At 38.0% G+C, this 72,089-nt stretch overlaps 4 protein-coding genes across 6 annotated transcripts; all 4 read left to right on the top strand.

Annotated features, from left to right (window-relative positions):
* The first annotated feature begins 13,409 nt into the window (after positions 1 to 13,409).
* LOC130961713 (uncharacterized) lies at positions 13,410 to 17,585 on the top strand. 2 transcript variants are annotated; one of them, XM_057887700.1, is made up of 7 exons: positions 13,410 to 13,877; positions 15,303 to 15,360; positions 15,508 to 15,588; positions 15,689 to 15,724; positions 15,878 to 16,105; positions 16,205 to 16,346; positions 16,424 to 17,585. In XM_057887700.1, exons 1-7 carry the CDS (start codon positions 13,663 to 13,665, stop codon positions 16,912 to 16,914), a joined length of 1,251 nt encoding a protein of 416 aa, XP_057743683.1. In that variant the 5' UTR covers positions 13,410 to 13,662; the 3' UTR covers positions 16,915 to 17,585. The 2 variants fall into 2 exon arrangements, with proteins under 2 accessions (XP_057743683.1, XP_057743682.1); XM_057887699.1 differs by having other exon boundaries at positions 13,412 to 13,877; positions 15,866 to 16,105; positions 16,424 to 17,583.
* A 550-nt stretch (positions 17,586 to 18,135) lies between these two features.
* On the top strand, positions 18,136 to 25,528 carry LOC130961687 (cysteine desulfurase 1, chloroplastic-like). 2 transcript variants are annotated; one of them, XM_057887669.1, is made up of 11 exons: positions 18,136 to 18,697; positions 20,487 to 20,767; positions 21,515 to 21,648; positions 21,736 to 21,895; positions 22,343 to 22,529; positions 23,318 to 23,463; positions 23,538 to 23,610; positions 23,772 to 23,835; positions 24,187 to 24,286; positions 24,628 to 24,786; positions 25,015 to 25,528. In XM_057887669.1, the coding sequence occupies exons 2-11, from the start codon at positions 20,546 to 20,548 to the stop codon at positions 25,183 to 25,185; spliced, it is 1,416 nt and encodes a 471-aa protein (XP_057743652.1). In that variant the 5' UTR covers positions 18,136 to 18,697; positions 20,487 to 20,545; the 3' UTR covers positions 25,186 to 25,528. The 2 variants fall into 2 exon arrangements, with proteins under 2 accessions (XP_057743652.1, XP_057743653.1); XM_057887670.1 differs by having other exon boundaries at positions 18,136 to 18,598; positions 25,015 to 25,527.
* A 25,102-nt stretch (positions 25,529 to 50,630) lies between these two features.
* LOC130962659 (protein FAR1-RELATED SEQUENCE 5-like) lies at positions 50,631 to 52,850 on the top strand. Its single transcript, XM_057888846.1, has one exon. It carries the CDS (start codon positions 50,631 to 50,633, stop codon positions 52,848 to 52,850), a length of 2,220 nt encoding a protein of 739 aa, XP_057744829.1.
* Positions 52,851 to 70,181: 17,331 nt separating this feature from the next.
* On the top strand, positions 70,182 to 70,619 carry LOC130962658 (putative F-box protein At1g67623). The gene has a single exon (XM_057888845.1). It carries the CDS (start codon positions 70,182 to 70,184, stop codon positions 70,617 to 70,619), a length of 438 nt encoding a protein of 145 aa, XP_057744828.1.
* Positions 70,620 to 72,089: the final 1,470 nt, after the last annotated feature.

Genomic DNA, 72,089 nt, shown 5'->3' with positions numbered 1-72,089 from the left:
GCCTCAGATTCCCATGGTTCCTCATTGGGGAACTCATTGGAGGCCAGTGGACGTCTATTGAGGTCTTCCTCAGTGGCGTTCACTGCCTCTCCTTCCTCCCAAAATTCGGCCATGTTGATGGCCTTGCACTCTCCTTTTGGATTTTCTTCTGTATTGCTTGGAAGAGTACTAGGAGGAAGTTCAGTAATTCTCTTGCTCAGCTGACCCACTTGTGCCTCCAAATTTCTAATGGAGGACCTTGTTTCAGTCATAAAACTTTGAGTGGTTTTGATTAGATCAGAGACCATGGTTGCTAAGTCAGAGGTGTTCTGCTTAGAACTCTCTGTCTGTTGCTGAGAAGATGATGGAAAAGGCTTGCTATTGCTAAACCTATTTCTTCAACCATTATTGTTATTGAAACCTTGTTGAGGTCTCTGTTGATCCTTCCATGAAAAATTTGGATGATTTCTCCATGAAGGATTATAGGTGTTTCCATAGGGTTCTCCCATGTAATTCACCTCTTCCATTGAAGGGTTCTCAGGATCATAAGCTTCTTCCTCAGATGAAGCCTCCTTAGTACTTCTTGGTGCATTTTGCATTCCAGACAGACTTTGAGAAATCATATTGACTTGTTGAGTCAATATTTTGTTCTGAGCCAATATGGCATTCAGAGTGTCAATCTCAAGAACTCCTTTCTTCTGACTAGTCCCATTGTTCACAGGATTCCTTTCAGAAGTGTACATGAATTGGTTATTTGCAACCATTTCAATCAGCTCTTGAGCTTCTGTAGGCGTCTTCTTCAGATGAAGAGATCCTCCAGCAGAGCTATCCAAAGACATCTTGGATAGTTCAGAGAGACCATCATAGAAAATACCTATGATGCTCCATTCAGAAAGCATGTCAGAGGGACACTTTCTGATTAATTGTTTGTATCTTTCCCAAGCTTCATAGTGGGATTCTCCTTCCTTCTGTCTGAAGGTTTGGACTTCCACTCTAAGCTTACTCAATTTTTGAGGTGGAAAGAACTTTGCCAAGAAGGCATTGACTAGCTTTTCCCAAGAGTCCAGGCTTTCTTTAGGTTGAGAGTCCAACCATGTCCTAGCTCTGTCTCTTACAGCAAAAGGGAATAGCATGAGTCTGTAGACCTCAGGGTCAACCCCATTAGTCTTGACAGTGTCACAGATTTGCAAGAATTCAGCTAAGAACTGATGAGGATCTTCCAATGGAAGTCCATGGAACTTGCAATTCTGTTGCATTAGAGAAACTAATTGAGACTTAAGCTCAAAGTTGTTTGCTCCAATGGCAGGGATAGAGATGCTTCTCCCATAGAAGTCGGGAGTAGGTGCAGTAAAGTCACCCAGCACCTTCCTTGCATTGTTGGCATTGTTGTTGTTTTCGGCTGCCATGTGTTCTTCTTCTTTGAAGAATTCGGTTAGGTCCTCTACAGAGAGTTGTGCCTTAGCTTCTCTTAGCTTTCGCTTCAAGGTCCTTTTAGGTTCAGGATCAGCCTCAATAAGAATGCTTTTGTCTTTGCTCCTGCTCATATGAAAGAGAAGAGAACAAGAAAATGTGGAATCCTCTATGTCACAGTATAGAGATTCCTTAAGGAGTCAGAGGAAAAGAAAAATGGAAGACAGAGGTAGAAAATTCGAACTTATCAAGAAAGATGGAGTTCGAATTGTGTGTTAAGGAGTAGTGTTAGTCCATAAATAGAAGGATGTGAGAAGAGGGGAAGTAATTTTCGAAAATTAAGTAAAGGATTTTGAAAACATTTTGAAAAACACTAACTGATTTTCGAAAACCAAGAGGGAGAAAGAGGTAAAGTGATTTTTGAAAAAGATTTTGAAATTAGAAATCAAAAAGATTTGATTGAAAACTATTTTGAAAAAGATGTGGTTAAGAATATATGATTGATTTAAAAAGATGTGATTGAGAAGATATGATTTGAAAAACATTTTAAAAAGATTTGATTTTGAAATTAATGACTTGGCTATCAAGAAAAGATATGATTCAAATATTAAACTTTTCTCAACAGAAAATGCAACATACTTGAAATGTTGAATCAAATCATTAATTGATAGCAAGTATTTTTGAAAATAGAAAGAAATTGATTTTGAAAAAGATTTGATTGAAAAGATATGATTTGGAAAAGATTTGATTTTGAAAAGATTTTGAAAACTTGAAAAAAATTTGCATTGAAAACAGAATCTTCCCTCTTGTGCCATCCTGGCGTTAAACGCCCAGAATGGTGCACATTCTGGCGTTTAACGCCCAAAATGCTACCCTTTTGGGCGTTAAATGCCCAACCAGGTACCCTGGCTGGCGTTTAAACGCCAGTCTGTCCTTCTTCACTGGGCGTTTTGAACGCCCAGCTTTTTCTGTGCAATTCCTCTGCTGTATGTTCTGAATCTTTAATTCTCTGTATTATTGACTTGAAAAGACACACATTAAAAATATTTTTGGATTTTTAATAATAATGAATAATCAAAATGCAACTAAAATCAAATAACAATGCATGCAAGACACCAAACTTAGCAGTTTGTATACTACTGACACTAGCAAAATGAGAATGCATATGAGACACACAAAACACTCAAGTCAAGAGAATTTAAAGATTAGAGCCAGAAAATCATCAAGAACAACTTGAAGATTAATGAAGACACATGCATGAATGCAAAAACATGCAATTGACACCAAACTTAACATGAAACTCTAAACTCAAACAAGAAATTTTTGGGTTTTATGACTTTGTAATTTTTTTGTGTTTTTTCAAAAATTAAGTGAGAAAAAGAAAATAAAGATATCAAAATTCTTAATGAGAATTCTAGGAATCATGCAATGTTAGTCTAAAGCTTTAGTCTAAAGAAATTAGACATGGCTAGCCAAGCTTCAGCAGAACATTGCATTCAAGAGCTAAATTGATGAAGATCAATCAGCTTTGGTGATGATAAGAACATCACCTTGAAACACTAGAATTCATTCTTAAAAACTCTGAAGAAAAAAAATACCTAATCTAAGCAACAAGATGAACCATCAATTGTCCAAACACAACAATCCCCGGTAACGGCGCCAAAAACTTGGTGCTGTTGCCGGATCAGAAATTTGGCACTGATGTTACCGGACCAAAAGCTTGCCAAAAACTCGAACAATCCCCGGCAACGGCGCCAAAAACTTGGTGCACGAAATTGTGATCAATACTTTTCACAACTCTCATAATCCCCGGTAATGAATCCAAAAACTTGGTGCTCTTTACCATGGCATAAACACAACTTCGCACAACTAACCAGCAAGTGCACTGGGTCGTCCAAGTAATAAACCTTACGCGAGTAAGGGTCGATCCCACAGAGATTGTTGGTATGAAGCAAGCTATGGTCACCTTGTAAATCTTAGTCAGGCAAACTCAAATGGATATGGGTGATATACGAATAAAACATAAAGGTAAAGATAGAGATACTTATGTAATTCATTGGTAGGAATTTCAGATAAGCGTATGAAGATGCTGTCCCTTCCGTCTCTCTGCTTTCCCACTGTCTTCATCCAATCCTTCTTACTCCTTTCCATGGCAAGCTTATGCAAGGGTTTCACCGTTGTCAGTGGCTACCTCCCATCCTCTCAGTGGAAATGTTCAACGCACCCTGTCACGGCACGGCTATCCATCTGTCGGTTCTCAATCAGGCCGGAATAGAATCCAGTGATTCTTTTGCGTCTGTCACTAACGCCCCGCCCTCAGGAGTTTGAAGCACGTCACAGTCATTCAATCATTGAATCCTACTCAGAATACCACAGACAAGGTTAGACCTTCCGGATTCTCTTGAATGCCTCCATCTGTTCTAGCCTATACCACGAAGACTCTGATCTCACGGAATGGCTGGCTCGGTTGTCAGGCGAGCGCTCGGTTGTCAGGCGATCAACCATGCATCGTGTATCAGGAATCCAAGAGATATTCACCCAATCTAAGGTAGAACGGAGGTGGTTGTCAGTCACACGTTCATAGGTGAGAATGATGATGAGTGTCACGGATCATCACATTCATCAAGTTGAAGAACAAGTGATATCTTAGAACAAGAACAAGCGGAATTGAATAGAAGAACAATAGTAATTGCATTAATACTCGAGGTACAGCAGAGCTCCACACCTTAATCTATGGTGTGTAGAAACTCCACCGTTGAAAATACATAAGAACAAGGTCTAGGCATGGCCGAATGGCCAGCCTCCCAATGATCTAAGATAGCATAAGAACAAGGATAGCTACCCAGATGTCTCAATACAATAGTAAAAGGTCCTACTTATAGAGAACTAGTAGCCTAAGGTTTACAGAGATGAGTAAATGACATAAAAATCCACTTCCGGGCCCACTTGGTGTGTGCTTGGGCTGAGCAATGAAGCATTTTCGTGTAGAGACTCTTCTTGGAGTTAAACGCCAGCTTTGGTGCCAGTTTGGGCGTTTAACTCCCATTCTTGTGCCAGTTCCGGCGTTTAACGCTGGAAATCTTGAGGGTGACTTTGAACGCCGGTTTGGGCCATCAAATCTTGGGCAAAGTATGGATTATCATATATTGCTGGAAAGCCCAGGATGTCTACTTTCCAACCCCGTTGAGAGCGCGCCAATTGGGCTTCTGTAGCTCCAGAAAATCCACTTCGAGTGCAGGGAGATCAGAATCCAACAACATCTGCAGTCCTTTTTAGTCTCTGAATCAGATTTTTGCTCAGGTCCCTCAATTTCAGCCAGAAAATACCTGAAATCATAGAAAAACACACAAACTCATAGTAAAGTCCATAAAAGTGAATTTTAACTAAAAACTAATAAAAATATACTAAAAACTAACTAGGTCATACTAAAAACATACTAAAAACAATGCCAAAAAGCGTACAAATTATCCGCTCATCAACGGCATTGCGTAACGCTCACTGGAGACCGAAGGGAAGGTTCCCCCATGAGGACGGCGATATGTAACGCTCATGGAGGGGACGTTGGCTGAGATAAGGATGGCGGTACAAAATGCTTATCTCAAGACCAGTGTCGGGAATCGGGCAACTAACGAACACATGAGCTCATGGCCTGTATAAGATTAGACATGCATCATACTTGTTTGCGCATATTTGTGATTGTGTTTTCTATGATTGTATGTGCTTGTGATTGGATTCTATGTTCTGTAATTGCTAAGTTGGCTTATACTTTAATGACTAAGAACATAATGAAACAAACTTAACTTCTAACCCCAACCCTACTAAGAACTCCCCAGTTCTTATCCTCTATTTTCACCCCCTTTTCGGATACAGGTGTGAAGGTTTAGTGTGGAGTTATAGGAGCATAGAAGATTATGTTTACAATTTGAGTTGTTAGATTTTATTTTCCCCTCATCGTTTATTGTTTTTAGTTTTTAGAGGGGATAAGACTTGTATTTGAGAATCTTAAAATAAGTCTATGTATATAATACTATGTGAATATATATATATATTTGTGATTAAGTGATTAAAAGTAAAAAACTATTTCGTTTTCTTAATTAAAGTTTCGGTTCGTATTCTCAAAGGCTCAATATTAAATAAAGATAGTATAGAATAAAAAGGTTTAGAGGTAAGTAATGCCTGAGCTTTTGGTACGATCATGAGGTGCTAAAGTTTAGGATATTACAAAATACACCACAATAGCGGGACAGTTCTATAAAAGAGGATTGTCCCAACCCCTCCTCAAGTGCAAAGAACCTGGCGAGATAGACTACATACATCATTAAATCCATGAAGGATGTTGCGGCCACCACATCGGAGGCAAAATCCTAGCCCAAAAAGTTATTCGAGCTAGATACTTCTAGCCTACCATCATCAGAGATGCCCTTCAGCTAGTCAAAAGTTGCAGACAATGCCAAATGCACATGGACCTCCACCAAGCGGCCCCACACTAAGTCAACACGATAATGACAGAATGCCCTTTCAAAATCTGGAAAATCGATGTCATAGGCCCTTTTTCCCACCACTCCCGGGTAAGTCAAATTCCTTATCATGGCTATTGATTACTACAGTACCAAGTGGATCGAGGCTAAAGCACTGGCCACAATCACGATCACTCAATGTCAAAAATTCTTCTGGAGATAAATCATAACCCAATTCAGGATCCTAAAGATTGCGATCTCTGATAATGGGACCAAGTTTGCTGATAAGCGCTTCATGGAATTCTTGAGAGGACTCGACATCTCACTGAAGTTCAACTCAGTGGAGCACCCGCAAACCAATGGCCAAGTAGAGGAGGCCAACAAGGTCATCCTAAAAAGGCTCAAGAAAAGGCTAGTCAAAGCCAAAGGACTTTGGGCTGATGAGCTCGGTTCCGTACTCTGGTCATACTGAATGTTAGCCTAGAGCTCAACCGGGGTGATCCCCTTCAGGCTAACATACGGCCTAGAAGCCGTTACTCTTGTTGAGATCGGAGAACCCATCCCTCGGAGGACCATCAGAGGACATGACGAAATAGCATAATTGGATTTCATAGATGAGGTTAGGAGCATAGCCTACCTATGAGAACTCGCCCTAAAACAAAGGGTAAGCCTGAGGTACAACTGAGACGTCATAAAACAAGATTTCAAGCAAGAAAATCTGGTCTTACAATGCAACGACATCAGCCTCCCCACCCTGAGAAAAGAGAAACTAACTCCCAACTAGAAGGGACCCTACCGAGTCAAGTCCTTATTCGGGAAGGGAGCCTACAAGTTAGAACAACTTAATAGCACCAAACTGCTAAGATCATAGAACGCCACGAAAAGTCTTGTTGGACCTAGAAAGCAGTGCCAACGTTCTATTTTACTCCACATTTTAGAAAATGAAGTTGAGTGATGACATACTACAGCCATCCTTTGGAGATCTAGCGGGATTTTCAGGTGAATGAGTACCTGTGTCGGGATCAGTGTGGTTACAAACCACACTTGGTGAGAGTCTTCTAACTAAAACTCTAGATGTTCAATACCTTGTGGTTAATTGTTTCAGTCCTTATAACTTAATACTTGGTCGACCTTTTTTGAATAAGTTTGGCGTAACTGTCTCTACAATTCATCTCTGTGTTAAGTTTCATGTGCAGGACAACTTTGTTGCAACAATTCACAGTGACCACCGTGAAGTTCAGCATTGTTATGACATCAGTCTCAAAATGCCTATATCTAACCGAGCTATAGGTGTACAAATAAATATCGTCCATAACTCGCTCGAGCTTCCCTCATTAGTCGAGTTAGATCCGCGCGCCGAGTTTCAAGACCGACTTACCCCAAACAAGGAATTACAAAAAGTTCCTTTAACCAATGATCCAAACAAGTTCACTTTTGTAGGTTCAACCATACATGGTGACGAAAAGGAGAAGCTTGTACTATTTCTCCAACAAAATGTAATCTATTTGCTTGGACACCCGCAGATATACCAGACATTTATCTCTCTGTAATATCTCATAAGCTGGCAATAAACTTGTCAATCCGACCTATAGCATAGAAAAAATGCAATCTTGGAATCAAGAAGAAACAAGCGTCATTGGAAAGAGACCAAAAAGCTCATTGATGCAAACTTCATTCGAGAACTCAGATTTACAACATGGTTAGCTAATGTTGTCATGGTAAAGAAACATAACGGTAAATGGCGCGTGTGCGTCGACTTCACCAATCCAAACAAAGCATGTCCTAATGATGCATACCCTTTACCATCCATTGATGCTTTAGTTGATAATTCATCTGGCTTTGGCACTTTAAGTTTTATGGACGCATATTCTGGTTATAACCAGATCCTCATGCATCCATCTGACAAAGATAAAACTACTTTCATAACTGAATACGATAATTTTTGCTATAAAGTTATGCCTTTTGGCCTTAAGAATGTAGGGACTACTTACCAACGACTCATGGACAAAATATTTACTAAGCAAATTGGGTGGAACATCGAAGTCTATGTTGATGACATGGTCACAAAAACCAAAGCTGCAAATCTCACGTAAACGACCTTGCGGAGATTTTTGCACAAATTAGAAAGTTCAACATGAGACTAAACCTTGAGAAATGTACCTTTGCTGTTCAAGGAGGTAAATTCCTCATCTTTATGCTAACAAGCCGAGGTATAGAGGCAAACCTTAAAAAATATCGAGCTGTTCTAGAAATGCAAAGTCCTCAAATAGTTAAGGAGGTCCAATAATTAATAGGGAGACTTGCTACTTTATCAAGATTCTTACCTTGTCTAACTTCCAAATCTTTCCACTTTTTTCAATCACTCAAAAAGAAAAATAACTTCAAATGGCACGATGAATGTGAAACTACTTTTTCAAATTTAAAAACTATTCTTTCAAAACCTCTCATTTTGCAAACACCTGAACTTGGAGAAGAGATTTATATTTATCTATCCATTACGGACTAGGAAATTAGTTCTGTTCTTGTTATAGAAAGGGACAAGATGCAACAACATGTTTACTTCATTAGCAAATCGCTGCAAAATGCGAGCTTCGTTACCCAAAGATAGAAAAGCTCACTTTCATCTTAGTATTCTCAGCTAGGCGCTTCCGACCTTATTTCTAGAGCCATACCATCAATGTACGAACTGAGCAACTACTACGACAAGTGCTCACCAAACCAGAACTAGCTGGACAATTAATAAAGTGGTCTATCAAATTATCCGAGTTTGATATCAGATATCAATCACGAGGATCAATCAAATCACATTATCGTGCCGACTTTTTTGCCAAGTTTACTGCTCCGACCTCCAATGATATGCCCAAAGAATGGACACCATACGTCAACAGCACTTCTAACTCCCAAAGGTCAAGAGCCGAAATTTCTTTTAAAGCCACCAATGGAACTGTTTTGGACCATTCTCTACGCTTCTCATTTAAGGCCAGCTATAATTAAGCCGAATATGAAGCACTCATTGTCGGCTTAAGATTGGCCATCGAATTAAATATTTCTGCAATAAAGGTATATTGTAACCCTTTACTGGTAATACAACAAGTAAATCAATCTTTTCAGGTAAAAGATCCTCTCTTAACAAAATACTTAGATGTTGTCAAAACAATCATATCTTACTTCTCAAAATTTGAAATTCATCATATTCCCAAAGAACATAATCATTGAGTTGCTACTCTCTTACACTCCACTTTGATTACACCAAGCATTCATTTCATTAATACCTGCAACATTTTCTAATGAGGATGATTGGCAATTGCCTTATATTCAGTATCTGAAAACTGGAAATACTTCTGCTAAAATTAAGAATTTAAAAAAAATCCAGGAGACAAGCTTCTTCTTTACATTATTAAATAATAACTTGTATAGGAGAGGATATACTCATCCTTTATTAAAGTGTCTAAATAGGTCAAAAGCTGACCTTGCCTTAGCCGAGGTCCATGAAGGAATATGTGGCACGCATATTGGAGCTCGGAGCTTATCATAAAAAATTCTCTGGGATGAATTTTTCTGGCCGAGCTTACAGAAAGACTATCATCAAAAGGTGAAAATCTGTACAAATTGTCAAAAACATGCTCCAATAATACATGTACCAACGGAGCTATTGCATCACTCCGAAGTAAGTTGGCCATTCTATTAGTGGAGAATCGACATCCTCGGTCCATTTTCTATTGCCCCAGGAGAGGTAAAATTTTTAGTTATGGCCATTGACTATTTTTTCCAAGTGGATTCAGGTGCAACCACTGGCTAAAATCATATCACAACAAATAATTTCCTTTATTTGGAAGCACATTATATGCAAATTTGGTATATCTCATCATATTTTGAGACGCGTCGCGCAGAGTGCCCCTCTTCCATCGCCATCGCTGCGATAACAGGTTAGTGGTAATTCACGATTTGATAAATAGAGATTATTGTTGCTGGTTTGTTTTGGGTGCATGTCATAGGATTTGACATTCATACAAAATGATTCTTTTAATTTGTGGATGCTACTTTTAAGTATATTAACGGGATTGATATATGAGTTGAATTTAATTATTTGTATGATATTAGTTTATTATGCTTTGTTTGAGAGCTGTTGTATGCGTTGGTAATCATAGTGGATAAGAGAATTCTAAAATATAGTATAAAAAATAAATTATTAGTTCGTACGTGTTAATATGCTCGGATTTAAATTGGGTTCGAATGTGGTTAACGTGAAACCTGCATAGTTGAAGGTGCAAGGGTTGTGCCTCGTCCAATGATCTTAGCTACTCAGAATGGTCCTCCCTATTGTTCTGATGTTTACTGCCTTTATCTTTTTCTCGGACAGAAGTAGGTCTTTCTGTCCTTCGAAGTTGTTAGAGCTCTTCTATTTCAATCTAGCCCGCTTCTTCCTCTTGAAACTCGGTCAGTGTTTTTGGCTTCGTCACTGCTATAGTCTTTTGAAAATTTTCAAGGCAAAGTCCACTTTTCAGTGCATGCAAGTGGACCTCTAGATTGAGGTTTGGGATCACCATAGCCACTTTAGTGAATCTCGTCATGTAGTCCTTGAGACTCTCATGTTATCCTTGCCGTGTGGTACTAAGATAGTCCAGGCTGTTCACATAGATCTTCGAAGCTGCGAAGTTATTAACAAATAGGTTGGCCAGCTCATCGAAACTTGATATAGAACGTACAGGTAAACCAAAAAATCAAATCAAAGCAACACCATATAAAAAGTGGAAAATATACGATAAAGTATTGGATGAGATGCACCGTTCATGAACATCATCAAATAGAATTTTGTGACATGGATGTTGGGGTCGCCGGTTTCCTCATAGGGTTTTAGCATTGTCAGCAGAGTGAAGTTTTTGGCGTTTGAAATCTCATTATCTCTTTTGAAAAAGGGTTAGTTTTTTTTACTGACGACTTTGGAGTGACTAGCATCGCGACCTTGACTTCCGAGATATGGTCATCATCATCATCGCTATTACCAAAATTTTTCTATTTCTGGTTTAATAACTCGGTCATCCGCTGAACATCTGCTCTCAACGACTCATTGATAACCAATAGTTCGGCCTTAGTAGGGGAGGAGGAGGTGGATTGTTTTACTCTTTCGCCATTAATTATAACCTACAAAAAGGGCAGAAAATCGAACAAAGAAGATAACAATGGAGTTAGATTTAAACTCCTGTCCCTCGGTGGAAGCCAAATGTTCCTACACAGTAATCTGAGTCGAGATATAACTCTTTCTAGTACCAAGGTATAACTCCTTCTTCCGTTTATATGGAGTTTTCTGTGCTAAGAGCACAGACGCCGAGCTAAATTTCAGTCGTTGAGGAACACCAAAGGGGGTTAGGACCTGCAAAGAGACTCCAATACTCAAGTAAAAAAAAGTATAAGATGGGATTTATATTATTGAGAATGAATAACGTACCTTTTACATGTTTAGAGTTTTGTATTTACTAACTTGTTATGTTATAGGTGATTATTTCGTAGTTCTAATATTTTGGTAATTACTTCTATACGTATTCAAATGGTTCCGTTATAGCTGAGATTCTCTTTAAATAAAATAAGCATATTTTATTTATTTTATTCAAATTTTGATTTATAGGTAAATTTTAGGTTGAGTTATAGCTAACAGATCAAATCCATTTTATGAACTTAAACAAGCAAAATCCTCAAAGATATATTATTTTGATTTTAAAATTGAGCAAGTTTTATATTATAGGCAATTTTAAACTCAATTAATGGGAACGAATTAAAGAAAGTTTTAGGTTCTATCATGAAAATAGAATGTGACCATGGTCCCCTACATATCTTGGGTACGTGACCATCAACTCAGAATTGAAAACAACTTTTTTTAACTCAAAATTGAAAACAACTTTTTTTTTTTAATTTTACCCACACGCCTACAAAATCAATGGGCTACTTACTAAATAGTAATAATAATAAATGTAATATGGGGAATTTTTTTATTTAGATTAAATAAATAAAAATTTACAAAAATGCATAAAATTCAACATAATTACATAAATGCATAATATATCACATCTCAAATATTAAGGATATTGTTAAAAAAGAGTAGATCTTGAATAATCAAATATGTCTAAAATATGTAAATAAAAATAAGATTGGAATTGAGTCAAGCCAGCTCATGAGTCAGTTCGAGTTCGACTCATTAATAGTTTGATAAGCTGAACTCGTGAGTTGGTGAGCCGAATTTGAATTTGGATTTGAGCTCATAAATTAAATGAGCTGAACTTGAATTTGGATAAACTCAACTCATTAGCTCGTAAGTTAACTTGATTATATATATAATATTAAAAGTATATATTAAATACATATAGGATATGTTTATTAATAATTTAATATATATAATAGTAATATATAATTTTACATATATATTAATGTTCTTAATTGTTTAATGTTTTATAGTCATTTTTTATATATAATTTCGATGTAGGATATAAGTAAAAAATTTATAATTAATAGATAGATAATATATTAATTTTTTTTTAAATATTTTTAATATATATAAGTTATAATTTATTGATATAGAATTATAGATTATATTCCTATTATTTGAGCCAACTCGTAAACTTTCATTGAGTCGAACTTGAGTTTACGAAATAGATTCAATTATTAATGAGTCAAACCATAAGCTAAATTTAATTTTCGTGAGCTAAATTTAAATTTAGTCTAGTTTAGCTCAATTCAACTTACTCTCAGTTCTAAATAAAATATAAAAGGTACTCAACTACACAGCACTTTAACACAGTGTTTGGTTCAAACGAAAATAAGGGGAAGAAAAATACAGGGAAAGAAAACGGGTGGAAAATCAAGTTTTCCATTGTTTGGTTTATCAAGGAAAACGAAGAGGAAAAGAAAAAAGTGGAGTGGGATCCACGAACAAATTTTCTCTTCGGTTGGGAGATGAAAACTAACAAGAAAGAGAAAATAGTGATATAATTACAAATTTACCTTCTATTTAATAAAAAGATCAAAATATTTTATTTTATTTTTTTTTACATTTGAAAATCATCTCTTGTACTTTTCTTAATTTTACAGCACTATCAAACTTTATTTTTTTTTTAAATATAATTTAAGAGATTAATAATATAATTTATGAATAATTATTTACTTGTAAAATTATTTACTTGTAAAATTAATATATTATAATTTATATATAATATAAGTAAGGATATTAATGTAATTTTATTCTAACATAATTTTCTTTCTTCTCACTTTTCTTTCAATCCAAACAAAAGAAAATTTTCTCTCTATTTTCTTTCCATCTATTTTCTCTTAATCCAAACAACATACAAATAACTTTACTTTTCTTTCAATTTTCTTTCCTTTCATTTTCTTTCCTCTTATTTTCTTTCTTTCCATTTTCCTTCTTATATCCAAACAAAGGCTAAAATCTACTCTTGACTTTAACTCGTGATTTTTTAGTAAGTACGAGAAAACTATATATTTAAATTATAGCTCGTTACCATATCATATTGTATTATATTATTATAAATTAAAATGAAAAATGAGAATAATTAGAGGGATATCTCGTATGAATTGAGCATCACCCATCGTCATCCATACCCATTACCCAAACCTCCCATGAATAATAATTATGAATTGAAACTTGAAACTCAACAGCGCTACCACTATTATCCTTCGCTTCTCTAATTTTGATTACAACCCGCCACTGTTTCTCTCAAGATCCCTCATAATCCGTTGGAAAAGTTTCAAACTTTTGAGCTTTGAAGCTGGGGTTTTCTCGTTCCGCTTGTTGGGTCGTCTTCGAGATATGCGCGGAGCTGGCGGCGACGGCGGCGGTGGTGGTGGTGTCGCTGTCAGAGGTGGCAACATCTACTGGGGAAGGAAAGGGGGCACTGATTTCAGAGGAATCGTTGTGATCTTTGCTTGGGTTTCTGTTCCACACAACTTGCTTCGGGAATTCGTTGATTTGTACTCTTCTTTGGGATGGAATTCCCTTGTTTGTTATGCTCATTATCTTTCTGCGTAAGTTTTTCTTTCTAATTTTTAGATTTGTTTGGGTTAATTTGTATTTCTTTTAGGTCAATTTTTTCTGCATTAGCATGTAGTTGTTTGTTATTTAATAACTGATTTGATTATCAGATGGAGTTAATTGAATAAGAAGATGATGAAATTTGTGGGCTTAGTGTTAGATGAGAGGAATAGGTCGTATACCCAAATTAGTTTGAACTTAAAAAATTATGCTGTTGCATGGTATATCTTTGTCTTGGAGAGTAAAATTGTCAATTGTCAAATAGAATCTTTGCTTTTTAGGAAGTCAGTTGGTTATTAATTCTAGCTAAAGTGGCAATCTAAATTCTAGCTAAAGTTTTTTGGCTTTAGAATCTTGGCCTCACTTTGTTCTAGCCTTCTAGCTAATATTCCGGTTTTTGCATCTCTTTTGTGTGATTCTTTATTTTCCTAATTTTCAGTGTTCAAGCAAACAAGCAACGACCTACTTGTGGGTCTTTTTCTGGCCCGTTTAGTGAACTTTATCATGGGATGGCAGCTTTAGTGAGTTGGAACTTGCATTATCATGTTGGCCAAACCATGTTGAAACAAAATGGAACAGAAAAGTTTGGCTTGTATAAGCGCCTTTCATAGAATTAGGTTTTCACCATGATATTGATGAAAAACATTAAGTTCTTAGATAGTTGATGGGAAGTAGATGTGGACCTGTTTTATCAAGTAGAATTAAAATAGATGAAAATTTACCGGTGATAAACTAGAAAAGTTACTCTTATTGTTGCATCAGAATGTCAGATACATGTTACAGAGTTTACACATAAAATCAGGAATATGGGTGGGTTGTAGAGGTGTAATTATTCTTGAGTCATTAAAATTTCTTCATAATTTTAGTTACCTATTATAAGACAGCAATAGTTTTAGTTGCAACTCTTTACAGAGGTTTGTGCTCTGCTTTGTTGCATTTGCAAATATTTGAGACCTGCCCACATGTACATGTGTCTATATCTTACATGGTTTGGGAAGCTTTTTTGTGCAATGAAGTTCAAATAGTTTGACTTCAGACGCGGAAAAGATATGGAACCCAGCTCCACTTCCAGCTATACAGATGTGATTTAGAATGGAAATGTTGCTGTGAGTCTGTGATTGTAAAAAGAATATGTTGAAAGGAAATTAGAGCATAAAATATTAATAATATCTGGTACTCTACTACATATTAAGTAGGCTTGAGTTGTTAGATGTTGTATGATCCTAAATTACTTCTGGCAAAGCACTTTGAGACATGATAAGTGATAGCCAACTACATTACTGTTGAAAGCATACTATTTCGTATTCGCATTTTGTCTCCGATCATTGCCTTATTTGATCTATACTTATTTGAGTTTATTGGATTGGTGTTTGATACTGACAGAAATGTTTATATTACAAATTTCTTCTCTCATGCAGATTCCATGATGAAAATGCCATGTCACTGGCATTTAGTGTTCTTGAGGAGCTTATTGAGGTCTGTGTTGGAAATTTGAAAACATGCAAATATCTATATATATCCTTTTAAGAAGCTGTGGTCACTAGGCACCATCCTCTTTATCTGTATATCTTGTCTATGTTCTACATCCTTGGATTATGCTAGAAACAATTTTGCATTTTGCAGGAACTGCGGATTAAGCCATGTCCTGTTGTATTTGCTGCGTTTTCTGCTGGGTCAAAAGCCTGTCTGTACAAGGTATTTCAGGTAAGTTTTATTCATCTGATCTATCTTTGGCATATAGAGAATTAATGTATGTCCTATTAAAATAGAGATTCCCATTGTAACAGTTTTCATATAAATGCAGCTTATTGAAGGAGGATGTGAAGCTCGAATCCACATGGTAATCACCTTTTATTTTATTTTTATTTTAGGCTAACTATGAATTTTGCCTTTGTTCACTCTGTGCTTTCATCTTTGATTGATGAAATCTTTTAATGCAGATTTTTTTTAAACTTACTAATTATTAGTTTATTTTGTGAAGCATAACTATCAGTTGCTTAAGAGATGTGTTTCCGGGCACATCTACGATTCTGGCCCGCTAGATGTTACGAGTGATTTCGGCTTCCGCTTCTCTCTACACCCTTCCATTGCAAAAGTGCCCGGACCATCAAAGCTTGCTACCTGGGTAGCGAAATCTGTTGTTTCTGGTTTAGATGCTCTATATATAACTAGGTTGGAAGTCCTAGCATCTGAACATTGGCAAGCTTTATATTCTTCTGTGGTAAGTGTTGTTAGAACCCCTAACTAAGTCGAGCAGCCGGTATCTTTAGATATTTCTATTTTAAAATAAATTGGCTTTAATTATCATTTTTGTTTTTAGAATTTTGGTGCCCCGTTTCTCGTTGTATGTTCTGAGAATGATGACCATGTGCGGTACCAAAGCATCTACGACTTTGCCCAACGGCTGTGCAATCTTGGTGGAGATGTCAACCTTTTAAATTTGAGTGGCTCATCTCACGTAGGTTTGTCTGAGGCCCAATTTCCCCTATGCCGTTTCTAATTTGGACCTGTATAACACAAATGCTGTTACTTGTTTCAGGACACTACAAGCAGCATCCGATCCAATATAGGGCTGCTGTGAGCAATTTATTTGAGAAGGCTGCTTCAATATATTCGCAAAAACTGATCCTCGAACGAGAAAGAACTCATATGGAAGGTGCACAAGATGAGATATCCGAGTTAATCTGTGACCTTCAGAAGGTGGCTATCAATTCAAATAAGAGCCTTAGAAGAGTCGCAGTTGGGCCAAGCGACCATTTCTTTATGCCTAGTGCTGCCGGACATTACAATGATAGGGACTCTGGGACTGTGCAAGACGAACAGAAAGAAAAACCTGTTTTTCTGCCCAGCTCTCCAAGCATCAGTGCTCATAGTGTCCTTGGTCAATTTCTTTTTGATGTTTGCGTTCCGAAGAATGTCGAAGGTTGGGATGTTAAATTTTCCGGAACTCCAAACGGAAGGTTGTGTTCTTCAGCTCCTAGGCATTCACCTTTCAGTGGTATTAAACGCATCCGTCGCTCAAGGTTATGAAGTTGTTTCTTGCGTCCGATTGAGGAAATACTGTTATATAAGCTTGACTGAACCATCACCAATTTTCCTAGACATAATTAGAAGATATTATGGATTTTCGCTACGACAAATGGATCATGCATTTTAAGGGACAATGGAAATTTAATGGTTGAAATGGCTTTGACTATTAATTCCTGGTTACCCTTAGAAACAGAAGGGTGTGTAACCTTGAAAGAAGAGGTTTTGATGGTTCAAATAGTTTGACTCACAAGGTAATTTCATGGGGGTAATCTCAAACTGTAATGTGGCATTTGTAGTTTGAGTTCAAGTTGGTTCCCTATGATGAAAATATCTGTACATAACTACATATTATTATTATTATTATTATTATTATTATTTATGTAATATATAGTTTTGAGGGAATATAAAGTTATGGTGTAACTTGCATGAGTCTTGGAACTTGCAAATTAACTTGCCTAACAAGGAAAAAACGAAGGTAAGTAAAAGGGATACATATAATTCCCCTTCTGATGTATTGTTTCTATTTGTTAATTTGGAATCCCCTAATCTTACATATGTTAAATGTGTGGGTTGGGCAGTGATTGTTGAATTGAGATCAATTAATTGTTGAATTGATTCAATTGCTACCCTTATATTAATCTCTCTTGTAATGATAATTCAAGTTTTCATTTTAATTTTAATGGTTTTCCAGCCTAATAGCTACTCTATTTTATTTGTCACTCATTTATTTTTACTAATCTCTTTATCAATGTATGAATTTAGAAAAATAGAGTATATGGTGTCCATGATTATGATGATTATAATAGTTACAAAATTTTAACAATATTTTAAGGTGGTGTTAAAATTAAAGTTGATTTTTTTTATATTTTCGTAATATTTTTTAAATATTAAAATTATATAAATACAATGCCAAAGGAACATTAGGAAAATGTATAAAAAGTGTTGCAATTTGCCGCTAATTTTTTTGGTAATGGATTCAAGGAGTGTGTTATGCTTAGTTATAAAAATCGGTGTTTTTGGCAATGTTATGAAAATCTGAAAATCGGACCGGATTGGTCGGTCGGATTGGTTTAATTGTGAACTGATAGTATTAACGGTTCGATCAGACATATAAACCGATAAAAAACTGTTGAATCGGATTAGAACCGGCCGGTCAGACCGAACCGGAACCAGACCGGTTTACACAAGGGAAGCTCCTTCGTTTCTTTCTCCGTTCTCCCTTTCTTTCTTTCAGTCAAAGAAATCACACAAACCCAACCACAAAACCCTAGCACTGTAAGCCTACACCACCGCCACAAGGAGGGGGCATACTGCCGCCGTCCGTCGCACTCAAAGTTCGCCATCCGTCATCTAGCTTCCCTCGTGCTCCAAGTTTTCAACCCCTGTTAGCTGTCACCGATCGCGGTTGCTTCCTCGAGCTCGGCGTCCGTCGTCTTTGTCTGCTCAGCCGCGCTTCCGTCGCCGTTTGTTTGCCGTTCACGTTCGCGTCTTCGTTCGCGTTCTTCGCCGTTCGCGTTCGCTCGGCGTTCACCGTTCGCGTTCGCTCGGCGTTCACCGTTCGCGTTCACTCGTTGTTCACCGTTCGAGTTCGCGTTCGTCTGGAAGCCACGTTGCTCTGCTTCAAACTCTGCGACCAACCCGCGTGCTCCACTCAGCCGTCGAACTGCTGTCTGTTGTCCCCGCCGTGAGTTCCCTAAACTCGCCACCAGACAATACACTCACACAACAGACAACACCAATACTCTTCTTCAAACTCTGCAACTTCTGATTTCTACTACAATAAGTAATTATTTGATTTGGTAGTGGTCTGGATTTTTTCATAGCCTAAATTAAAGTTACAATAGTTTTGTTCTCTTCTCTATCACATTGAAATTAAGCTTTGGATTTTCTTATTTCGTTTTAATTTTACCGCACTCAACATGTTTGATGAAATGCTTTAACAATATTTCTGATTGGTTTTATAATTTCTAGCTTTTATAATTTCTCTCAGTCAAGGTTAGTGGTATGAACTCTGAAATTTCAAATTACTCAAATATGCAATTTCTGAAATTAGGGATTTGTGAATCTGAACTCTGAAGTTAGTGATTGATTTCTGATATGTTACTGATTCTGTTCTAATATGTGTTTTTGTTACTGATTCTGAAATTGAGTAATGGATTTGTTACTGATTCTGTCCTGTGGTCTTATGGATGATTATTGGATTTCTAGCAGTTCTGTTGCTGTTTTTAATTTGGATTATGATTTATTGATTTTAGTTATGGATGAAAGTATTAATCAAGAAGTAGTTGCTGATAATGCCTGTTTGAGTAATAATTCGTCTGCCAATCCTCTTAATTCAAATGATTCTGCTAATCCTAATCCACCTAGTTCGAATAATAGTCCGTCACAAGATTCTTCTAATTTATGGATTTTGATGATTGATAAATCTTCATGTTGGTTTTTAATATTTAGATATTTCTTTTTACTATTTAACTTTTGAGATTGTATTTTGATAAGATCATATGGATTTGATTGATGACACTTTGTTGTTGAATGCTAATTTTTGTTGTTGAATGGCCTGTTTGTTGCTGAATGATAATTTTTGTTGCTGAATTCTGTTGGTAATGGTGTTTTTGCTGCTGAATGTCCTGCTGTTTTTATTTCTTTTTGTTGCTGCTGAATGTTGGTGGCAGAATTTAGATATGGTCATGTTGATAATTTTTTTATTTTCCAATGTGCTGTGGCTAGTCTTTAATTTCGTATCTGGTTATGGATACTTCTTTGTTTTATAGTTGCTGGTTTTGCTTTGATTTGTAGTTGGTTTTGCTTTGATTTGTAGTTGCTGGCTCCTAATTATTGCTGGTTTTGCTGGCTTTGTTTGTTGCTGAATGTTGGTGGCAGAATTTAGATATGGTCATGTTGATCATTTTTTGATTTTTCATTATGCTGTAGCTGGTCTTTAATTTTGTTTTAATTAATAAAAACTTTTATTAATTTCAGTTATGGATAATAGTATTAATCAAATAGAGATTAATAAAACTTTTATTAATTTCGAATGATGCTGTTAATCCTAATCCTAATCCACCGAAGCAAATTTGCAACAAGTTCTTGCGGATTTTGATGATTGATAAATCATGATGTTGGGATTTAATATTTTTTTGGTGACTGGTTGGGATTTAATATTTAGATATGTTTTTTTACTATTTAATTTTTTAGTTTATATTTTGATAAGATCATATGGATTAGATTGATAATATTTTATGTAGTGTTTTAAATTTCGAAGATATAAGATTTATATTAGACTATAATTATATTTTAGGATGTTTATTTATAATTTATTTATTATTTTATTCTAAAATAGTTTTTCCGGTTGAATCACCGGTTGGACCAGTGACTAGAACGGTTCGATGACCGGTCTGGTTCTCAGAACCTTGCTAATTCCTATACATCAATTCTTTACCTCTAAATTTTGTAATTAACGCACGCTTTTTAGTTTTTTCGGTTGAATTTCTAAGTTTATTCCCTCCCACGAAATTCTCACCCTTTTTATTTTATTTATTTAATTTTACTCTGCTTTCTTGTTTCTTCTGCAGCACAATTCACCAAAATAACTGCGGTTTTGCGATTCTGTTGTTGGGAGTTGATCCGAAAAATGGAAGTTTTGCTGCCAAAACTTCCATCTTTCAAGTTCTCAAGCCCCATTTGTTGCTGTTCAATAAGCACTAGGAGCTCTTCTTATGTGAAATTTGGATTCCGTCGATTTTCTTCTCTATCTGTTTGTGCATCAACCGTTAATGAAGCTGTAGCTGAACCATCCCTTGGTTCCCCTTCTTTGGGGCACACCACAAGACCCCATTTTCCTATACTTCACCAGGTGACTACTTTCTTATCTTATCTTATCCTCGCTTTCATTTTTTTATCCTTTGTCATTTATGTTTAGCCTGTGAATGATTAGAAAATGTTTAGATAAGATGTTAGCTTTTTAATTTGATATACTTGCTAGTTGTGATGCTCAAGCACTTCATTTTTACTCATGTAGGCGTGTATATGTATCATATACATATACGTTAACCTTCTTAAATTCATGACTAATTTCCAGAAAAGTGCCGTATTTATGGATCATATTCGATATTTGCATTCTTATCTGTGCAACATAGTTCGCAAGCTTAGACAAAGTTTAGACCCACTTTGACATTGTGGAAACATTGAAGCTACGAAAGATAGTCTCCTTGACTGCTCACTTACTGAAGCTTAAATGTTCTAATTTATCTTTTCGTCTTTGCTCTATGTTGTGATTGTGATTCACATCCCTAAAGCTTGCATTTCTTGTGTAACTCTTAGTTTATAGAGGAAGAATGTGTTAATTTGATGGATGAGATCTACAACTTTTTGCCAAACCTTAAGTCAATGGTTAAACACCTAATTCTCATATCAAACAATCGCTAAGTATTGTAGTAAAGTAATGTGAATAGTTATAGAATGCTTGAATTCCAATGCCAAAGAAATGTGGTTCAAAGGTTTCTCGTCATTAATAAAAATATTAAAAAAATGGTGAAAAAGTCACTCCATATGTTATTCTTTAACATCATAAAGTTATGATACTCTCAAACTCAATTCGCAGGAAGTAAATGGCTCAAAACTTGTTTACTTAGACAATGCAGCAACTTCTCAGAAGCCTACCGTTGTTTTGAAGACACTGCAAAGCTACTACGAAGCATACAATTCGAATGTACATCGGGGCATACATTTCTTGAGGCAAGTATAGTGTAATATTAATAACTAAAATTCTAATTGCATAATTTGGTTGTATGTTTTATCTTGCACAATTTTTTATGAATACAGTGCAAAGGCCACGGATCAGTATGAAGCAGCTAGAAGGAAGGTTGCAAGTTTTATAAATGCTTCTGACTCCAGTGAAATTGTATTTACGAGAAATGCTACTGAAGCTATCAATCTAGTGGCTTATTCTTGGGGCTTGTCAAATTTAAAGAGAGATGATGAGGTATTTAATGATAGAGTAATGTTATACATCCAAGTCTTTTCATGAACCAAGTCCAACCAAGTTAAACAATAAGACTTGGAGTAATGCTATCTATAATTGACTTTTGTTGATGTTAGACCAACTTGGTTGGACTTGGTTAACAAAAATCACTTGGATGGGTAGCATTATTCTTAATGATATATATCTTTATGAATGTCAAATAACATAATTGTTCAAAAGCCGGAGATCATTTTGTGTGTCTTCTTAAGTTTTGAAGAAAGTATTAAGGATTAATTTGAATTGGCAAAAGGAATTCAATAATAGAAATTTGAATATCAAGAAACATTGGGTATCTTTTAGTTAATTAAATTTCCCTAGTCTTGGTGTCCTTGTTAATGTTTGTGTTCCACCATTATGTCCAAATCTTGCCCTCATCAAATCCTCCATTCTATATATATATTCTTACAGATTATACTTACGGTTGCTGAACATCACAGTGCGATTGTTCCTTGGCAACTACTAGCTCAAAAAGTTGGGGCTGTTTTGAAATTTGTGAACTTAAACCAATATGAAATTCCAGATATGGACAAATTGAAAGAACTGCTGTCAAGGAAGACCAAGTTAGTTGTTGTCCATCATGTTTCAAATGTGCTTGGTATGTTTCTTATTTCTTATTATGTTTCTTTGTGTTGATTGAACAATACTTCAATATGTATACCATCAAAGATCATGTGCTTCTCGGGTTGATGGCTTGATGAACTTTTTATGTCACAACAAGGTCACTAGGTTTCTAAGCTTGCTATATGGCATACTCAATGTTCTTCCGCAAAACTTTTCAAATTAGGTATCACTTAGCATTGAACATTCCAAATTAGTATTTTTTTTCCCCCTCATTGAACTTGAAGAAACATATTAGGTATGAAAAGGTAAGAGACGAAACCTATTACTAGGAGAGTTAATTCCAAAACAGCCAGGCTGCTGAAGGATTGTCTTTAGTTTAAATGGGAGCTCTATGTCTCACAGAGGCTGATAAGTGGCGCTTGTATCAGCATTCTGTAGGGTTTGGTTTAATCACACTTTTAAGAACAGAGAGTTTACTTTGCAAATGAATTTGTAAAGTGGTCCTTAATGGAGTATGAAGTGGCAATCCAAAACTTATTCTATAATGGAATCCACAAAATCTGGTTATTCTATAAGTTAAAAAAAATCTTATTAATATCAAGCAGAAACTAATGCTTAGCGCAGTACTCAATTCCATTACAACCTTAATAAGGTTAAATATCAGTGCATACATCGTATATGAACTGTAACAGCATCCTAATTTCTCTTGCTGTGTTTTTTCAATTTTTAGACTTCTATTTTATGCAGCATTGCAGCTGGTAGTACTTGTTGCTCACTTTGGAGTTTATAGCTAAAATGAACTAGTTTGATATATTTGTACAGCTTCGGTACTTCCTGTTAGAGATATTGCTAACTGGGCTCATGATGTTGGAGCAAAAGTGCTTGTAGATGCCTGTCAGAGTGTTCCACACATGACAGTTGATGTTCACAGCCTCAATGTTGATTTTCTTGTTGCTTCTTCTCACAAGGTTAGGATTGTTAACTTATTTTTGCTTGTATTTCTTTGGAACAATATATTAAGTTTGTCAAATATTTCTTCCAGATGTGTGGGCCTACAGGTGTTGGATTCTTATATGGTAAAATAGACCTCTTGTCGTCCATGCCTCCCTTTTTAGGTAAGTAATTAGACATGGTATTTCCCTTGCGTCTTCTCGTTCAAATAGGAAATGACTATAAAATAAAATTGAAGCCCTATTTTTTTTTTGGAACCATGATTAATGATATTGTCTTTTGAAGCTAATATACTGATGGCAACCTCGGCCTTTTCTTTGTCTAGGTGGTGGTGAAATGATTTCAGATGTATTTCTTGATCACTCAACTTATGCTGAACCTCCATCCAGGTTTGTGAACTTGCTTTTCCCGACTCTTATCTTATGGATAGTCTTATGTGACCTTGGGTGGAGATCACAAGTTTGATGAAGAGCACTTGTGGTTCTATTAATTTGCATGTCTATGTCTAATAATTTCTTTGCTTCTATGTTTTTAAAATTAACTCAGTAGTCAGTGTTACTGACAGATTTTAACTTCTCAATCCTTTAACTTCAAAAGGATCAACCATCTACAGTTACTGTTAGTAATAGATAAATAAGTGATAGATAATATGTAGTTGTTGTTCTCTTTGCAACTTTTTTCTGTTTGGCATACTATTAGTTGACTGTGTCTAATTATTCGATGCACTCTGATTGTCCTAGATTTGAGGCCGGAACACCAGCAATTGGGGAAGCAATTGGTTTAGGAGCAGCAATTGATTACTTATCTGGGATTGGTATGCAAACCATACATGATTATGAGGTAACTTAGGCTTCAATCTTTTAAAGGACAAGCTATTTTATGATTCAAAGAACAAGAAAGATACATGCTATGAATCTATCAAAAGCATTAGCAAGCTTGATGTTCCTCTTAACTTTTTTCTCTTTCTTTTGGGGGGACAACCCAAAAAGGAAAACTGATAGAAATGGTTAACGAAATGCGTTCTAAATGAAAATGATCTGTGCTTATGTGAGAGAAACTGCACTGTAAATTAAATTTGATAAATCTTTCCACGCTTGTGCTTAGTCACATATGTTGATATTAACAGTTTGTCTGGTGCAAGGTTAACTATTTTGATTCCAATGAAATGTGAAATTTCACAGGTGGAGCTGGGAAGATATCTTTATGAAAGGCTCCTTTCAATCCCAAATATTCGCATCTATGGGCCGGCACCTTCAGAAAAAATTAAACGAGCTGCACTTTGTTCTTTCAATGTTGAAAATATTCACGCAACCGATCTTGCAACATTTCTTGATCAACAGGTAAGAGGATAAAAATGACCATCCCCAGTCCCCACACGCAAAGTTCTCCAAGAACCATTTTTTTCAAGAAAGAAGCCATAGATAGCAATCATGATGATCTTTTGCCATTGTATGCCTGCTAAAAAACGTACTATTTAGCATTTTTGGAATTATGATCAGCATTGCATTGAGCATGTTTGGAAATTATTTCTGTCTTGAATTGCAATTGATGATGTAACATCTTTTCAGCATGGAGTGGCTATCAGATCGGGTCACCATTGCACCCAACCCCTCCATCGGTACTTGGGAGTCAATGCAAGTGCACGTGCAAGTCTCTATTTCTATAACACTAAGGAGGATGTTGACAATTTTATCCAGGCCCTCAATGACACAGTCAACTTCTTCAGTTCATTCAAGTAATCAGAATGTATTGTTATGTAAATCAATTTTTCTTTTTGTATGTCATCTCACTGTTAGGTCAATTGGTAGGGACGTGCTATCTCAATGTTCTTGAATTAAATTCCTTCTAATGATCTTAGTGGTGGAGGCGTCTTGTAAATTTTGGGTTTCATTGTCTAAATTGTGGAACACCATATCATCAACCTCCTAAACTTGTATGTATAATGAAATTGATGCTGAATTTCAGTATCGAAACAAAAGAATGATGCTTAGGCATTGTTTTATACCTAGTCAATATTTAAAATCAATTGTAGCTTATTGGAAGTTGGAATAGGTACACATTTGAGCAGAAGAGATGTTTATTAAAATTTAAAATTTCTGATACTTTTATCAACTTTATTCGTTCACAAGGATGTTAATCCATACTGTCAAAAATTAAAAAAATGGATGTTAATCTATGAGAGATGATGTGTTATATTGTCAAGCAGCACAGGCAATGGAATTGTCAAGCAGCACAGGCAATGGAGAGCCCTGTAAATTGAAATACATGCACCAAAAAATCTATTCTATATATGTTATTGGGGTCGTTAAGTTGATAAAAAATTTTTTTTTTCAATAAAAAAATATTTGAATTCTAGTGGTTTTATTGATGTATTCCCCAGTCTATATAGGGTATCAGGGTAAGTTCTTAACTCTTTTTCATCCAATCCCAACTTATCAAACGCTGGTTTGAATAGGATGTCGGCCGAGTTCTTCTGGTCTACCAAGGTTCTGTATAGATGGGCGTTTGCATGGATCATAGTTATCACTACTGGATCATCATGTCCGGGAATAATGCATTGCCCATCTTCTATTCTTCTTTAGTGAAGGAGATGGTTGGGAGGTCGGAGACTTCACCCTCGACCTGATAGACCTCCTTTAGGTGCTTTTTGCGAGATGACTTTGTGAGATCGCCTCTCGTAAATCCTCCTGAGATCATATGTATATGTCTTTTCGGGATTTTGTGGTAGTGGATCTTTTCGGTCCTCCTCTCGCTTTCTCTTGCCATGGTGGTCCGACCTTTCCATAAGATATCTGTCAAGCCAACCTTCTCTGACCAGTTTTTCTATCACATTTTTCAGGTCGTAACACTCTTTTGTTGAGTGACCATATAGCTTATGGTACTCGCAGTATTTGCCACGACTTCTCCCTTTTTTATTTTTAATGGGTCTAGGTGGAGGTAGCCTTTTGGTATGACAAATCTCCCTCTATACATCGACCAGGGAGACTCGTAGAGGAGTATAGGAGTGATATCTTCTGGACCTTTCAAGGCCAACTTCCTCTTTTTTCTTGGGCTCTCTCTCTTTCTCTTTTGATGAGTGAGAGTGCCCAGATCGCCAATTTGGCTCTCGTAGCCTGGCATTCTCTTCCATATTGGTGTACTTCTCGGCTCTTTTTTGTACATCACTCAAGGAAGTCAGGTGCCTTTTCGAGATGGACTGAGAGAAGGGGCCTTCTCGGAGTCCATTTACTAGGCCCATAATCACTGCCTCTGTGGGCAGGTCTTGAATCTCCAAGCATGCTTTGTTGAATCTCTCCATGTAGTCTCTCAGAGGTTCTCCGATCTCCTATTTCACTTCCAGGAGACTCGGCGTGTGCTTTACTTTGTCCTTCTGGATTGAAAATCGCATGAGGAACTTACGCGTGAGGTCATCAAAGTTGGTGACCGACCTTGGGAGTGGGTATCGAACCACTTCATCGCTGTTTTTGTTAGGGTTGTCGAAAAAGCCTTCCAGCGAGGAGTATCAGAGGCGTCGGCTAGGTACATCCGACTTTTAAAGCGGCTTAAGTGATGCTTTGGGTTTGTGGTCCCATCATAGAGGTCCATATCAGGGTTTTTGAAGTTTCGAAAAACTTTTGCCCTCATTATGTCCTCACTGAACGGGTCATTCCCCCCAAGGGAGAGTCTTCTCGGTCACTGCGAGAGTTTCGACCTTGGAGAGCAGATTCTAGTCTCGAGAGCTTTTCTTTGAGCTCTTTCCGCCGTTCAATCTCACCTCTTAGGTTTCTCTCCGCCTCTTGCTGTCACTCCAGCTCTTGTTCTAGTTGTTCCAGCTGTCCTTGGTAGCCGTGGAACAATCCCATGAGCTCGGTTGCATGGGGTTGTCCCTCTTTTTCCGATTCGTGTCCCTCAGAGGAGTTCCCCTTTGGGTCCTTTACCCTTGAGGCACATTCTCTGTGTTGATTAGTCGCTCCTTGGTGAGTGACTATAGCCCTGTCGTTGTTACCAGTGTTTTGATTATCTTGCTCCGAATCAGACGTTGTGTTTCCATCTTCGTTCAAGTTGTCCGCCATTGTAGGTTGAACTCCAGGTCCCCAACAACGACGCCAATGTTACGTTGGGAAACTGGAGGTTAATAGACTGGGCTTGCAAGGTTGGTCCAAACGTATGGGCGAGGTGGTCTCCGACTTGGTTTGCGTCTGGGAGCCGCCGCCCGACTCTTGTGTATGAAGGAATGGGGGGTGGTACCTGCAAAAATTGATATATTATAGATCTAAATTTTATTTAGAGATTTATTATTAACTAATAACTTAACCAACAACTTTTTGACATATTACCATCAATTTATGTAAAATAATAATATGATATATTTTAAATTGTGATAACAACTAATCAAATAATCATTGGTAATAAGCTCTGATATTGTTTTTTCAACGCGTTTGTAATTGAGCGTTTGTTTTTTAATACATGTATACAGTTTGGTTTGTTAAACACAAATTTTTTTAAAATATAGTAATACATAAGAGTATATAAAATAGGAAACTTTTTCAATGGTCCAGTCCACTTTTTTGGATCTTTGGTGATCCATGTACGATTAGGTAATCAGTAAAAAATTTGTCTTGTAGTAGATTGTGTAATGTCTTTAATGTCCCTGCAATAAAAAGAAAACTGACCACAAGGGCAGTGATAGCTGTTAAGCTTGAGAGTAAAAGTTAAGCCAAAGTTCAGGTGAGCCAGCCGGTGTAACATGTGTAGCCATTGGGCTTTATATTATTGTTTTTGGTCAGTAGGCATTGGGCCTAATTAGAGGAAAATGCAAGTAATGTGTGGATGTTTGAAATTTTAGTTGGGTTTGGTATTTGGTGGCCACATTGTTGAAAAAATGCTAGTTTCGATGATGGTGTTAGGGTACAACAATGAAGGCTCTTCTAGAAGTGATGCAGGGATATGAATCTAAAAAAAAAAAAAAACAAAGAAATGATGCAGGGAGGGCTGGTGGGAAAACGGCAAAAAAATTTTGCTTGTTAATGGAAAACGTTGTCGTTTTCAAATCTCAACCAGTGCCCTAATCTGTAGGGGAGAACCCAGCCGTGGTGTTTTGGAGGCTTGCCTTACCCCTCATCTGCTTTCTTCGCTTTGGGCTTTTGCTTACACTGTCAACGTGAGGCTGCGTAACCTCAATCACCGTGGCTTCCGGTTTCTCATGCAACTCGTGTCGGCGTCTACGGATTGTTTAGGTCTTATCTGAGGACAAAGTTATTTGGAGTGGAGGTCGTTCGTCACCGGTGGTGGGTGCAGCTCGTCGCGGTAGGGCGTGAGGTTCTGAAGGTCAGTCGCTGCCTTCCTGCTGTTGCTTTCCCAGAAGCTCCAGCAGACAAAACCAGCAACCGGTCCGTGGGGTGGTGGTCGTTGTTGTCACTTTGCTTATCCCATCAGTTTAGTTTCTCATCTACCATCGCCGTCAGTAGTCATCCGGGCAAGTAAGCGTCCCTTAGCCATGTTAATTTATTTTTAATTATTTTTCGATTTCATTTACCTATATTGAATCTGTTGCCGAATGTTTTTATCGTTGTTGAAGTAATGTTATGTGTTAGCTGAAATGGATGATGTTTTTTGCGGTGAAAGTTATTATAATTAAATGTGTTGGCCAAAATGATAGTGGCCTTAATGTGTTGGTTTGAGTTGAAGTTCTAGGTAAGCATATGAGTAGACGTGGGGTTCCCATCGCCCTGTGTAAGTCCGTCCACCTTTGAGACTGACTCTGGCAATTTTCATTTTGTTTTCAATTTAATTTCTCCATCGTGACTTTGTTGTTGAAGGTTTAACCTGTCACTGAAATAATGGAATTTTTACTACTGAAATCTGGTGTTGTTGTTCTTGAAAATTCTGATAAATATTTTATGATCTTGTTGAAAATTTCTGCGATGTGTTAATGTTGGTTTAACTGCATTGTCGACCTCATTAGGTGATTGAGCATAAATTGTGTTGTGGAAAAAGTTGAGGTAACCAAGTTTGTTGCTTAATCCCGTGACAAACCCCTGAATTTGCTGCTGCAAAGAATGCTTTATACAATTCGTTTTTTTGTGTAAAATCCTTCGGTATTTATTTTGTGACAACTTGGTTTGTAGCTGTATTGGTAGCAATGTTAGGAGGTAGTGGTGAATGTGTTTGCTTCTCTGTGTCGTAGTTGTAATGCATGTGGTGTTTTAGGAAGTCTGTGTTTATAGTTAGCAAGTGGAGGCTGTGAGGATGTTGGAATTATGTTGGATAGTAGATGAGGTGGTAAAGTAAGGGTTTTTTTATCTACGTAAGTGCCAAAGAAGTTTGTGCAATCCCTAGTCTATTGTTTGTTACAGTTTGACATGTTTGTCTTTCAGGTAATAATGGCATCAAGTAGCAAGTTTTGGAAGGATGCGTGTATGTGGAATGAGCCTCTTGCGGATTACTGGATGGAGGGCAATGCTAGTGTGTCGAATCCACAGGTACGATGGGTAGACGTGCTGGGGCACGAAATTGCAATCACACTTTTGCAATCCCGCACAACTAACCAGCAAGTGCACTGGGTCGTCCAAGTAATACCTTACGTGAGTAAGGATCGATCCCACGGAGATTGTCGGCTTGAAGCAAGCTATGGTTATCTTGTAACTCTTAGTCAGGATATCAATAATTATCAGGGTTGATTATAAAAAGTAAAAGAACATGAACTAAGTACTTGTTTTGCAGTAATGGAGAACAGGTTGAGATTTTGGAGATGCTCTATCTTCTGAATCTCTGCTTTCCTACTGTCTTCTTCTTCAAGCACGCAAGACTCCTTCCATGGCAAGCTGTATGTAGGGTTTCACCGTTGTCAATGGCTACCTCCCATCCTCTCAGTGAAAATGTTCAACGCGCTCTGTCACAGCACGGCTAATCATCTGTCGGTTCTCAATCGGGTTGGAATAGAATCCAGTGATTCTTTTGCGTCTGTCACTAACGCCCAGCCCTCAGGAGTTTGAAGCTCGTCACAGCCATTCAATCCTTGAATCCTACTCAGAATACCACAGACAAGGTTTAGACCTTCCGGATTCTCTTGAATGCCGCCATCAATTCTAGCTTATACCACGAAGATTCTGATTAAAGAATCCAAGAGATATTCACTCAATCTAAAGTAGAACGGAGGTGGTTGTCAGGCACACGTTCATAAGCGAGAATGATGATGAGTGTCACAGATCATCACATTCATCAAGTTGAAGAACAAATGATATCTTAGAATAGAAGCAAGCGTGATTGAATGAAAGACAGTAGTAATTGCATTAATCCATCAAGACACAGCAGAGCTCCTCACCCCCAACCATGGGGTTTAGAGACTCATGCTGTAGAAGATACAATGAGAAACGTGTAAAGTGTCATGAGGTACAGATACTATATCAAAAGATCCTATTAATAGTGAACTACTAACCTAGGGTATACAGAAATGAGTGAATGACGTAAAAATCCACTTCCGGGGTCCACTTGGTGTGTGCTTGGGCTGAGCATTGAAGCTTTTGTGTGTAGAGACTTTTTCTGGAGTTAAACGCCAGCTTTTATGCCAGTTTGGGCGTTTAACTCCAATTTTTGTGCCAGTTCCGGCGTTTAACACTGGAAATTCTGAAGCTGATTTGCAACGCCGGTTTGGGCCATCAAATCTCGGGCAAAGTATGGACTATTATATATTGCTGGAAAGCCCAGGATGTCTACTTTCAAACGCCGTTGAGAGCGCGCCAATTGGGCTTCTGTAGCTCCAGAAAATCTATTTCGAGTGTAGGGAGGTCAGAATCCAACAGCATCTGCAGTCCTTTTTAGCCTCTGAATCAGATTTTTGCTCAGGTCCCTCAATTTCAGCCAGAAAATACCTGAAATCACAGAAAAACACACAAACTCATAGTAAAGCCCAGAAAAGTGAATTTTAACTAATAACTAATAAAAATGTAATAAAAACTAACTAAAATATAATAAAAACATACTAAAAACAATGCCAAAAAGCGTATAAATTATCCGCTCATCACAACACCAAATTTAAATTGTTGCTTGTCCCCAAGCAACTGAAAATCAAAATAGAATAAAAATAAGAGAATATACTATAGACTCCAAAATATCAAAGAAACTTAGCTCCAATTAGATGAGCGGGACTAGTAGCTTTTTGCTTCTGAACAGTTTTGGCATCTCACTTTATCCTTTGAAGTTTAGAATGATTGGCATCTATAGGAACTCAGAATTCAGATAGTGTTATTGATTCTCCTAGTTAAGTATGATGATTCTTGAACATAGCTACTTTTTGAGTCTTGACTGTGCCCCAAAGCACTCTGTCTTCCAGTATTACCACCGGATACATACATGCCACAGACACATAACTGGGTGAACCGTTTTAGATTGTGACTCAGCTTTGCTAGAGTCCCCAATTAGAGGTGTCCAGGGTTCTTAAGCACACTCTTTTTTGCCTTGGATCACTTTTTATTTCTACCCTTGCCTTTTGGTTGAAAGGGCTATTGGCTTTTTCTGCTTGCTTTTTCTTCTTCTCTTTTTTTTTTATTTTTTTATTATTTTTTTTGCTTTTTCTTGCTTCAAGAATCAATTTGATGATTTTTTTAGATCCTCAATAACATTTCTCCTTTTCCATCATTCTTTCAAGAGCCAACATTCTTTAAACAACAAATTCAAAAGACATATGCACTGTTCAAGCATTCATTCAGAAAACAAAAAGTATTGTCACCACATCAAACTAATTCAACTAGTTTCAGAGATAAATTCGAAATCCTGTACTTCTTGTTCTTTTGTAATAAAAACATTTTTCATTTTAAGAAATGTGATGGATTCATAGGACATTCATAGCTTTAAGGCATAGACACTAAGATACTAATGATCATGTAATAAGACACAAACATAGATAAACATAAGCATAAAAATTTGAAAAATAGAAAGTAAAGAACAAGGAGATTAAAGAACGGGTCCACCTTAGTGATGGCGGCTTGTTCTTCCTCTTGAAGATCTTATGGAGTGCTTGAGCTCCTCAATGTCTCTTCCTTGCCTTTGTTGCTCCTCTCTCATGATTCTATGATCTTCTTTAATTTCATGGAGGAGGATGGAATGTTCTTGGTGCTCCACCCTTAGTTGTCCCATTTTGGAACTCAATTCTCCTAGGGAGGTGTTGATTTGCTCCCAATAGTTTTGTGGAGGAAAGTGCATCCCTTGAGATGAATCTCTCCATCTCCCATGGCTCGGAGGTGAAAGCTTTTGCCTTCCCTTTCCTCTTTCTAGAGGTTTCTCCGGCCTTAGGTGCCATAAATGGTTATGGAGAAACAAAAAGCAACGCTTTTACCACACCAAACTTAGAAGGTTTGCTCGTCCTCGAGCAAAAGAAGAAAGAAGAGAGAGAGTGGTGGGGTAGGTGGGGATCCTGTGGGGTCCACAGATCCTGAGGTGTCAAGGATAATTCATCCCTGCACCAAGTGGCGAGCAAAAATGCTCCTTCTGCCAATCCTGGCGTTAAACGCCGGGCTGGTGCCCATTTCTGGCGTTTAACGCCAGCTTGGTGCCCATTCCTGGTGTTTAACGCCAGTCTGGTGCCCATTTCTGGCGTTAAACGCCCAGAATGGTGCCAGACTGGGCGTTAAACGCCCATTTGCTGCCCTTACTGGCGTTTAAACGCCAGCAAGTTTTCCTCCAGGGTGTGCTATTTTTCTTTCTGTTTTTCATTCTGTTTTTGCTTTTTTCAATTGATTTTGTGACTTTCCATGATCATCAACCTATAGAAAACATAAAATAACAAAGGAAAATAATAAATATAACATTGGGTTGCCTCCCAACAAGCGCTTCTTTAATGTCAGTAGCTTGACAGTGGGCTCTCATGGAGCCTCACAGATACTCAGAGCCATGTTGGAACCTCCCAACACCAAACTTAGAGTTTGAATGTGGGGGTTCAACACCAAACTTAGAAGTTGGTTGTGGCCTCCCAACACCAAACTTAGAGTTTGACTATGGGGGCTCTGTTTGACTTTGTTTTGAGAGAAGCTCTTCATGCTTCCTTTCCATGGTTACAGAAGGAGAACCTTGAGTCTTATAGTTTGCACTGTCTGCAAGCCACGGAGCTTCCTGAATAGCAATTAATTGCTCATCCGGAAAGGTTTCAGAGATCTCAGTAGGAGGGAGGAATGCTCCTGCTACTAGTTCTATCCGGGACAGGTGATCAGCTACTTGATTCTCTGTCCCTTTTCTGTCTCTTATTTCTATATCAAACTCTTGTAGAAGCAACACCCATCTTATGAGCCTGGGTTTTGAATCCTGCTTTGTGAGTAGATATTTAAGAGCAGCATGGTCAGTGTACACAATCACTTTTGATCCTACTAAATAAGATCTGAACTTGTCAATGGCATAAACCACTGCAAGTAACTCCTTTTCTGTGGTTGTGTATTTCTTCTGTGCATCATTTAGAATACGGCTGCCATAATAAATGACGTGCAGAAGCTTACCATGCCTTTGTCCCAATACTGCACCAATGGCATGGTCAATGGCATCACACATTAGTTCAAATGGTAATGTCCAGTCTGGTGCAGAGATGACTGGTGCTGTGACCAGCTTAGCTTTCAGAGTCTCAAACGCCTGCAGACACTCCTTATCAAAGATAAATGGCGTGTCAGCAGCTAGCAGATTACTCGGAGGTTTGGCAATTTTTGAAAAATCCTTTATAAACCTTCTGTAGAATGCATGCCCCAGAAAGCTTCTGATTGCCTTAACATTTGTAGGTGGTGGTAATTTTTCGATTACTTCAACTTTAGCTTGATCCACCTCTATTCCCTTGTTTGAAATTTTATGCCCAAGGACAATCCCTTCAGTCACCATCAAGTGACATTTTTCCCAGTTTAAAACTAGGTTGGTCTCTTGGCATCTTTTCAGAACAAGTGCTAGATGGTTAAGGCAGGAGCTGAATGAGTCTCCAAATACTGAAAAGTCATCCATGAAGACTTCCAGAAATTTCTCTACCATATCTGAGAAGATAGAGAGCATGCACCTCTGAAAGGTTGCAGGTGCATTGCACAGACCAAAATGCATCCTTCTGTAGGCAAATACTCCAGAAGGACATGTAAATGCTGTTTTCTCTTGGTCCTGAGGATCTACTGCAATTTGGTTGTAACCTGAATAGCCATCCAAAAAGCAGTAATATTCATGACCTGCCAGTCTCTCTAGCATCTGGTCTATGAATGGTAAAGGAAAATGATCCTTCCTGGTGGCTGTATTGAGCCTTCTGTAGTCAATACACATACGCCACCCTATAACTGTTCTTGTAGGAACCAGTTCATTCTTTTCATTATGAACCACTGTCATGCCTCCCTTCTTGGGGACAACGTGGACAGGGCTCACCCAGGGGCTATCAGAAATAGGATAAATAATCCCAGCCTCTAGTAGCTTAGTGACCTCTTTCTGCACCACCTCCTTCATGGCTGAATTTAGCCGCCTTTGTGGTTGAACCACTGGCTTAGCATCATCCTCCAATAGGATCTTGTGCATGCATCTTGCTGGGCTAATGCCCTTAAGATCACTTATGGACCACCCAAGAGCTGTCTTGTGTGTCCTTAACACTTGAATTAGTGCTTCCTCTTCCTGTGGATTTAAAGCAGAGCTTATGATCATTGGAAAAGTGTCACCTTCTCCCAGAAATGCATATTTCATGGATGGTGGTAGTGGCTTGAGCTCAGGTTTAGGAGGCTTATCTTCTTCCTGAGGAATTTTCAGAATTTCTTTATTTCCTTTAGTTCCTCCAGATCAGGCTGAACATCTTTAAATATGTCCTCTAGCTCTGATTCGAGACTTTCAGTCATATTGATCTCCTCCACCAAAGAGTCAATAATGTCAGCGCTCATGCAATCATTTGATGTGTCTGGATGCTGCATAGCTTTGACAACATTTAACTTGAACTCATCCTCATTGATTCTCAAGGTTACTTCCCTTTTTTGGACATCAATGAGAGTTCGTTGGTGGACGAAATTGTGATCACTATTCTTTAATTTGCATTCATTGTAAAATTGTGGAATTTAGGTATTTGGCACGAGTGGACACAACTCCGTTCAACTAACCAGCAAGTGTACTGGGTCGTCCAAGTAATAAACCTTACGTGAGTAAGGGTCGATCCCACAGAGATTGTTGGTATGAAGCAAGCTATGGTCACCTTGTAAATCTCAGTTAGGCAGATTAAATTGGTTCATGGGTTTTCGAAAATAGAAATAAGAAAATAAATAATAAAAAGGATAGAATACTTATGCAGATTCATTGGTAGGAATTTCAGATAAGCATATGGAGATACTGTATGGCTCAAGGACGCCTGCTCTCCCACTGCTTCAACTCAATCCTTCTTACTCCTTTCCATGGCAAGCTGTATGTAGGGCATCACCGTTGTCAGTGGCTACATCCATCCTCTCAGTGAAAACGTTCCTATGCTCTGTCACAGCACGGCTAATCATCTGTCGGTTCTCAATCAGGTTGGAATAGAATCCCTTGATTCTTTTGCGCTTGTCATCACGCCCAGCCTTCAGGAGTTTGAAGCTCGTCACAGTCATTCAATCATAGAGTCCTACTCGGAATACCACAGACAAGGTTTAGACCTTCCGGATCCTCATGAATGCCGCCATCTATCTAACTTATACCACGAAGATTCTGTTGGGGAATCTAAGAGATACACATTCAAGCTCTTGTTGCATGTAGAACGGAAGTGGTTGTCAATCACGTGCGTTCATAAGTGAGAATGATAATGAGGGTTACTTATCATCACATTCATCATGTTCTTGGGTGCGAATGAATATCTTGGAATAAGAATAAAAGAGAATTGAATAAAAGACAATGGAATTGCATTAATACTTGAGGTACAGCAGAGCTCCACACCCTTAATCTATGGTGTGCAGAAACTCCACCGTTGAAAATACATAAGTGAAAGAGGTTCAGGCATGGCCGAATGGCCAGCCCTCTCCATGATCAAGTGACCGAATAGTCAAGAGATTAAACTGTCAAAAGATGTCTAATACAATAGATAAATGTCCTATATATACTAGACTAGCTACTAGGGTTTACATGAGTAAGTAAATGATGCATAAATCCACTTCCGGGGCCCACTTGGTGTATGCTTGGGCTGAGCTTGATCTATCCACGAGCTGAGGCTTTTCTTGGAGTTGAACTCCAAGTTATGACGTGTTTTGGGCGTTCAACTCCGGATCATGACGTTTTTCTGGCGTTTAACTCCAGACAGCAGCATGTACTTGGCGTTCAACGCCAAGTTACGTCGTCATTCTTCGAATAAAGTATGGACTATTATATATTGCTGGAAAGCCCTGGATGTCTACTTTCCAACGCCATTGAGAGCGCGCCAATTGGAGTTCTGTAGCTCTAGAAAATCCATTTTGAGTGCAGGGAGGTCAGATTCCAACAGCATCAGCAGTCCTTTTGTCAGCCTTCTTCAGAGTTTTGCTCAAGTCCCTCAATTTCAGCCAGAATTTACCTGAAATTACAGAAAAACACACAAACTCATAGTAAAGTCCAGAAATGTGAATTTAACATAAAAACTAATGAAAACATCCCTAAAATTAGCTCAAACTCACTAAAAACTATCTAAAAACAATGCCAAAAAGCGTATAAATTATCCGCTCATCACAACACCAAACTTAAATTGTTGCTTGTCCCCAAGCAACTGAAAATCAAAATAGGATAAAAGAAGAGAATATACTATAAATTCTAAAATATCAATGAATATTAATTTAATTAGATGAGCGGGACTTGTAGCTTTTTGCTTCTGAACAGTTTTGGCATCTCACTTTTTCCTTTGAAGTTCAGAGTGATTGGCGTCTCTTAGGAACTTAGAATTTGGGATAGTGTTATTGACTTTCCTAGTTAAGCATGTTGATTCTTGAACACAGCTACTTATGAGTCTTGGCCGTGGCCCTAAGCACTTTGTTTTCCAGTATTACCACCGGATACACAAATGCCACAGACACATAACTGGGTGAACCTTTTCAGATTGTGACTCAGCTTTGCTAGAGTCCCCAGTTAGTGGTGTCCAGAGCTCTTAAGCACACTCTTTTTGCTTTGGATCACGACTTTAACCACTCAGTCTCAAGCTTTTCACTTGGACCTTCATGACACAAGCACATGGTTAGGGACAGCTTGATTTAGCCGCTTAGGCCTGGATTTTATTTCCTTGGGCCCTCCTATCCATTGATGCTCAAAGCCTTGGATCCTTTTTACCCTTGCCTAGGGCTCATGGCTTTTTCTGCTTGCTTTTTCTTTTTTCTTTCTAAAATTTTCGCCATTTTTTTTTTCGCAAGCTTCCTTTTTCACTGCTTTTTCTTGCTTCAAGAATCAATTTCATGATTTTTTTCAGATCATCAATAACATTTCTCTTTGTTCATCATTCTTTCAAGAGCCAACAATTTTAACACTCATAAACAACAATATCAAAAGACATATGCACTGTTCAATCATTCATTCAGAAAACAAAAAGTATTGTCACCACATCAATATAATTAAATTAAATTCAATAATAAATTCGAAATTTATGTACTTCTTGTTCTTTTGAATTAAAACATTTTTTATTTAAGAGAGGTGAAGGACTAATGGATTTTATTCATAGCTTTAAGGCATGGTTACACACTAATGATCATGAAGTAGAGACACAAAAACATAGGTAAACACAATACTAAAAACCGAAAACAGAAAGAAATAAAGAACAAGGAATGAATCCACCTCTAGTGGCGTCTTCTTCTTGAAGGACCAATGATGTTCTTTAACTCTTCTATGTCCCTTCCTTGCCTTTGTTGCTCCTCCCTCATTGCTCTTTGATCTTCTCTTATTTCTTGGAGAATGATGGAGTGCTCATGATGTTCCACCCTTAATTGTTCCACATTGTGGCTCAAATCTTCTAAGGAGGTATTGAGTTGCTCCCAATAGTTGTTGGGAGGAAAGTGCATTCCTTGAGGCATCTCAGGAATTTGTTGATGATGAGCTTCCTCATGCACTTCTTGAGGGCCGTGAGGAGCTTCTCTTGCTTGCTCCATCCTTTTCTTGGTAATGGGCTTGTCTTCTTCAATGGAGACATCTCCTTCTATGATAACTCCAGCTGAGTAACATAGATGACATATAAGGTGAGGGAAGGCTAGCCGTGCCATGGGTGAGAACTTGTCGGCTATTTTGTAGAGTTCATTGGAGATGACCTCATGAACTTCTACTTCCTCTCCAATCATGATGCTATGGATCATGATGGCCCGATCCACAGTAACTTCAGATCGGTTGCTTGTAGGAATGATGGATCTTTGGATGAACTCCAACCATCCTCTAGCTACAGGCTTGAGGTCCAGTCTTCTTAGTTGGACTGGCTTGCCTTTGGAGTCTATTCTCCATTGGGCTCCTTCCACACATATGTCCATAAGGACTTGGTCCAACCTTTGATTAAAGTTGACCCTTCTAGTGTAGGGGCGTTCATCTCCTTGCATCATAGGCAAGTGAAACGCCAACCTCACATTTTCCGGACTAAAATCTAAGTATTTCCCCCGAACCATTGTGATATAGTTCTTTGGATTTGGGTTCATACTTTGATCATGGTTCCTAGTGATCCATGCATTGGCATAGAACTCTTGAACCATCAATATTCCGACTTGTTGCATGGGGTTGGTTATGACTTCCCACCCTCTTCTTTGGATCTCATGTCGGATCTCCGGATACTCATTCTTTTTGAGCTTGAAAGGGACCTCGGGGATCACCTTCTTCTTTGCCACAACATCATAGAAGTGGTCTTGATGGCTTTTGGAGATGAATCTTTCCTTCTCCCATGACTCGGAGGTGGAAGCTTTTGTCTTCCCTTTCCCTTTTCTAAAGGATACTCCGGCCTTTGGTGCCATTGATGGTAATGGAAAAACAAAAAAGCTTATGCTTTTACCACACCAAACTTAAAATTTTGCTCGTCCTCGAGCAAAAAAGAAAAGAAGAGTAGAAGAAGAAGAAGAGAATATAGTAGAGAGGGGGAGAAGTAGGTTCGGCTATGTGGGAGAAGATGGGGTTTGTGTTGTGTGAAAATAAAGAAGAAAGGAAGGGTATTTATAGGGAGAGGGAGGGTGGGAGTTCGGCCATTTGGGTGGGAATGGGTGGGAAATTGAATTTGAATTTTATGGAGGTAGGTGGGGTTTATGGGGAAGAGTGGGTTGATGTGAATGGTGAATGGGGTAATTGGGAAGAGGAATTGAGGTGATTGGTGAAGGTTTTGGGAAGTGTGATATGGGGAAGAGTGAAATGAGATTTGGATTAGGAGAGTGTGATTAGGATTAAAAGGAAAGGTGGGAATATGGTAGGTGGGGATCCTGTGGGGTCCACAGATCCTGAGGTGATCCTGTGGGGTCCACAGATCCTGGGGTGAAAAGAAATACCATTCCTTCACCATATAGGCATGTAAAATGCCTTCATGCATCATTCTGGCGTTCAAACGCCCATTGGTGCACGTTCTGGGCGTTTAACGCCCATGTAATGCATGTTTCTGGCGTTGAACGCCAGTTTCATGCTTGTTACTGGCGTTCAGCGCTAGTTTGTCCTCTCTGTGCACATTCCTGGCGTTTAACGCCAGGTTGTTGCTTGTTTCTGGCGTTCAGCACCAGAATGGTGCTCTGTTCTGGCGTTGAACGCCAGCCAGATGCATCTTACTGGCGTTAAACGCCAGTCTACGCTACCTCCAGGGTGAACAATTTTTTTCTTCTGTTTTTGACTCTGTTTTTAATTTTTTTGGTTTTTTCGTGACTCCTCATGATCATGTACCTAATAAAACACAAAAATAACACTAAAACAAAATAAAATAAAATTAGATAAATAAAATTGGGTTGCCTCCCAACAAGCGCTTCTTTAATGTCAATAGCTTGACAGCGGCTCTCATGGAGCCACAAGGTGATCAAGTCAATTTTAGTGTGTAGTCCCAACACCAAACTTAGAGTTTGGATATGGGGTTTGAACACCAAACTTAGAGTTTGGTTGTGGCCTCACAACACCAAACTTAGAGTTTGACTGTGTGGGCTCTTCTTGACTCTGAACTGAGAGAAGCTCTTCATGCTTACTCTCTTTTGTCACAGAGGGATGGCCATGTGCCTTAAACACAAGGTAGTCCCCATTCAATTGAAGGACTAACTCACCTCTGTTGACATCTATCACAGCTCCTGCTGTGGCTAGGAAAGGTCTTCCTAGGATGATGCATTCATCATCTTCCTTCCTAGTGTCTAGGATTATGAAATCAGCAGGGATGTAAAGGCCTTCAACCTTTACTAGCACGTCCTCTACTATTCTATAAGCTTGTCTCATTGACTTGTCTGCCAATTGTAATGAGAACAAGGCAGGTTGTACCTCAATGATCCCCAGCTTCTCCATTACAGAGAGTGGCATAAGATTTATCCCTGACCCCAGATCACATAGAGCTTTTTCAAAGCTCATGGTGCCAATGGTACAAGGTATTGAGAGCTTGCCAGGATCTTGCTTCTTTTGAGGTAGAGTTCTCTGAATCCAAGTATCTAGTTCACTAATGAGCAAGGGAGGTTCACTTTCCCAAATCTCATTACCAAACAGCTTGGCATTCAGCTTCATGATAGCTCCTAAATATTGAGCAAGTTGCTCTCCAGTCACATCTTCATCTTCTTCAGAGGAAGAATAGTCTTCAGAGCTCATGAATGGCAGAAGGAGATTTAATGGAATCTCTATGGTCTCTAGATGAGCCTCAGATTCCTCAGGATCCTTAATAGGAAACTCCTTCTTGTTTGAGGGGCGTCCCAGGAGGTCTTCCTCACTAGGATTTTCGTCCTCCTCCTCCCTAGTGCATTCGGCCATTTTGATTAAATCAATGGCCTTGCACTCTCCTTTTGGATTCTCTTCTGTGTTGCTTGGGAGAATACTGGGAGGAGTTTCAATAACTTTCTTACTCAGCTGGCCTACTTGTGCCTCCAGATTTCTGATGGAAGATCTGGTTTCATTCATGAAACTGAAAGTGGCCTTTTGACAGATCAGAGACTATATTGGCTAAATTAGAAGTGTTTTGTTCAGAGTTCTCTGTCTGTTGCTGAGAAGATGATGGATATGGCTTGCTATTGCCCAGCCTATTGCGTCCACCATTGTTAAAGCCTTGTTGAGGCTTTTGTTGATCCTTCCAGGAGAAATTTGGATGATTTCTCCATGATGGGTTATAGGTGTTTCCATATGGTTCACCCATGTAATTAACCTCTGCCATGGCAGGGTTCTCAGGATCATAAGCTTCTTCAGAAGCTGCCTCTCTAGTACTGTTGGATGCATGTTGCAATCCATTCAGATTTTGAGAGATTATGTTGACCTGTTGAGTCAACATTTTGTTCTGGGCCAATATGGCATTCAGAGCATCAATTTCAAGAACTCCTTTCTTCTGAGGTATCCCATTATTCACAGAATTCCTCTCAGAGGTATACATGAACTGGTTATTTACAACCATGTCAATGAGTTCTTGTGCCTCTTCAGGCGTTTTCTTCAGGTGAATAGATCCACCTGCAGAATGGTCCAATGACATTTTCGAAAATTTAGAGAGACCATAATAGAATATATCTAATAGGGTCCATTCTGAAAACATGTCAGATGGACATCTTTTGGTCAGCTGCTTGTATCTTTCCCAAGCTTCATAGAGGGATTCACCATCTTTTTGTTTGAAGGTTTGAACATCCACTCTCAGCTTGCTCAGCTTTTGAGGAGGAAAGAATTTATCTAAGAAGGCAGTGACCAGCTTATCCCAGGAGTCCAGGCTATCCTTAGGTTGTGAATCCAACCATATTCTAGCTCTGTCTCTTACAGCAAAAGGGAAAAGCATGAGTCTGTAGACTTCAGGATCAACTCCATTCGTCTTTACAGTCTCACAGATCTGCAAGAATTCAGTTAAAAACTGATAAGGATCTTCAGATGGAAGTCCATAAAACTTGCAGTTTTGTTGCATTAAAGCAACTAGTTGAGGCTTAAGCTCAAAGTTATTGGCTCCAATGGCAGGAATGGAGATGCTTCTTCCATCAAACTTGGACGTTGGCTTTGTGAAGTCACCAAGCATTCTCCTTGCATTATTATTATTATTTTCGGCTGCCATATCCTTCTCCTGTTCGAAAATTTCTGAAAGATTATTTCTGGATTGTTGTAATTTAGCTTCTCTTAATTTTCTCTTCAGAGTCCTTTCAGGTTCTGGATCAATTTCAACAAGAGTGCATTTTTCCCTGTTCCTGCTCATATGAAAGAGAAGAAAATAAGAAAAGAAAGAGGAATCATCTATGTCACAGTATAGAGATTCCTTTATGTTAGTAGAAGAAGAAATGGGGTAGAAGAATGGAGATGGAGATTCGGATTTTTGGATGAAGAGAGGTGAAGAGAAGTGTTAGTAATTAATTAATTAAATAGAAGAAGAGAAGAGAGGGGAAAAATTCGAAAATAATTTTTGAAAAAGAGGTTAGTAATTTTCGAAAATCAAAGACAAAATATAATTAAAATTAAAATTTAAAACAAAAAGAATTTTTGAAAAAGAGAGGGAGAATTTTCGAAAATTAGAGAGGGATAGGTAGTTAGTTGGTTTTGAAAAAGATAAGAAACAAACAAAAAGTTAGTTAGTTGATTGAAAAAGATTTGAAATCAAATTTGAAAAGAAAAGAAGATAAGAAGTAAGATAAGATATTTTGAAATCAAATTTTGAAAAAGATAAAAATTTTTGAAAAAGATAAGATAAAAGATAAAAAGATTTAATTTTAAAAATTTAAAATTATTTACTTCACTAACAAGAAACTACAAGATAAGATTCTAGAATTTAAAGATTGAACCTTTCTTAACAAGAAAGTAACAAACTTCAAATTTTTGAACCAATCACATTAATTGTTAGATAGTTTTCGAAAATATGATATAAAGATAAGAAAAAGATTTTAAAAATATTTTGAAAAAGATTTTTGAAATTTTCGAAAAATAGAAAAAAAAATGAAAAAGATATGATTTTTGAAAAAGATTTTGAAAAGATAAGATTTTTAAAATTGAAATTTTGACTTGACTTGTAAGAAACAACTAATTTTAAAAATTTTTGACCAAGTCAACCCAAAATTTTGAAAATTTGGAGGAAAATAAGGAAAAGATATTTTTTTTATTTTTGAATTTTTAATTATGAGAGAGAAAAACAACAAAAATACTCAATGCATGAAATTTTTAGATCAAAACAATGAATGCATGCAAGAGTGCTATGAATGTCAAGATGAACACCAAGAACACTTTGAAGATCATGATGAACATCAAGAACATAATTTTGAAAAATTTTTGATGCAAAGAAAACATGCAAGACACCAAACTTAGAAATCTTTAATGCATGAAAAATATGAATGCAAAGATGCATATGAAAAACAACAAACAACACAAAACAAGAAATCATCAAGATCAAACAAGAAGACTTGTCAAGAACAACTTGAAGATCATGAAGAACACTATGAATGCATGAGATTTTCGAAAAAATGCAAGAAGAATTTTAAAAGCATGCAATTGACACCAAACTTAAAAATTAACACAAGACTCAAACAAGAAAGACAAAATATTTTTGATTTTTATGATTTTCTAATTTTTTTTTGGATTTTTATTAATTTTTTCGAAAATATAGTTAGAAAAAACGAAAAAGAAAAGAAAATTTTTGAAAAAGATTTTTGAAAAGAAAAGTACCTAATCTGAGCAACAAGATGAACCGTCAGATGTCCATACTCGAACAATCCCCGGCAACGGCGCCAAAAACTTGGTGGACGAAATTGTGATCACTATTCTTTATTTTGCATTCATTGTAAAATTGTGGAATTTAGGTATTTGGCACGAGTGGACACAACTCCGTTCAACTAACCAGCAAGTGTACTGGGTCGTCCAAGTAATAAACCTTACGTGAGTAAGGGTCGATCCCACAGAGATTGTTGGTATGAAGCAAGCTATGGTCACCTTGTAAATCTCAGTTAGGCAGATTAAATTGGTTCATGGGTTTTCGAAAATAGAAATAAGAAAATAAATAATAAAAAGGATAGAATACTTATGCAGATTCATTGGTAGGAATTTCAGATAAGCATATGGAGATACTGTATGGCTCAAGGACGCCTGCTCTCCCACTGCTTCAACTCAATCCTTCTTACTCCTTTCCATGGCAAGCTGTATGTAGGGCATCACCGTTGTCAGTGGCTACATCCCATCCTCTCAGTGAAAACGTTCCTATGCTCTGTCACAGCACGGCTAATCATCTGTCGGTTCTCAATCAGGTTGGAATAGAATCCCTTGATTCTTTTGCGCTTGTCATCACGCCCAGCCTTCAGGAGTTTGAAGCTCGTCACAGTCATTCAATCATAGAGTCCTACTCGGAATACCACAGACAAGGTTTAGACCTTCCGGATCCTCATGAATGCCGCCATCTATCTAACTTATACCACGAAGATTCTGTTGGGGAATCTAAGAGATACACATTCAAGCTCTTATTGCATGTAGAACGGAAGTGGTTGTCAATCACGTGCGTTCATAAGTGAGAATGATAATGAGGGTTACTTATCATCACATTCATCATGTTCTTGGGTGCGAATGAATATCTTGGAATAAGAATAAAAGAGAATTGAATAAAAGACAATGGAATTGCATTAATACTTGAGGTACAGCAGAGCTCCACACCCTTAATCTATGGTGTGCAGAAACTCCACCGTTGAAAATACATAAGTGAAAGAGGTTCAGGCATGGCCGAATGGCCAGCCCTCTCCATGATCAAGTGACCGAATAGTCAAGAGATTAAACTGTCAAAAGATGTCTAATACAATAGATAAATGTCCTATATATACTAGACTAGCTACTAGGGTTTACATGAGTAAGTAAATGATGCATAAATCCACTTCCGGGGCCCACTTGGTGTATGCTTGGGCTGAGCTTGATCTATCCACGAGCAGAGGCTTTTCTTGGAGTTGAACTCCAAGTTATGACGTGTTTTGGGCGTTCAACTCCGGATCATGACGTTTTTCTGGCGTTTAACTCCAGACAGCAGCATGTACTTGGCGTTCAACGCCAAGTTACGTCGTCATTCTTCGAATAAAGTATGGACTATTATATATTGCTGGAAAGCCCTGAATGTCTACTTTCCAACGCCATTGAGAGCGCGCCAATTGGAGTTCTGTAGCTCTAGAAAATCCATTTTGAGTGCAGGGAGGTCAGATTCCAACAGCATCAGCAGTCCTTTTGTCAGCCTTCTTCAGAGTTTTGCTCAAGTCCCTCAATTTCAGCCAGAATTTACCTGAAATTACAGAAAAACACACAAACTCATAGTAAAGTCCAGAAATGTGAATTTAACATAAAAACTAATGAAAACATCCCTAAAATTAGCTCAAACTCACTAAAAACTATCTAAAAACAATGCCAAAAAGCGTATAAATTATCCGCTCATCATTCGTCCAGTTGCTAGGAAGGGTCTTCCTAGAATGAGGGTTGCACTCTTGTGCTCCTCCATTTCCAGCACTACAAAGTCAGTGGGAAAGGCGAATGGCCCAACCTTGACAATCATGTCCTCAATTATGCCTGATGGGTATTTAATGGAGCCATCAGCAAGTTGAAGACATATCCGGGTTGGTTTGACCTCTTCAGTCAAGCCGAGCTTTCTGATAGTGGATGCAGGGATTAGGTTGATACTTGCCCCAAGATCACATAGAGCTGTCTTGGCACAAGCACCTTCTAATGTGCATGGTATCAGAAAGCTTCCTAGATCTTTAAGCTTCTCTGGTAAGCTTTTCAGAATGACTGCACTGCATTCTTCAGTGAGAAAAACTTTTTCAGTTTCTCTCCAATCCTTCTTATGACTTAGGATCTCTTTCATGAACTTAGCATAATAGGGTATTTGCTCAAGTGCCTCTGCAAATGGAATTTTTATCTCAAGAGTCCTGAGATAATTTGCAAAGCGGGCAAATTATTTATCCTGTTCCGCTTGGCGGAGTTTCTGAGGATAAAGCATCTTGGCTTTATATTCTTCAACCTTAGTTGCTGCAGGTTTATTTCCTACAAAAGTGGTTGGAGAAGCCTGCTTAAGGGGGTTGTTATCAGCACTTGCAAGTGTCTGACCCCTTTGTGGCGTTTGAACGCCAGGATTGGGTGCTTTTTGGGCGTTTAACGCCAGATTGCACCCCTTTTCTGGCGTTTGAACGCTAGAATTGGCTACCCATTGGGCGTTTAACGCCACTTTCTTACCCTTTTCTGGCGTTTGAACGCCAGAATCATTCCTCTCTGGGCTCTTACTGTCCTCAGAGGGATTTTGGGTGGTTGGTTGGTCATCCTCTGTCAGTTGTTCCTTTCTTAGCTTTCTGCTGCTTTGAGTTGATACATTCAATGTCTTTCCACTCCTTAATTTAACAGCTTGGCATTCTTCTGTTATCTGTTTAGATAGTTGCTGTCTTGCCTGATTCAACTGTGATTCTATGTTCTTGTTAGCAATTTTAGTTTCTTGGAGCATCTCTTTAAATTCTGCTAACTGTTTTGTCATCAGGTGTAATTGCTGATTAAGCTCAACCATCTGTTCTTGAGGATTAGGATCAATGGCTATTGCCATAACTTCTTCTTTTGTAGAGGACTCATTGCTAGAGTACAAATGTTGATTTCTAGCAACAGTATCTATAAGCTCTTGAGCCTCTTCAATCGTCTTCCTCATATGTATAGATCCACCAGCTGAGTGGTCTAGAAACATCTGAGCTTTTTCTGTAAGCCCATAGTAGAAGATGTCTAACTGTACCCATTCTAAAAACATTTCAGAGGGGCATTTTCTTAGCATACCTCTATACCTCTCCCAGGCATTATAAAGGGATTCATTATCCTCTTGTTTAAAGCCTTGGATGTCCAGCCTTAGCTGTGTCATCCTTTTTGGAGGGTAAAATTAATTTAGAAATTTGTCTGATAACTGTTTCCATGTCTTTATGCTTGCTGTAGGTTGGTTATTCAACCACCTCTTAGCTTGATCTTTTACAGCAAATGGAAACAGTAATAGTCTGTAGACATCCTGATCCACCTCTTTATCACGTACTGTGTCAGCAATTTGTAAGAATTGTGCCAGAAACTCAGTAGGTTCTTCCTGTGGAAGACCGAAATACTGGCAATTTTGCTGCACCATGATAATGAGTTGAGGATTTAGCTCAAAGCTTCTTGCTTTAATGAGAGGTATACAGATGCTACTCCCATATGCAGCTGTAATGGGGTTAGCATATGACCCCAGAGTTCTTCTGGACTGCTCAATTCCACTTAGGTCCATGACGGAGAAAGGGAATATGATATGGATTCACAAGTAAAGTAATTTTTTTTAAATAACCGAAAATAATGAAATAAAATAAATGGAAAATAAAATAAGAATTCGAAAACCAAAAGAGAATAAAATCAAAGCAACTTGAAAACTAAATTAAGTAATCAATTAAAAAGATATGATTGAAAATTATTTTGAAAAAGATTTGATTTTTTTGAAAAAGATTTGAAAAGATCAATTTTTTGAAATTAGAATTTTGACTTGACTAAAAAAAGAGATACGATTTTAAAAATCTTTGACTAATTTAATGTAGAATTTTGAAAATTATGAGTAAAATAAGGAAAGGATATTGTTTTTTTTTATTTTTAAATTTTAATGAGGAAAGAGAAAAACAACAAAAAGACACTAAACTTAGAAATTTTAGATCAAAACAAAGAGAACAAACAAGAAAACTTTGAATGTCAAGATGAACACCAAGAATAAATTTTTAGAAAATCAAACACAAATTTTCAAAAATTTAAAGGAAAACACAAAGAAGACACCAAACTTAGAATTTTCAAGGATTAAGAAAGGACTAAGAACATGCAAATTCGAAAAATTAAAAGAAAACAAAAGCATGCAATTGACACCAACTTAAAATATGAAACTAAACTCAAATAAAAGACTCTAAACCAACAGAAATAAAACAGTCCTAATCTAAGCAACAAGATAAACCGTCAGTTGTCCAAACTCGAACAATCCCCGGCAACGGCGCCAAAAACTTGGTGCACGAAATTGCAATCACACTTTTACAATCCCGCACAACTAACCAGCAAGTGCACTGGGTCGTCCAAGTAATACCTTACGTGAATAAGGGTCGATCCCACGGAGATTGTCGGCTTGAAGCAAGCTATGGTTATCTTGTAACTCTTAGTCAGGATATCAATAATTATCAGGGTTGATTATAAAAAGTAAAAGAACATGAACTAAGTACTTGTTTTGCAGTAATGGTGAACAGGTTGAGGTTTTGGAGATGCTCTATCTTCTGAATCTCTGCTTTCCTACTGTCTTCTTCTTCAAGCATGCAAGACTCCTTCCATGGCAAGCTGTATGTACGGTTTCACTGTTGTCAATGGCTACCTCCCATCCTCTCAGTGAAAATGTTCAACGCGCTCTGTCACAGCACGGCTAATCATCTGTCGGTTCTCAATCGGGTTGGAATAGAATCCAGTGATTCTTTTGCGTCTGTCACTAACGCCCAGCCCTCAGGAGTTTGAAGCTCGTCACAGTCATTCAATCCTTGAATCCTACTCAGAATACCATAGACAAGGTTTAGACCTTCCGGATTCTCTTGAATGCCGCCATCAATTCTAGCTTATACCACGAAGATTCTGATTAAAGAATCCAAGAGATATTCATTCAATCTAAAGTAGAACGGAGGTGGTTGTCAGGCACACGTTCATAAGCGAGAATGATGATGAGTGTCACGGATCATCACATTCATCAAGTTGAAGAACAAGTGATATCTTAGAATAGAAGCAAGCGTGATTGAATGAAAGACAGTAGTAATTGCATTAATCCATCAAGACACAGTAGAGCTCCTCACCCCCAACCATGGGGTTTAGAGACTCATGCTATAGAAGATACAATAAGAAACGTGTAAAGTGTCATGAGGTACAGATACCATGTCAAAAGATCCTATTGATAGTGAACTAGTAACCTAGGGTATACAGAAATGAGTAAATGACGTAAAAATCCACTTCCAGGGTCCACTTGGTGTGTGCTTGGGCTGAGCATTGAAGCTTTTGTGTGTAGAGACTTTTTCTGGAGTTAAACGCCAGCTTTTATGCCAGTTTGGGCGTTTAACTCCAATTTTTGTGCCAGTTCCGGCGTTTAACGCCGGAAATTCTGAAGCTGATTTGCAACGCCGGTTTGGGCCATTAAATCTCAGGCAAAGTATGGGCTATTATACATTGCTGAAAAGCCCAGGATGTCTACTTTCAAACGCCATTAAAAGCGCACCAATTGGGCTTCTGTAGCTCCAGAAAATCCATTTCGAGTGCAGGGAGGTCAGAATCCAACAACATCTGCAGTCCTTTTTAGCCTCTGAATCAGATTTTTGCTCAGGTCCCTCAATTTCAGCCAGAAAATACCTGAAATCACAGAAAAATACACAAACTCATAGTAAAGCCCAGAAAAGTGAATTTTAACTAAAAACTAATAAAAATGTAATAAAAACTAACTAAAATATACTAAAAACATATTAAAAATATTGCCAAAAAGCGTATAAATTATCCGCTCATCACGTGCCATTCTGTTTTTATAGTGTGTTAGTGGGATCTAATTGGATGGGAATGGTCTGTTACACCATATCGGTGGTATGGTTCATGCAGTTGGTTGTACTCTTAGCAGGTGTGAGGGTTATCGTGTGAGAACTAATATTCTATGTGGTGACTATGATGTGATGAGTCTGATGCGTAGAAGAAATGCTAGATTGGTGTTTTTTTGTTAAGTTAGTCGTGGCTGTAGTATTTGTTAAGTTTGCAAATGTGAACTTTCACATTTTAAAGAAATATGCACTACTTGCATCTGTGACAATGAACGTCGACAAGCAAATCCTTTATTAAATAGATTGGCATGAAGATGTTGTAGTGGCCAACCATTATGATGGTTGGGTAAATTGTATGTTAAATTATAACATGATAATGTTATAATTATATTAATTTTACAATCCTGAATGGAGTTTTTCAGGTCATGTTTTCAGGGTTGAATTAATAACCATGTTAGTAGCTATGAACATTGCATTTGCAAAATTCACTTTGAAACTAATTTAAAATGAAAGGCTTTGATGGACAAGAGCGTTAATATGCATGGATATGCAATATTTAAACAGAATTCAATCCACATAATGAAGTTGGTAGCAAAATGTTTGTCTTAATTTTTCAGGACACAATGTTTGATACGAGAGTGGAGGAAGATGCTGAGTTATCCGATTGGGAAGGAAGGGGGGCTTCAATGTTGCACAGTTTTTTGGGTTTGGATGGGTTGCGAGCAGAAGATGTTCTTGAAATGGAGTTTTCTTCATCTCAGGAGGCAGGCGGCTTCTATAACAATTACAGCCGACTAAAGGGCTTTGCATCACGGCGAGGCAAGACTGTTAGAAACACTGCCGGAGAGATCGTGCGGTACACTTTTGTTTATAATAGGCAAGGATTCCGAGAGAAGAAATGGTTGGAAAAGGTTGATCGCAAAAGGGAGCATAAGGTAGTTACCCGATGCGGATGCATGGCGGAGATGAGGATAAAGAGGAAAGACGGTAGTGGGAGGTGGTATGTCTCGCATTTTGTCGAGGAGCATAACCACGAACTTGCGTATGGGAAGCTTGTTGATTATCTGCGATCACACAAGAAGATATCTGAGGTAGAAGTTGCTCAGCTAGCAAGCATGAGGGAGATTGGGATTAGCATACCTAAGATTTATGAGTCATTCGCAGCACAACTAGAGGGTTTTAATCTGGTAACATTCACAAAGCAAGATATGTATAATGAGATACAGAAACAGAGAGGTCTGCAAGGCGGAGATGTAAGTGCGGCTATTAGGTACTTGGAAGGTCTGGCACGCATGGATGGGAAAATGTTTTGGCGTTACAAGTTGGGGGCAGGGCAACACTTATGCAACTTGTTTTGGAGCGACGGTCGTTGCCAGGATGATTATGGGATTTTCGGCGACGTGCTAGCATTCGACGCTACATATGGCCGCAACAAGTACAACCTACCCGTTGTAGTCTTTTCCGGAGTAAACCACCACAACCAGACATGCGTATTTGGAACAGCAATGGTCTCATGCGAAACGCAGGAGTCATATATTTGGGTTCTTCGCCAGTTTCTGGAATGCATGCAAGGTAAAGCACCGCAATCGGTCATCATGGATGGCGACCCGGCCATGCGGATAGCAATCCAGTCTGTATTTCCTGATGCACATCATCGGTTGTGTGCCTGGCATCTGCTGAGGAACGCGATTGCTAACATAAGCGACCCGAGATTAACACAAATGTTTAGACACCGCATGTTGGCAGATATGGAAATCGATGAGTTCGAAGCGCATTGGGAGGCAATGCTCAACGAGTGCGGTGTTAGGGAGGTTGAGTGGGTTAAGGACTTGTACACCAAAAAGCACGCTTGGGCCACCGTATACATCCGCGGTAGATTTTTTGCTAGATTACGGACTACCTCTAGGTGCGAGTCACTACATGCCAAACTAGGGAGGTTTGTCGAGAGCAGGTACGAGGTGTTAGAATTTGTCAGAAATTTTCAAAGGTGTGTGGATTTTCTGCGTGACACCGAGGATGAGCTAGACTTTCGTTCATGGTACGGAACATCTGTGCTACAAACAGAGATTGTTAAGCTGGAAAAGTCCGGGTGGACGATGTTCACCCGCGAAATGTTTTTCAGATTCCGGGATAGCCTGAAACGGTGTGTTCGTGTTAGAATATGTGAATTTAATGAGACTGAGAACCCTCATGCATACACTCTCCAGAAGTATCGAAGGCCTGAGATGAATTGGAAGGTTTATAGGGACCCTGTCGCGAATAGATTTACTTGCACCTGCATGCGTATGGAGTCGTTTGGTATTCCTTGTGTGCATATCCTTTCCGTGTGTGTTAGGCTTGACTTAGTGGAAATCCCTGAAAACCTAGTGCTGCGCAGGTGGTCTAAGGCAGCCAAAATGGAGGTCCATAACCAATGTGTTGAGCAACACACTACTGACCGAAGTGTGACCTATAGGACACGATTGGGTTCTTTCTCCCAGCTATGTAAGCGTTTAGGGCACGTTGCTTGCATGAGTGATGAAAACTTCAAGCTTTACTCAAAGAAGCTTCTGAGTGATGCTCTCTTCCTTGAAATTAAGTACGGCCTAAGACCATCAACGGATGATATCACAGCAGCACAAGATTGCGGGGTGCAGGACCCGATTCGTGTTAGAACAAAAGGCACGGGTCGGATGAGTCAAGCAGGTGGGTCTGCCCCGAAAATCAAAAGAAAGTGCAGCACATGCGGGAAGCTAGGGCACCGGAGGACTAGATACCCCAACGGAGGCGCACAACCTTCAGCGAGGAATGATAAATCACCTGCTGGGATAAATAAACGCAAGCGATCAAAAGTTACCACCTAACTTATTCCTGCATGGACTATTTACTATGACGCGTTACCAATAAAACTAACTCTATAAAAAGGTTCAATACTACATGCAATTTAATTCCTTTAACTAAATTAATGTTGTTCTGGAGCAGCAGTAGTTATTTCATTATTATGTGTCTCAATGTTTTTTATCTCCAATATTCAGAAAATAAGGTTGTGGGTAAAGAAAATAAACCTAGTAATTAATGCACGTAGGGCATTCTTGATGTGTTATTTTTTTTGTTTACCATTGAGCTGTATGTTAACAAGTAACTAGTTTTGCAGCCATATGCTATGGTCACGACGATGGGGAAGAAGCAGTCCTCGTCGTAATAAAATTAAAGTCAAAACTTCCTTCCGAGCTTTTCTTAAAGCAGATTCTTACCAAATTGTACTTGCTAATACCTAGTACATACGCATTATTTAGCCACTGCATTGTTCATGCTTCAATACCATCCGTTATCATTTCATTGTGTTGGTGTTTACAGTTCTGTGGTTTGACGTTCTTGTTAATGCAACAGGCACCCGTCGTTGTCGCAGATAAATCGCAGCCTGAAAATCCATGTCAACCCGTAGGCGACATTTGGGAACATTTTTCGCATGGAGAAGTCTGACAACGGTCGACTGAGTTGTGAGCTGTTATTCCAACTATGCTGTAACCAAGAACATGTTAGCCTGAAAGTGCATTTTATCTGAGAACTTATGTATGCATATGGGGATATTGTTAATCATAAACTGCTAACTCTAATTTATATGTTATTTAATGGCTAGAATGTTTGACTCTGGCCTTACTCCCTTTTATTCGTAATAACAAATGCTCCCTTGTGGATTCGAATTATAAATTCCATTATTGACGGGATTATGCTGCTTAGTTGGATTTTCCCTGCACTTACCCAATGATTTTGACCTTCTGCGGTCAGAATCGATGCATGAAGCTACTGATTTTGCTAATGTAAACCGTGAGAGTTTTTATACATGTGTAGTATAACAAATCATTTAAATGTAAGTTTTCCAAGAATAAAAAATTTTTCTTTCCGTAAATCACAAATAATCCTAAGGGCAAAATTTGATTGCTTTGCAAAATTGATAAATGTAAGATTCAGAAATAATCAAGCCCCTTCAAAGCAATTTAATTGAAATTTAACAATTTTTTTCTCTTCATGAGAACAAAAAATCTTTAATCTTAGAGATCTTGAATTTAAAGAATAATTTCATTAATCATACCAAAATAAATATTCGTTATATTTAGATTATATTATTAGTTTAGTAATAAACAATTAATATTAAACAAAATATTTAGATTATATTATTAGTGTAGTAATAAACAATTAATACTAAACAAAATGACATAGCATTATTAAGAACTAAACTCATCTTGCTTGTTTCCTAAATTTTGTTGATATAATTAAAATTGCTAATTATTCTGTCTTCTAAAAACGAACGCATAAAAATTATAGAAATTTTTGCAAACAGGTTTTAGGTTCTACTACAATAAACAAATCCTCATTGTCAACGAAGTTCTTTAAAAGTTAAAAGTACTACTTAATTGTATGCCCAGACCCCTTTTGTGACTTTCATTTCATACCATGGTTATGCCGCACAGGTTCTATACCAAAAATTGGATATCAGTCTTATAGCTTTTCCTAACTAACATGACCAAAGTCAGCTGAAAGTTTTTATCCATTTTCTTGTTCAAACACCAGGTAACATATGGAGAGTGGGGACAGGTCCTGCTATTAATTTTAAACTAGCAATAACTTCATTCCTTAATAAATTTCTTATGGTTAACATAGTTTTCAAGCAAAAGAAGCCAAACATATATGCCATGAAGGCAAAGCAAAATGTCACAACCTGGGTACAAACTCGTTTTGGCCATATACCCCCTTTCAATGACAGTTGCCGTAACTTGGGGGGTGTGGATATTGTGCTCTAGTCAGTCGACAGGACCACTAGCATCCACACACAAAAGTTGCCATCCTACACATATAGAAGCAGACATAGATATACTACACTAACTCAAAATAACTTAACAACACCACTAAAAAGATTACTACTACGAAAAACAGTTTTGAGGATTAAAATCAAACGGTTATCTATAAAAAAAGCTCCAGAGTTGCATCGTTTGGCCAAATGTGGAAAGTGTTTCATTCCTTAATGCGAATAAGCTTCTTCCACGCTGCGTCTACCTTCGAGACCACTGTTGCCCTGAGCTCGTTACAATCTAAAAGCACAATCTTCGTTGCGGTTTTCATCCTTAATTTGAGCTGGTCCATCTGCTTGTAACAAAGGGAGACGGTAAAAATTCATCTACTCCTTAATGGAGACACATGGTAAAATAAGGCATCACATACCTGCCAAGGAAGGTTGAAAACTTTGAATTTGCCCTCTGTTTGAATCCAGTTCAAAATCCACAAACATGAATCGTTGCTGCAAAATCGAAAAATTACATTTCAATCACATTTGCTTTCGGGTTTGACAGGTGACACGTTAAGAAACAAAATTATTACCCTTCGGGGTAACTGGGGACTCCATCAGGATACTTAATTGGTCCCCAAGTGGTTGGATCAGAACTAACATGGGAAAAGCTGAGCATGTTACATTCCAGTTTGAAAAACTGGCTGAGCATTAGTAGCTGCATCCAAGAAAAGCAGAATGGTCACAAGTAACCGAATGATAGTCGCATTTAGAAGTGTAAAACTTGTGGCATATTGCATGGAGGTAAAATGTTGGGCAAATTTGATTACACTCACAATGATTTGCATTTTGCGTTCTCTCCGCTCCGTGTGCTCCGGAGCTCTTGTCACATCTAGACAGTACACCCTTCCATGCTTAACGTCTATGACCATCAGATACCATGTGTATATTGGCTCGCACACCGGGACCAAAACCTGTCAATAAAGAAAGATCAATCATAGGTTATAACTTGAGTGAAAAACGTTAAAATGTGGAATGAATGAGACACGTTAACAACATGTTCTAGACGACTAGTTGCTGGCATCCATCTGTTCATGTATTTTCTTCTAATGACATCGAATGGCCTCATAGCAAGGACATCCTCGGCAAACACGGAAGGCGTGTACCAAACACGAGGAGGCAAATACTGGCAGGCTCTCATGGACGCGCTCATAAGGATTATGTTCATAATTTGTTGACAAAGGCAAAACAAATGTGTTAGCATTCCTATATATTTTATTTTTCTTATATGGAAGGCACGGTTGGATGCAACTCACGTCAACATTAGGCATATAAACCGGCGATAAGGAGTGAAATCCTGCTCTTGGGACTTCCAATGTTGAGAACTTGAACAGCATTTCCCTGGTATATAGGAAACAATAATCAGAATCATTACCGCGAATATCTTCGAATAATTATAATACACATTCTAAATTTATGAATAAGCAGAATTTATCCCTACAAATATTGATCATTTTTCCTATAAATGTAAGCGGCCATCTTGCATTCTTCAACTGTGAGGTCTATGTAGACGGTTGGCCTAAAAACCATTTCGAATCCCTGAACCAAAACCAATTCAATGTTAGCTCTTCACTTGAAATATGGTAGTAAGAAATTAAATGCGTAATGATTTATATATTAAGCATTTAGTGGTTCGAATCCTTGCCAGTGGAACTAATAGCACGGGAGACTGCATTACATTCACCATTCCATAAGGTTTGAATGCACTCCCATCCCCTAAAGACGAGCCATTAACATTCGCCTCGCAATTCTGCGCAGTGGTTGCGATCTTCCTACTGTCCAGCTGTTCCTCCCCGGGCATATGGTTAGAGTCAATTTTTTCCAATTTCGGAATTTTCAGTGGAATGCGGCATGTTTCCTGCAGCGAGAACATCTCACACACTTTTGTTGTGCAATCAAGCGTAGACATGCTGGGTAGGTCCCTGAAAATCTGAACCGCACAGGTTTCATGCATTAGCAATCTATTTAAAAGATTAACGAAGGCTGTTAGTGGAGCTATGAAGGCTGTAACTTACTTTTTCACAAACACCATCAACTGAGTCATGTGTAGTGGTCCCAGAGGTGGTAGTCCTCTTAGCCACACCAGAGCACCAGTACTGCGCAAAGGTTCGCTTAGGTAAGCCTGAACTGTTCGTGCCCTTAGCAGGGCGAGGAGTTGACAGTGACTCGTCTATGATGACGTCGTCGTCAAAACCGGGAGAGTTTGGGATGATTATGTCCAGCGACGACATAACATTCGACGGGGCCAAACCCTTTCCTTTTTCCAAGCTTTTCTTTGTTTCTGCTAGTGATCCAATGTCTTTAGTAACTGCTGCTCTATATTGACTTTGAGCTGGTATGTTGGTTTCAGCCAGGAGGTTACCAACACTGGCCATTATCACGGCAGGTGTGGATGAAATAGTGGCTGCTGCAGTTGGACTCCCCCCATGGGTGGCCAGTATTGACTGGATCTCAGTGACGGACTTACCCGTTTGGTACATGGGTCGCTCCAGTGCCGACATGCGCTCCTCCAAAGCTACTGTCCGAGCATCGATCTTCTGTGGACTCAGTCAACAGACCACAAAACACAAAAAACATAGAATATCACATTTCAATCCTAGTTATGAAGCTAACCGTCATGCTATAATGGGTCAAACTTGGGTTTGATAAGACAAGTTGACGTGGCTAAACATTGTCCAATGGGTCAAACACTTGAAACAAAATTTTGTGCATGAAAACGGGATCACCACATGTTCACCAACACAGGGCATGTGCTATATTTATTGAGAAAGGTTCTCCCTTTGTTCAAAATCCAGGCACATTTCATGAGTATCTCTTTGTAGATAGTGTGAATAAAGCTTTTTGAAATTTTACTTTACATACGTACCTCGAGCAGCTTCACTGCGAGGAGAAGTAGTCCATCGTGTTGGGGTTTCGGCTCTTCCGTTAGGTTTTCTCCCTGACCAGCATTAGCGCTCTGTACCCAAAATTGAGATAACAAAACAAAAATAACCACCTAACGTTTCGAAACAATAGTTAAGAGGAGACATCACTAAAGGAAAGCGTCATTCGTACCACGTTCATCGTCAGCTCTAGATTAAGCGTCGAGGTTCCATCTGCGACCGAGACGCTTTGGACCGCTCCCATATCTATCACGGGTACAACACTGGAAGAGAATGTGTACATTGTTAGTAAATACCAAAAACCCGTTAATAAGGAAGAAAGATGACATTTTGACATCCCGATTCGGGCGAAGAACATGGTTGCTTCTAAATACCAACATTGGAGAAGCAATTTACAGGAAAGAAAACGCTACTTACGCATCATTGGTGTCAGGATCGTTGGAGGCTTCCAGCTGATTCTCATAGTCGTCCATTCCAGCCATTTGCTGTTTGAGACTAATGTATGTCTTTCCTAATTGGTAGGTGTACCGGGGTTAGGCGTCTTTTAGCTTGTGTGTTTCCAACTTGGCTGAGTAAAGATTTGATTTTATAGAGATCCCTGGGGTGAAGCGTGGGAACGAAAAAATGATTGATGTGACCCTTTCAGGTTGACCCACCTAGTTTCGTGCTACCAACCCCAATGCCAATGTGGAAATTCTCCTTATTGTTTGTTCACTCTATACTCCTTGTATCCCTTTATATTGTTAAGAAAATGAAAAGGCATGCCTTTAGAAAATGAAAAGTCATGCCTTTCATAGGTTCGCATTTTCAACGAGTGGATGACACACATATAAACCCTCCTTATGTCCATGGATGCAACGAAGAGATTCCCTTGCTGCTCGAACATTTAATAAATAATGGAACTGAAATTAAAGCACAATTTAATCTACATAATTCTTTAGACATGGAATAATATTCATGAAATTCCAATTAGAAGGGTTCACTATAACTATGAATAAACTTTTAACAGAATAATGAAATCGTTTTTCATCAATTATGACAAGAATAATTCCCATAAAAAGGTTTTTTCTCTGACAGAAATTTGGAACAAATTTAATGCTTTAAGCATTCGTTACAATGCGGTTTAATAAAATCACAAGTGGATAAAAATTAATGCTTCTTGTTTGGTTACGATATTTAACTTAAACCTGCCGATACAATAATTAAGTAGACAAATAGAAAAAACAATATCAATAATTTGGTAAGATTTCCATGTTGAGAGATAAAAATTCTTTTTTTTTTCCGCTACCATTATTTAGCAAAAACATCCTTATAATTTAATTAACGAAAATGATATGTATGTTAATTATACAAAAATACTTAATTTTCATTCTATTCATGCTGAACCTAAACGATCTTTAAATTAATTAAAAAACATAATTCAATTATTTCTAATATATATTTTAAATTTTAAATAATTTATATTAACGAAACAAAAAAGTATATTAAAAAAATTCACTTGGGTTCTTGTTCTTAGGCTCTTCCCACGATTTCTTTCCCTCTCCCTTACGAGAGGTAGAAGAAGAATTAGTAGCCTTCTAACACTGAGTGGCATAGTGGGCCCGGCAGCCCACACCTATCCATCCACGCAAGAACCCCCACGACGAATGAGGCCGACCGGTTCGACCTGCCATCTAAATTATGTAAACTGAAATGAATGTGCCAATTCTATGCATGAACCTCCGATAATTTCAATAGAACAGCTTAAATTCTTCCATCTAAATATGATTGCTTCATAAATTACTGTTAACTAAAGATACATCGATAACGGAGATGGTTTCACTATAACCATATTTGTAATGACTGGACCGGCCCAGCCAATTCGGCCATAAACCGCCGAACCTTTGGTCTGGCCGATTCGGTTCGAGCTTTTAATAGAAGAATTATTCAAACCGTTCAAAAACGGGATACAAACCGGACGAAACCGGCCGGTCTTGTGGTTCTCCCAATATCGAACAAATGAATTCAGGGGTTGTGGAACCCAGCTCTCCTTGGGAGGTTCGAACAAGCAACGCCACCAAGCTGGGGGTATTCACTTGTACTTCTATATGCTAATCAGTCTATAGATTACATAACACAACTGGTTGAAACAGTGACCTAGTAACCCAGTTACCTGACCAGTTCGAAAACCGATTCGGTCCCGAAAACTACGGGAGCAACACCATTGAAAAGAAACTCGATTCCCGACTAAGGAGTTCAATGGGGATGTGAGTGGGGTCGGAGTCTGCTCATATTTGAACCTTAATGTGGCCTAATCAGATCCGGACCAACAGGGTAACCATAGCATATCGTAGCCCAAACGACCCAGAAATTTTAACATATATATCATTTTTCTATTAGACAACAACAAATTGCTATTATTATGTTTACATTTGGCGTTGTTTAGTGTTGAGTATAATTTATTTGGCGTTGTTTAGCGTTATTAGTCACAGTGTTGGACATCGTGGAGACCTTCAAAGAGCCACAATTTGTGTGTCATTGTCCACGCATAATGCCGTGGCTGAATAAGAATAATCGCGTAAAAAATTGTCATTCTACCACACTTCATCCGATAATGATTTGTGCAGGCCGGGCATTTTCAACCACAGTTTTTTGTGTCGCTAACGTTGGGTTATTTAATCACACTATTTTCTTGGCTAACTCACATACAATCGTGGCTAATAACGCTAATTTATTATAATTAAATAATTTTTTTAAATTAAAATTATATTTACATATATACCACTAATAACAAAAAAAACAAACTTTTTAAATCTTCTTCATCATTTTTCACCTGTCGGACTTGAATTGTCGTCCTTTTACCAGTTCTGAATTCTCCTGTAGAAGTGTTCACAAATAAAAACAAAATTGAATAAAAGAAATAACCTATATATTAGAACTAAAAAAATCACGCGGTAAAAATTGAAAATTCATATACCTTTGACATTCACAACTTAAGGGTCATTATAATCTTCTTTGATAGGTACAGTTGATTTTGACCTATTTCGTCTAAACCTTCTGCAAATTCTTCATTGTTGTTGATATTCTATGGTTACCGCAATTCTGCTAAAAGGGCTTCTCTTGAAGAAAAATCAGCTTAAAAAACCAATAACATAACAATGAAGAAAGAAAAAAAATCAATATTTTGAGTTTGGAGGATACCCTATGATATAATAGAATTCATATAGTGTGGTTAAAGAAAGTACTTTCAAGTACTGCAGAAAACTAGTAGTTAAAGAACAACGTGAATGATGGGAAGTTATATTGTCCGTGATTACTTTAACTTTCCGCCAAAAGTTACCTAAGAATTTTGAGCACACATTAAAATTTTAAATATAAAAAAATTCGTTTTGGACATTGTTGTTAAGATCGTCTTTTAACTATCTTTAATCTTAAAAAAAAATTTCTATTGTACTGTTTATTATCTACTAAATATATTTTAAATGATTTTATTTTTGAAACAATAATTATTTATTTATTTTTTAATGGTCAAATATGATTAAATATTTGAATTTAAATTTAAATTTTGAGTCTGTAATATTTTTATCTTTAATTTTTATTATAATAACAATAAATAACGAAAAAACTAATCTAATAAATATATAACCTTCATAATCTCTGATTTCATGCGGTTGATAGTTAATGATTAATTGAAATTTTTAATAAAAATTAAAAAATAATTTTATACTTAAAAACTAAAAAAATAATTTACTTTTACTAAAAACTGAAAAAAATTTTATGCCTAAAAATTATTGAAGTTTTTATTATCTATTTAAATTATATTATTTTAGCTAAATTAACTCAAATATTAGAATTATTAACTCTAAATTGATTTTTTATATTTTTAGATTTATTTTTATGAATATGTGTTAATGTCAGACGATTTAAAAAAATATTACTAGACATTGATAAATTTATTTAAAAAATTAATTTATTCAAGATAGAATAGTCATGACACATTAATATAAGCAGGAAGTACAGCAACGAAATATTGTTTGTGGCAAAATATTAAATTTTAGTCACTGTGATAATGTTTCATAGTAAATAGAAGACACACTTATTTTTTTTATTACGAATTAATAATTGTTGTTAAAATTTGGTGGCTAAACCCTGTTTTCATGGTACTGTACGTTTTTCGAGGTAACACTTCAAATTTGCTTACATTATAGTACTGAAGATAAATTCTGATTCAATTAAATTACACTAAACCCTCCTAGTAGTCTTAATAGTAAAGGCTATAAAAATTTCTATAACGAACAACTCCTACAACAAAATTCGCTTGACACCAACATGCTTTCACACTGGTATTCATTATGTAAGAGGAAAATCGTTGGTCAAAGGTTTTACAGTAGACGTGTTCAAGTGGACACACGGGTACGATCTCCTCATGTCACATCCTTAGATTACCAATGATGAAGTGGTTCCTGACGTCTTTCCATTAACGGGACTTGAACCCAAATCGCTCCCCCTAGCTGGAGTTGGTGGGCCAATAATGCTCATGTCTTCACAACCAAACTGCGTGTGTACACACGTATATCCTTGCCTAATCTTAGATGATCCGGAAAGGGCAAGTTTGGCGAATAACGGCAGACCTATCATTCAACCCAAAAAATTTGATGTGACGTGATTGAAGAGACATTACGCTATCTTCAAGCTTTTTTGGGTGTTGTTATCGAAAATATCACTTTCAAAGCTTCCCCAAGAAGTCTTGTTAACCATACAAAGCCATTATTTGTGCTGAGTGGGAGGGTACCAAAACCCCTCAAAATTTCATTCCCCACATCATCCTACCCCCAATACCCCAGAAATACTAACTCAGCTACGCTTGTCCGGCCCCAATGGAGCGGAGCATGCAGCAGTTCACATTTTTCGTTGTAACGAAGGGACACAACTTGGGGGTATACGTCTCCTTTGAAGAAGCCAACAGGCAGATCGTCAACCACCCCGAACCGGAGTACACCGGGTTCAATAGTTACGTCCTAGCAATTCACGCCTATGAAGCAAGGATGGAAACGCTGCGGGCGGACAAAGAGGCCACTTTGGAAATTATGGCAGAGACAGGCACAGACGAATCGCCGTTGCGGCCACCACGAACGATCCCAATGTTCGACGGACGCGTTACATCTGTTGTTGGTGGTAAATTTCTGATACACCTTTACATGAACGATTCCATATTGACCATTTAATACCTTAATAACAACGTTCGCATAAATATATGAGAGACCAAACACTACCTTAGGTTCATCGTGTTTTGTTTTCATTTCCAGGAGCACCATTGATTCCAGCAGATGAGTGTGCGTCGCATCACTTCGCCCTTAGCAACAGCATGGAGCTATGGCTACTGATGTATTGCTACGACACTAAAATACCCAGCCCTTGTTTCTTCCGTGAGGAAAAATTCCACCGCCATCTCGGACCCATATATGCATTCAATGTTATAATCCCTGGAAACCCCTTTGGACCAGACGTCCGGGCGAAGGGTCGGTACACGTTCCTGGAGGATGACGCGCGGGAGGATGCTGCGTTCAGCATGTTGCGGGTCCTTTTGGCAAACACTGATAATGAGATCAGAGACTTCAACTACCTTCTTGCTAAGTCTTTGCAGAGGGAAAACGTGCATCTTCAGCACGAGATAACGAGGCTGGAGTCTAAGATTCACATGTTGGAATCTATCTGCGATAATAGCCTTGAATGCATCACCCCGTAGATTGAACTTAAAATCATGGCAACTACCCAGACCTACACGTTTCGTTGTTGCTACTAAGTATGGTTCTCTAGTATTTTTAATTTGCGAGTATCTTTGACTTGGTCCTAGTAGAGAAGGTCAATGTTATGTTTGAAGTATTTTGTGTCTCATTATACATCTTAAGTTGTCCTGATGAAATGAGACTGGGAAACAGCTCATAGCGGTGGTTACTTTGAAAATACTTTCGTGAGCTTAAATAATCAAACGATTATGTTGTCAAGCATGATTAAATGGCATCTTTTGTAGTTCCGCATAATAACCTATTAAAAGCACGTACATTGCATTTTATGGGCAGCAAAAAGCACCTAATTTTCCTGATTTTTGATAACCTATGAATATGACAGAAATGTATGAGAACAAGACCCAAATCTCATCTGCTATCTCGTATTTGATTTTGAGTCACCTTCAACTTGAATTAAACAAGGTAATGCTTACCTACTGATCGTTGAAACGAAGAAGCATTAAATAATAAGCAACGACTGTGTGGGGAGCTTATTGTATACTTTATCGTGATATCATTACCTTAGCTCCGGGAAGGTCAATGTAATTAACAAGAGAGAACAACGAGAATCTTATGATCGGGTGCAATTGTGGATTGTGAATGAGACAAACTTTTAAAAATGACCAAGAATTTGACAAAAAAATATCCAGCTACAAAAATTCATGATGAACTCAAAACTGATATCGAAAATGCAAAAGGCATCAACAAGAATTTAATTGTAGAATGCAATGATACAAGTAAGCTAAATCAACTACTAATTGCTCGTACATTGCAGTTTTGGGTTGCAAAAAGAAGCTAATGTGGGTGATGTTTGATAATCTATCAATAAACAACTCAATGCAACGATGCATGTATGCCTTCTCAACTACTCAATTCTGAACCCACTCTTTGACACCTACAGCTAACAAGCAGAGATGATTTTCTGCATAATAAAATGAAATCAGCAAAACGATAAACAATAAATATTTGAATAGAAACATGGCTTCCAGCCAACCGAGCAAACCATCTGTTTTCCTTCTAGTAAACAAATCACAAAACACATGTTCTGTTTTCCAGTGCAAAAATGGTGACAGAATCACTAGAAATAACCGAAGTTGCACCTTCCAGGAATGCAAAAGAACAAATTCCCAGTGAGAAAGATGAAAAGATTCCTCTTTTACCTATGTTGCATTCTAAAAGTGAAGGACCAAGCCAAAACAACGCAGAAAGATGCAACATTCCTGTAACGCTAATAAAGGTTGCAGTGCAAAATAACTTAACAGAACAGAACAAAAAAATGCGCAACAACAATGTACACAATCTAGGGAAAAGGCGAGTAACGTTAAATTCAATAAGTCTAGAGACCATGCATGGTGCTGTGTGAATTGAAAAGGCAAATAACTGTAGAGAGTAACCAATGGTGCTGTGCGAATTGAAATTGTAAACTAATCTAAGGCACATAGATTGTGTAAAAACTACTTAGTTAACGGACAGAACATTGAATCATGAACAAAATAGAGTTAAGTTTAGCTGTTGCAACACATCAGCATTCAAAACACAGCACATAAAGTTTTTTGACAAATCGAAATAGGCAATCCAAAATAACATGTTCAGAATGTTATTCAATCCAGTTGGATTCATTCAAAATCAACAAATTGGACTAACAGCTCCACTTCTGGCTGGGTACTGGAGATCCCAAACACGGCCAGCTTGGGCACAGTTATGTTGCACTTGCACAAGAATTCCGCCCACCCTTGGCTAATGCTGCCACAATTGCGCCTTCTTTGGCCAACGTATCTTCCGTAGACGGCCCGGACGGAGATCTCACCCGATCTCAGAGTGACCATGACATCATCGTTGACGTCGTCTCCAAAGTGCGGCACATTTGGCTGGGCAAACCAAAATGGAGAATGATATGGAGTTAAGGGGATGTGTAACAACATTGCAATGTGCATGAAGTCAAATAGAATGAAACGAATACTACTGATGATGGCATTATGAACAATTAGCATGCATTGCGCTGCTTCTTTCCCTAAACAATGCAATTTAAGATTTTAACAACAACATACATTACCAACATATTTCTGTAATGAATATAAGTATTTAACAACAACAGACATTGCCAGCAAATTTCCGTAATGAATTTGAAGTCAAAAACTGCTCCAGTAAATAGCCAACCATTAACAACTAAGCAACAGCACAAGACACAACATATGGCCCACCTAGAATGGCACATTGGCAAACAAAGTAAGTACCAGCGAAAAGAAGCACAGTTGATGCGGACCAGGTAGGCCGCCAGATGAATTTCAATAGAAGAAACAGCAGGAAAACAAAACAGATAAAGTGGTCCCCAAAGTTAGACAAAGAAACAGGTGTATATATCATGGAGGGGGAAAGCCATTACCAAGAAGTGGATGCCCAAGTGCTTTTTTGTGATGTGCATGATGAAGAAGGGGTGCTCGGACAAAAATGTCTGCTCCACCTCAGCTGCAGCTGCGCTCCTAGGGGCATTGATACACCCCATTCGACGTCGGGCCGCTTGAGTAGCGGGTGTACGTTTCCTTGGCACATTGGGGGGTGTAACGTCGCCGGAGTCATCACCGGACGTATCATACGTCCTTTCCACACCCGGTGACTGAAATATGCGAACGCTAAAGTCGTCTCTGCCCTTGTGCTTGAATAACAGAATGTTAGATGGTTGTAGCTTGTATTCATGATAGAACCTTTGCCATCCCCTGCCGAGAGTGATTTCTTTCCACCCCTTGGGGCTGCATGCAATCTTGTAAGTATGGTTTGACCCATCGGCAACCGTGACGTACAGATGGTTGCTACCTTTGGGGAGGAGCCCATTCGGTAATGGCAGACGCTGCATATAAGGGCACATGAGGAGTCGGCGTAAGAGATAAAAAAAATTGCGGAGAGGAGACTTCTTTGATAACCCTAAGGGCGTCACCTTTGGCGTATTCTTCGGCCATTTGTTCGTCAGGGCACCAACACAGACGAAGAAGGGGATATACTGAGGTAGAAGAACCCGCACAGAGTGGACAGCGTCTGAATCCAGCGGATATCAACGGTGAATCTTATATAATTCATTAAGTGAAGTAATGTATTAAGAGTAGCAGTACTTAGAAGAATGTGCCTTCAGCCTTCGATGAAGTCTTCTTATAGAAGCCATTCGGTTTCGTGCCTCGTGGGCCACAAAACTTTATTTAGGTGTTGCCACACAGATTTTTAAAATGTGATTTATCAATTAAAAATTATTATTTTCTTATATAACAACTTTTTTGAATTTTGAAATACGCTTTATTACGTTATTAGGAATTTAATTTTGTTATATTATTGACTTAATTAAAAATTTTATTTATAAATTATTTAATTATGATGTTTATTTTTAAATTTTTAAATTATAACTACATTTAACTCTTATTATATAATAATTAACCTTTTATTTAAAGAAAAGACAAATAAATTATAATTATCTAAGAAACTAAATTCACGTAATAACTACTATAGATTTAAAACCAACGTACCGATGTGTACATTTTTTTGGAATCCATAAGTATCCTGCAATATAGATTTAACTTTTTGAGTTTTGGCACTCTCAATACTAATGGGTTTGATTACACCTATTTGGTTTGTATGTTTATTGTTTTTACTATTTAGAAAAAATAAATTGAATCATAAATTTTTTTATCTCATTGATTTTTTTTTAGCAAACTTATGGATGACAAAATCTTAATATTAATTTGCGTTATTTTCTTAGATTGTTACTTTTTTAAATTTAAGTTATTTGCAATTTATTCTTTTAAATCATAAACAATTTTTTTTAGGTTGTTATTTTTAAATTTTAATTTATTTGGTTAGGTTGCTATTTTTTAAATTTGAAGTAATCTACTTAAACCGTTACCTTTTAAAATTTTAAAGACACTTTCTAACGATGTTCGAAATTTAATTTTGAAGGTTTTTACCTAATATAAACATTTCATTTTAAATTATTTATTTCGATTGCTAGTTTTTAAAATTTTAAATCATAGTTATATTTTATTCTTATTACAATAATATTACTCTTTTATTTAAAAGAAAAAAAGTATAGATTTTCGAAAAAACTAGGTTCGAGATTAACATACTTTAAATGTACTATTATTATTATTAATATTGTTATTGTTATGATTATTATGATTAATATTATCAATATCATTATTATTCTTATTATTATTATAGCTACGGAGATTTTATAAAAAAAAATTATTCTTTCTTTATTTGTTTCATGGATACAAAATATCAACTATCAATACTATCCATCTTTTTAAAATAGTTATAAATCAAATAACAAGAAAGCCCACAAAGCTAATCATTTTCATTATGGTAACACATTCTACATTATTAAATGTCAAACAGAAACATTATCTGAAGTTTTGAAAAATTTTTGCAGCAGCTGTCTTCCTCTCTTTAAACACTGCTTAGCCGTGATACCTAAACAAAATTTGAAAAGATTTATGTTCCATATGAACTCTTTACAATAATGTCAGGTGGAGAAGTTTTTTAAACCAATTATCTTGTTATTAGCAACCCTGTTACTAACTTTAGAAAAGTACTAATAGAAAAATTATTGTCTTTTGACTACATAAACACCAAACACCAAACACCAAGCCGCATGAACCATGACCCATCGACCATGTCCTCACCCTCTCCATTCCAATTGGAACTGCCTGATGACACCAGTTCCCGAGGGACTTAATTAAATTCCATAATCCGTTTTCACAACCTTCCAGTAAACACTTTCTACCCTTTCGGCTACCACATTTACAATAGAAACTTGTGTACTCTTCCATTTACTCCGTCATAAATGTTACACTTCTATCTCCAAAAAACTTTCAACCACACGTGGAAAGACTTTAAATTTAACTTCAATTGCATGCAATGCACTGGAATTTAGAACAAAATAACGCCTAGCTTCATGACTATTTATGCAATGAAAATAAAATATCATATTCGAAGCTGCATGTAGCGCTATTTTTAAATTGTTTTTTTGTGCCAACCCTTGTAAACCACACATAAATAAATAGATTGTAAGTATTACATAATAACGTAATAAGAAGATAAATGTTAGAGTTACGACCCAAAAAGATGCATAATAAACCCTTCACCACAAACCCTAAAACTGTGAACCATGAACCCTAACCAACAAACCCCAAACCCCAAAAACAGTAAACCGTCAGCCCAAGACCAAACAAACATTATCCACGGCCGTGCATGGTGTCCCAAGAAGCGAGCCGCTCCCTAAGCCAAGCATTCTCAGCCTCCAGTTCAGCGACACGGGAGTCGACAGACAGACTAGATATCCGCTCCAACTCCATAAGACGTTCCCTGCAACTCTGAGCCACATAGTAATTGTAGTCGAGGATCTCCTTCCCAGACTCTCCAACAACCGCTTGCAGGGATGATAAAGCGGCATCTTGCCTGGCCATGCGTTCGTCAGCTAAGAACCTTCCGTAGGCCACAAAGTTGACTCCTTCTGGTGGGCCCCCCACATGCACCACAAACCCATAGTAGCGGTCGCCCTGGATGTATAAGCAATCGCGGGGCTCAAACACTGGAGGCTCTGTCTTAAGGACGTCACATGCCCTGCGCAGCATCTGCTCAAGGTCCTCCATGATGACAAACTGGTCAGGATTCACCGTGGGGACAACCTCTAGACTTTCAAACCAGGAAAAACAATAACAATGAGTAAACGTAAAGGATAACCGGGAAAAAAGATAATGTGAAACTGCCTAGCGTCGTCTCGGAGAGGGGCGCCAGGGTGAGTTCCTCCGGAAGAACCACTTCCATCACCAACGCTGGGGCTCGGCATTGTTCCAACCCAATGAACAGCGATTCACTCACCAAAGGATGTAACAACCTTCAATCTTATTAACAAACTCCTCAGCGAAGTAATCTCAAACATCAAACTTATTTATATTTATATATGACATGCCTCAACACATTCTCCAATCCAATTATGTATACACAGTTATCACATTGGACAATCACACCATTTCCCCAGGACTTTAAATTCGATAATAAATGCATTTACCTCACCTATCCGTTTTTCCCACCCTCCACCATATGTTCAACGCTTTTTTATCTCACATTAAACGCGTCACATTATCTCCTCTCTATGTGATACAGGAAACAAATTTCAAAAACACAAAATTCACATCCATGGTATTAAACTACCCTAAACTATGCAGATTACATAAAAAATTAACTATTAACTATTCATATATTAAACGGCTAGGTACCTGCCCGAACCTTTAACATTCTTCTGACTGCACGTGGCATAATGTATACTACAACAGGTTTAGAAAAGTGTGGCTAAATAACAACTTTTGTTTAACAACGTCTGAACAATGTATTATAATAACACTAATAGAGTAAATTTAATTAGGAGAGTGCTAGGGGAACATTGTTCAAAAATCTTCTTGGTCATGTATTCTTTTCCAATAATTAATACCATTCCCCATACAGTTTTCAGTTTTCACCATAATATAATTACGCTTACTCTAACATTTAATATTACGCATGCATTACTGAAAACGCATCTGCTACACTCAAGTTTAGGTTTCCAACAGGATTGGTGGACTCATAAATATGGAAGATACACTCCTATGCCATACTCCAAACCCTATACTCTAAAAACGTATCCCCATCCCCATCGAAATAGGCACCAACAGGAACAAACTGAAAATGACAATCGACTGTTTTTCAAATATCGCTTTCATTCCCAATGACATCTGGGTAGCAATAACCATTAAAGTTGCGTCAGACTCCATTCGTGACCTGTGCAGTCTCAGAATGACCTGTAAGGTTGCACGCGATGTGGGAGAGGCCGATATTGTTCACCGGAGTGTTTCCATCCTACCACCGCATGCCACGCCGTGGTGGTGGTGCCTCAACCCGGAGCCAAAGAGATTCTTTGATCGATGCATGGTAGCTGGCCATCCAGAGCTTCTGTTTCAGAAGGCACTTCGGAAACTCTTCATCAGACGTAACGAAAACGTTGGCCTCCAGATGCTGAATAGTGCAACAAGTATAGGCCATGCTGCAGCCACATACGCACTGACCATGACGTTGCTGCTTCGCACAGACGACAACGACGAAAAACAAAAAGGGCTGGAATTGTAGCGCGAGCTTGATGCGACTGGTTCACTCGCTGATTGTAACGCAAGGTGCTTTTCAATTCTGATAATCTCGTGGCTAGGTGAGGTCCAAATGCCCCGTATAGAAGAACAACACACCATCTGTGCCTCAGCTAGGTGCTCCACTAGGGGCCACATGCCTCTACTGTATGACTATCGTAGACGTGCAGCAGAGCGAAACTCCGTCCATGCTTTCGGAGGGGCCGCTCATATCCCCTGCATCCAGTGTCGCGCAGACTACGACCTGCAAGCCTTCGTCAACCTTCCATGAGTTAATACAATTTAATTACAACCTGTATATAAAACGTTAAATAAATGACTCGATACAATTGAATTACATACTTGTTTTATATTTCATTTGTTATAATTAAGTATTGAAATTTATATTTTATTTCATAATATTTTATTTCAACTGAAACCCTGTCCTTCATCAAACCAAAATTAGGCTAGCTTATGCTCCTTGCAAAACGACACATGTGAGCCCCACATTCGATAACTTTCCAACCGTTGGAAATATTACAATTGCACAATTTCAATTTCATGTTCAAATCACAGGAGCCATCCTCGTTGCCTTTAAAAACCACCAAAACCAACCTTCCATCTTAAACATACTCAACACAACTATCCCTTGGAATCTCAACATGGTCCGTGCCAAGAAGAAATACTATGTTGCTTTCCTAGGGAGGGTCCCTGGTATCTATAGTTCCTGGCCGGCCTGTCATAGCCAAGTTAACGAATTCAGCGGCAACCTCCATAAGTCTTACGAAACCTTCGATGAAGCTCGTATGGCGTTCGAACAATTCCTATCTGCCAGACGATTACAGACTCAGCTCACCAACAATAGTCCTCTAGTGCATCAAATTCATGCAACATCCATTCGGCACAACTCATCACCGATTCCTGACCAACTACTCCCTTTCGACGAAGGCATACAGGAGCAACGTCAAATTAAACGAGGGGACAACCACTCAACTGTCCGTCAAACCAACCGATCCAACCAGAGGCGCCGGCAACAAAATCCCTACCCATGTATCCTATTTATCTTCGTTACCATCTTCGTCCTATACTTAACTCTGGTTAGGAAGTAGGCTCCTCTTAACCTTAGTTATAACAGCACCTACCACCATGTGTTACCTGCTTTGTACCAGTTTTACTTTTTACTGTCTTCCATTGTTTACTTTTTAACGTATATTCTATTGTATTAACTAGTCTAATGTTCACTTCACGCATAACATCAGCTTATTATTCCAACATAACTGTTATTAACTCAGCGAAGTATAATTATTCATACATGATTTTAGCACTTTAATCCGTTAATCCATTTACCCTCCTCCTCTGTTTACAACATCTGAACACATACGGTACATGCAGGCTAAGATTTTTAGATATAGACAATTTTAATGTGAAATGCGATAATTTTTGTTCATTTTGATATTTTACATTCCTATTATGATAG

This window comes from Arachis stenosperma, chromosome 2 (assembly GCF_014773155.1).
Source record: "Arachis stenosperma cultivar V10309 chromosome 2, arast.V10309.gnm1.PFL2, whole genome shotgun sequence".
In the NCBI taxonomy this organism is placed as follows: Eukaryota; Viridiplantae; Streptophyta; class Magnoliopsida; order Fabales; family Fabaceae; genus Arachis; species Arachis stenosperma.
The sequence above is the reverse complement of the archived record's forward strand: the minus strand, read 5'-3'. Positions and strand labels throughout refer to the sequence as shown.

Coding starts and splice junctions, on each gene's coding strand:
- LOC130961713 (XM_057887699.1), top strand. CDS start 13,663: ATGCGCGGAGCTGGCGGCGACGGCGGCGGTGGTGGTGGTGTCGCTGTC. Junction 13,878..15,302: donor TATGCTCATTATCTTTCTGC/GTAAGTTTTTCT, acceptor TCTCTCATGCAG/ATTCCATGATGAAAATGCCA. Junction 15,361..15,507: donor TTCTTGAGGAGCTTATTGAG/GTCTGTGTTGGA, acceptor TGCATTTTGCAG/GAACTGCGGATTAAGCCATG.
- LOC130962659 (XM_057888846.1), top strand. CDS start 50,631: ATGTTTGATACGAGAGTGGAGGAAGATGCTGAGTTATCCGATTGGGAA.
- LOC130961687 (XM_057887669.1), top strand. CDS start 20,546: ATGGAAGTTTTGCTGCCAAAACTTCCATCTTTCAAGTTCTCAAGCCCC. Junction 21,649..21,735: donor CGGGGCATACATTTCTTGAG/GCAAGTATAGTG, acceptor TTATGAATACAG/TGCAAAGGCCACGGATCAGT. Junction 24,287..24,627: donor AAACCATACATGATTATGAG/GTAACTTAGGCT, acceptor GAAATTTCACAG/GTGGAGCTGGGAAGATATCT.
- LOC130962658 (XM_057888845.1), top strand. CDS start 70,182: ATGACAATCGACTGTTTTTCAAATATCGCTTTCATTCCCAATGACATC.